Below are 72,089 nucleotides of genomic sequence, written 5' to 3'. Positions count from 1 at the left end.
TATATGGCTTCTTTTGAAGTTCATTATAACAGTAAGAGATTTCCAAGCTTACATGTGGAGTGCTTAGGCACAGAAAGGATGAAATCCTTGACTAGGATCATATAGCCAGTTACTAAGTGATAGAACCAAGATTTACACCTAGGCTGTCTTGCTCCAGAGACCATACTCTAAACCACAATCCTGTGTTGCACAGAAAATGTATTCTGGCTAAAATATAAACAAATCTGATTTTTTTTTAAACCTAAAGTGCATATTTCTGTTGCTTTACACCACCATGTTCTTGCTTATGCTGCCAAGCCTGTCCCTCTGTTTTCTTTCCTTGTCTGACTGCTGTTCATCCTCCCAGACTCAGCTTGGTCACAGCCTCCTTTAAGACTTCCTTGGGACAGACAAAAGGCATCTGCTCCGTGCTCCCAAGTAAACCATTGCACAACTGCACCCGAATTCTTTATTCATTGCTTCTCTGACAATTCTCACGGCTACCTTGTGTCAGGCTCTGTGCTGGGTATATGTATCATTTAAAATTACTTGTTTTAAGAATCTCTATCTTCGAAGGTAAGCCTTATTCAATTTTGCATCCCCCGAATCTGGTAAAATGGATGGCACATAGAGTGCTTAATATTTTCTTTAACCAAAATAAAGATTAATATGCTGTACTTAGTTACATCAATATCAATGATCCATAACAACAGATAAGGCTTGTTGAAGACGAAAAACATGTAAGCAGAGATTCAGACAGGATTGCAAACCTTTGCTATAACCAGCTTCCAATAATTTGTTCAATTAATATGTTCAACATTTTTAAGTGCTTCTATGTGTCAAGCCCTGTGTTAGGTACTGAAAAGAATATATATATCAAAAAAGAATAAGGTTTACTGCCAGCTCACAAGAAGCACATGGTCTACTGGGAAAGGATAGAGTATGGACCAGGGCATTTAAAATGAATGTGATAATGACGGCTTTAATAAAGTTAGAAAAAGAAAGCACTTTGGACTGGAATGATAAGGAGTGCTCCCAAGAAGAGAATGCATCCAAATTACAACTTGAATTATACAGAATTCCAATTAATAGCAAGAAGAGCCTAAACAGAAACATTGTAGAGGAATAATATTTTGAGATATTAACTAAGATTTGCCTCTTGAAATTGTATTTCCTTTGATTCTTTGACCCCTTCTCTATTCCTCCTCTCATATTAGGGGAGAGATAGGATATCACAATATACAAAGAAAAACCTTTGATTTAAAAAAACAAAAACAAACCCAAAAGCAAAACCAAAACCAAAACCAAAAAACCTTTTAATCTCAAAAGGCAAGGCTTTTTGCAGTGAAAGAAACTAAGCCCTGAACCTTTTAAGGCATAAAGTCTATGCCATAAACAAGGAATAAAGAACCAGACCTCCTCACTCAGACTACATAAAGATTCCACAGAGTGAGAAAAATGGAAGATAACCCAAAAGGAAGCTAGGGCTTAGATTCAACATGTTAGGTTCCTGGAAAGGGCCCTGTACTCTGCCCCCACGACCGCCAACCCTCCCCCCCGCCACTCAACTTTGGAAGGTATAATTAAACACGTAGGATTGAGATACCAAAAACAGGATTGGATATAATCAAACCCAAGGATAGGAACAGTAAGAGCCAGCCTTGATCAAGCACTTAATAGGGCCAGGCATTATTCTTACCAAATTTTGAGTCAGAACCAGCTTAAGAGGGATTTGCCATTATAGCATCACCATTTTACAGATGGCACAACTAGGTCACAGAGAGTTTAAGTAATTTATCCAAGTTCATGCAATTAGAAATGGCAGAGCTGCTGTTTGAATCCCAGTAGTCTGATTCTAAATAGCGCTTATAATCGTCATGCTATCTAGGGAGACACAGAATTACCTACGATTTAGTTTCTAACACCAGCTAGGATTAGGGATGGACTTGAAAACAACAAGTTCAGTTACAGAAAAAGAAAGAAAGTTGCATTTTTTTGGAATGACTGAACTGTGAACATCATCATCATCATAATAGCGGCTTTCATGTGAATGATCTCTTTTAATTCTTCCAGTGGCTCTATGAGTGCAACCATTATTACCAATTTAAAGATGAACAAGTGGGCAATTACATATATTAACTTGGCCAAGTTACCGTAGTCAGTAGGTGGCCCATCAGTATTTGAACTCATGCAGTCTGACTCCCAAATCCATGTTCCCAATCATGCCATCCATTTATTCAGGAAATGGCTACTGTGATGCTCAGGAAAACGCACTGCTTAGATCTCCTGCTATAGGATACGTGACTGACTGATGGCCCCAACACCATCCCTCTAGGTCTTCCTCCACATTCACTCTAATGTTACACCTGCTGGTTGCTCTCATCCAATGACTGAGCATGGCAAGGTAACCCGTGGGACTCCTCCAATGTGGACTTTGGTTCAAGAACTACCACTGGCCTAACCAAATCTTTATTAGAACTGTCCTGTGGTCTGAGATTCTTCCTACCTAATCCCCATCCTGCCTCTGTTCTGCCACAGCTGTTAAACCTGTGTCATGAAGCAACGCTCACCCTCACTGACTGCTGTTCCTTTCCCCAATAAATCTCTTGCATCTCTAACCCTCTTTTGACATCTGCTTCTATGCAGACCCCAGCTAATACAAGTGTAGATCTACTGTACTGAGAGGGTCTAATAAAACGAGTGGTAAGATAGGGATTTAGATACGGCTTATCTTAACCACTGAGTCTGAACAGAAGGTGGTTAAGAGAAAGTTCCTGGTACAGGGCCCAATTGCTAAAGATTTCACTGGGTGATGATCTGTCTTTCAGGTATAATGGTTCAGAAATTTGAAAGATGGTAGAGTTGGCTGGTTACTGCTAAACCGTATTGACATTGACACCCTACAAATGGTGAGGCACCAAGGACAGTTAACAAGTAGTTAATAAGTATGAAAACCAGAGAGACTCTTGGTAATCAACAAAAAGCTTTTGACTCCTGGAATGGAAGAACAGAACAGTAAACAGCAGATCAAACATTTGATAGAGTCACAGAGTTCCAGAGACCTTAGAATGCTCAGAAAAAGCAGATCTGTAATACCAAATTCAGGGTCCTGGTTGGGAAAACCAGGGATTTTGAAATATAGGATGAGAGTACACAGATGGATGTTCTTGAGGATGTTGGCTTTGCATCGACCCTTACTTAGAGCTTGCAGAGGTGGCCTACAGCTCTGCCCCCCACCCCCACCCCACCATGTCAGAAGAGGCTGCAGAGGCCACTATTCAGCAAGGTAGCAGGTGTCTCCTAAGGACCTATTGTCAACACCTCTCCTGGCTTCTAGGACGATGACTAAAGTTAAATCCCAGAATTACCCAGCTGAGTGTTGCTTGATAAGGGAGGAAAAAAGACTATATTCAAATGTATTTGTAAGAGTTAGCTAGCAAGAGCCTGGAAAGTAGCCCTGGGGTTGCATTTAGAAAGTGCTTAATCAAGAGGGCCAGAATGTAAGACTGGATAAGGAAGAGTTCACTGACTTGGGGAAAGGGATGCTTTCTTCAGACTTAACTTTCTCCAGATTTAGCATTCTGACAAGGGCCCTCAGGGAATGGGCAAATTCACTGCTTGCGTGGATCAGCCTAATCTTTCTTGGAACTGTGTGGCCATCCAACATTCATTCCACCCAGCCTTCAGTCCTGCACTGTCTCACACAAGCGTCGCATACCCTTTGTGTCCTGAAGATTCTCCCACCTTCTCTTGCTCCTTCCCATAATAAATTTCTTGCACCTCTAATCCTGTTGTATTGTCTGCTTCTGGATAGACTTGTACTAACACAAAAAGGAAACACAGCCATAGGTTTTATAGGAGCAAAAATAGAAAATGAGGTTGAAAACTAAGGTCTGGATCTGATCATGCACCTAAAAAGCCAGGCTGAGAAATCATGTCTTAATTCCCCAGTGAAGTGTCATAGTAAGAAAACTGATGAAGATTTATAGTAAGCATTTAACATAAACCAAGGTCGCTGTGGATATAATAATTTGGGACTTAGGGTGAAAAAAGAAAAAAGGATTAGGAATCAAACGTTTGAAAAATCATTTAATGCTTTTTCAAATGTGAGGTCATAATGCATCTATGCTTTGTGTGGATGGGTGAGGTAATTATATTAAAATGCTTGACTAAGAAAAAGGCAAATAATAGATCAGTAGGTTCCTTTTTCATTTTGCCTTGGAGCCATCCTAGAAACCCAAAGGCTGGGTTAGGAGGCTCTGTCATTCACCCTTAGCAGATCTCTGGTCTGCTAAAATAAGAGACGGGACAGCGTCCATTTGAGAAAGTGCTACCTGATTAAATATGAAAGGTTACTATCTTTACAAATGAATGCAGTTCATTTACAAATGAATCATCACACGTACGTGTTGACATGTGATAAAAAAATCATTAAGTTATCTTTAAAAAGAACTCTGTCACCAGATGAAAGAGGGCTTCCAGGACTGAGGTGGGGGAGGAGGGAGACCTCAACAGGGTAGGTTTCTGTCAAAGTTGCTCAGGATTGTTTAGTTTTGTTCTCAGTACTTCCCGCTTTTTGAAATACTTTCTTCTTAGGAAAACAGAAAATAATTTGTGAGGATATCAGTCATTCCTTTAAAAAAGTAAAAAGATTTTAATGGACTCCTGTCTCACATTTAGGTCTTTCAACCCTTTTGAGTCTATTTTTGTGCATGGTGTAACATGATAAAAAAAAAAAAGCAAAAAGAACTAAAATAAATGTCATGCTGATACTGACAGCATCTAATAGACGTGAGGCTTATTGAAATGTATGTTTGGAGTCTACTTTAATTGTATACTTTTTTTCAGTTGGAAGCTTTTGAAAAATGTAGTATTTTATGTAATTGCATACGCTTGTGAGCTGTTGGTGACATTAACTCTAAAGAGTTACTTTTTACGAATGACCTGAGCAGAGGATCCACTTAGAGAAGTTGACTTCCTCACCCTACAGAAGAGATATGCAAATAAGTGATTGAACATAAACATGGTAAATATTACAGAACGATAAAAATGGTAGTAGTTATATTTGAACTATCTACTATCGAATGACATAAGAATACTTTCTGTCAACTAATCAGTTAGACTTTGAAATATGTGAATTTATCAATGCTATCAATGTCGTAAACATAAATGTCTTGCTTTTAGGATGAATACCACCACTTTAAAAAAAATGGTGTTTATATGTGAGTATGTATTCTACTAATGACTCAAGAATAATAAAAAATTTGAAAATTCATAAATATGGATAAAGACTCATTATTAAGCCTAACCATTTATCTTAAATAAGATGTTCCAATTAGATTGAAAGCATTCATTGTCATAAATAAAAGAAAGCATAATTAAATTTCCTACAAGCATATTTAAATGTCACACTTCTTAGATTTTACAGCAGTGCTCCTGGATCAAACTTTTCATGTTGATATCTGTAATAAAGATTTTTTTTTTCAAAATAAATATCAATTTTTAGTACAAAAAATTACCTCTGACTAGTCAAATATAAAGAGAATCCGAATTCAGGATTTTTTTTTTTTTTTTTTTTTTTAAAGATTCCATTCATTCATTCATGAGAGACAGAGAGAGAGAGAGAGGCAGAGGGAGAAGCAGGCTCCCAAGGAGCAGGGAGCCCGATGCGAGACTCGATCCCAGGACGCCGGGATCATGACCTGAGCCGAAGGCAGACGCTTTAACCATCTGAGCCACCCAGGCGCCCCCGAATTCAGGATTTTATAAATTATTCTTTCTTAGCGTTAACTATTTTAGGTGTTTGATATTTATACATCTATATTTTAATCTCTACATGTTTATATCAACATAGAAGGTCAAATTATCCAAAATTGTATCATTCTTTTCTTCTATTCCAGATTGGAGAGCAAGAAGAAGAACACTTATATATGTATAAGAATCAAATATAGGCTGTATAAAGCAAACATATATTTAATTACTCGAAGATTTTTTTTCCATGTTGAATATTTCATGTTTCCCTGTTAATGAATAATGAGAATTGATTGTAACTAAAAACCCAGTAACAGGCATAGCTGAATCTGTGTGTTTAGGAGATCTTGTTGGATGTCTTTTTCTCTGTCTCCAATCTAGGCTTGAATCCATTTAGCTTCATTTTCAGGAAGATTCCCACTCTTGGGAAGGAGCAACATGGTCACCAGCAGTTCCAGTCATACCATATCCCATTTTGGCAATCTTAGCAGAAAAAAATGTTTCACTTTCTGCAGTGGTTTCTGAGAGAGAGAAAGAGAGGCTGGGAGAGAATCCTGGTTTCACTAGACATGAATCACCGGTCCATATGTTTATTAATCAAGTATGGGCTCATGTACTCCCTCCCTCAGCCCCAAAGCTACCAGTGTGAAGTCAGTGTCCCTGAACCACAGGGACAGAGAGGAGAGGAGGATCTCTCACATGTTGGCAACAAAGAGAGTATGGATTCGAACACTTAGGAATACTGCCCATTTCTCTCACAAGATTATAGGCCCCTCTTACTGTGTACTTCTTCCTTCTCTGGCTAAGAGATTAAAGTGCAGGCAATGATGAGAGTTTCTATTTCTCCATGTAGTGGACAGTTATTGCATTTACCTGCCCTGCATTTACTCCCCCATCTTGTGGTTTTGACTCCATTTTTCCTCTGACACAGATCCCCCCTCTCCTCTCAGTAAAGTTTAGAGTGATACATTTCCTAGTTCTCTGTATTCCTAAGTGGAAACTGGAAGTCCTGTATGCAGGATTTACACTTTCCTTTTCAACAAGGAACAAACATATTAAGCTGTCACTATCACCCATGGTACGGTTTCTTCAAATGTGCCATCTTTGTTTTCACACCAATGTTCTTACAATCATTTAAGTGTTTTATGATGTATGGTTTTACTATTTGATAAAATAATAGCACAAAATGGGAAATGTGGCTCTGCTGTTCCTAGGAACAGCAAATATGACTTTTGTCGTGAGCATAAAGTAATTGAGTCCAAGATGAAAAACGTTTACTATGCTGAAACTAGTACACCTTGGGCTTCAGTCATACGCATTGTACGCATTGGGCCAAATCTAGTTACGATGTAGCTTCAGTGATGAGGCAGCAAACACAATTAAGGAATTTGTGTGAAATGCACGTTAAAGTTGGTGGCTTAAATCTGATCTGTATTTTGAGATTTTGTGATCTTGTCTGACTTCTCTGAAACAAATCATCTCATACATAAGCCTATAGCTAATCAATATTTGTACACATTTCTGTAAAGCAATGGGGTAACTCATGTAGACCCACAGACATAATGTTGTTGCGTCTGCCTGTGTGTTGTATGTGTTTATGCATATACATGACTAATTAATAAAAATGGATCTTTCAAGTTAACCAAATAGAGTTATCACACAATTATACAGAAATTAATTATCCTATTAGGATTCCAGTGAACATCTCCGTTTCTCTGCCTCTTCCCTCCTGCTTCTTCCTTGTCCATTGACCCTTCAATAAAACATCATTTGGCAGACACTAGTCATCATTTCCTTTTCTTTTCTCTCTCCTTTCCTCTCTTTCTCTTACTTTCTCTTCCTTCTCTTTCCCCTTCTTTAGTCCTTCCTTGCTACTCTTCTCTCATTCATTTTTTTTTCCCTCGTCCAATGTCACCTTTTTGTTTATGGCAGTCATACTCTGATCTGCCCTGGAGAAGTGCTATTCTTTTATTCTCAGTAAATGTAGTTAGAAAAGTCTTATCTCCATTTCAGATCTTAAGCATAGCCTAAGGTTAAGCAAAACTTGCATATTGCATTTGCATAAGATTAACCAAACCTTCTCTGTTTAACACAGTGACTAAGTGTGGGGCACATAACCTAACTTAGGCCAACTGGATCTGCCAAGAAATTCTTGGATTTTTGCTGGACTTGTCTGGAAAGAAAAGTTTTCCCTATGCAAGAATTCCTAGCAATGAAAAATAAACATTTAGAGGTAGTAGAGGCCACAAAAACAGATGAGGCCTCAGAAGAAAGCTGACCAGGAGTACTATAGAGGAAGAGAGAATAAGATAAAACAGTGTGATCCTTGCTTTAGTCTTCTCAGGACCTTTCAATTTGCTGAGATAATATATTCCTTCTTTATTACTTAAGCCATTGTGAGTAGTTACACTTTCTACTTTCTTTAAGGAGTAGATGACTGTGAAATAAAAGATTATGAACAGTGCCATTCTCAGAAACTGGAACTTCATTTACTCTTCTAGAAAACAGGAAGGCTAATTATATTGAACCTAATCATCTGATTGGGTGGTTCTAACTTAGCAACTCAAGCAAAGATTGAGAAAGTTGGGAATAAGGTTATGCAGACATGCATACATTAGTTTTGTTATATTATCTGTTATTTATTTGTCTCTCCTTCTCCTATCCAGCTCTGCTGTACATTGTAATTTGACCGTGAGTATAAAGCAAGAAGTGACACAGTTTGCTTCCTCTTAATGCCTTAGGACTTCTAGTGAAATGTCTTTTCAAATTATAACCCATTACTTAAAAACCTGTCTACTCACTAGGCTCTGAATTAACCAGTAAGTAGTGTAGAAGAAGTCATTTTTTACTTACTTTTCTTTTTAGAAGTAAGTAGATAAGACAATCACCTACTATCCAAGTATCAAAATGATCAAAAAGGGCTATTCAGGGACACCCCTATGGCACCAAAGAGCTTCACTGCCTTAAAGTTCACAGAATAAGACATATTAACTTCATGCCGTGAATAAAATGCAAATTTATCTTCCAATTCCAATTGATATTCTAGCGTTTACTATTGGTGGCAGCTGTAGGGACAATTAAAGAATTCTAATTAAAGTTAGTTGAAGCGGATGAAGACTATACCAGGTTCTTCCATCTGATGCAGTTTCTAACTCTTAACGACAGAAAAGGATCAACAGTCATTTAAAATCTAAATCAGGAGCAGGTTTATTTACCTATTACAAGCCACTTCCACTAATAACATAAGGAATGCATACATAGATTATGTAATGGAGGATGGAAATGTACAACATTGGCAGCATGTGTGATGATTACTGACAAGAATTAATCAGCATTCCTCATGCCATACACAATGCAGTTAGAATAGAAACAGCAAATCTGTTCAAGTAATGCAAACAAGCTGCATAAAAGGCTAAACAAGTAAAAGTATATCATCAGCCATGACTCAAATTACATCTTTAAATTGTGTGCCAGCTTACTTCAAATTGGCCATTTAAGAACTCGGTCTCTGACAGACTTTATTTTTTTTTTTTTTAAGATTTTATTTATTTATTTGAGAGAGAGAGAATGAGAGAGAGCACATGAGAGGGAGGAGGGTCAGAGGGAGAAGCAGACTCCCTGCCGAGCAGGGAGCCCGATGCGGGACTCGATCCCGGGACTCCAGGATCATGACCTGAGCCGAAGGCAGTCGCTTAACCAACTGAGCCACCCAGGCGCCCCTCTGACAGACTTTATAAACTGGAAAGCACTACATCTTCTCAGGTCCACAGTTTTGTTACGGTGTGGGAAATACATTTAATAATTCAGCCTGTAATTAACCCGTACTTGATACAACAGATAGAGTGCTGTGGATCTTTATGTGATGTTTCTCTTAGTGATGAAATTGGTTGGTAAACCTCAGAAATTCTACATCCTCAGTGACAATGTTGCCCATGCTCCTAAAGAAAGTATAGATTGTGGTCGTATTGCTGAATTATTTTCAACTCAAATTTTTTTTTTTTTTTTTTTATTCATGACATTTCATAAAAGCCTCAACATTCTCTACCAAACTGTGAAACCAAGCATTTCAGTTTTTGTTGTAGTCATTGCTCATTTCTTTTCTTGTTCTGGATATATTGAGGTTCCTCAGGACTTTAATGGACTGAAATAATTACCATTCAGTTCTTTCAGATTTGGAGCTACTCACTGTTTAGTCCTCAGAACTCGGGCAGAAAGGATTCAATGGAAAACTTCTGGTATGTAGAAATTTCTGTCAAATGGTAGGTTTGAAACTGAAACTCTAGTCTAAGGAGATCCTGGTACAAAATGCTTTCTCCTGCATACAAAATATGAAGACACACTTCTCTCTTAACCACTCTCCCTGCAATTCATTTAGGCTATGAATGAAAATATGCATGACTAACTCTGAGATTAATCAATGGTAAATAACAAAAACAGTATGTATTTGAAATTTCTATTCTAATATTTTTGTACTAATGAGCCAACTTCTTTCCTTGTGAAGGAAAGTTTGGGCAAATTTGAAAATCTTATTTCTGTCTCACGACTAGGAGTCAACCAAACAATCTCAATTCTCAGTTTGTGGTTTTAACATCTATGCACTTTCTGTTCAAACATTTTGGTCCCTGAGATGTTAAATAAGAGATCCTAATTTCATCTCCTTTAATGGAATCGCTAACAAAAAATTTAAGAACACAAAGATAAATTACGTTACACCAAGTACAGTAAAACTGTGCTTATTTTTTTATTGCATTAATTCTGGTCAAGATCAAACTCTGAACTTGATGTATTTCTATTTGTGTTATGAGAAAAGTCATATGTAATTATTGCATTAGAATGTGTACAGATAAACATAACTAGTAAGTGCAAGCTTTTGTGTGCAATGGAGATGGGATAAATTGAGGGGGATGAAGGCTAAAGACTAGGCTAATTCAAGGATAAAAGAACATGGGTCACCGGGAAGAGGGGGAAATGGAAGAATGTACCTGCAGAATTTTTCCTTGGGTTTCCATTTCTTCTCTACCTTGGTCAGTGTGGGAGATTAGCACCAATCCAATAATGGTTACAATAAAGGTCAAATACAACTGTGACAGGTGAGTCCAAGATCTCAGTCCTTGTCCTTACTGTCCCTTATCTATCCATAGTTTGATAATCTCATTTAGGCTCATTATTTCCTTTTAAGGATTTATTTATTTGATAGAGATAGAGAGCGGGCGTGTGTGTGGTGGGGGGGAGGGGCGCGCGCGTTCGCGTACGCATACCGGGAGGGGCAGAGGGAGAGGGAGAGAAACAGCAGACTCTCTGCTGAGCATGGAGCCTGAAGCAGGGCTTATTCCCAGGACCCAGAGATCATGACCTGAGCCGAAATCAAGGGTCAGATGCTTAACCGACAGAGCCACCCAGGTGCCCCTAGGGTCATTATTTTTAAATACCATCTATAAGCCCATCCTATAACTCTACCTTGAACTCCAAGCCCATACCAGTTGTATGCTTGACATCTTTATTTGAATGTCTGGAAACAGCTTAAACTTAGTATGTCCAAAACCAAAATTCAGCCTTCCCCATCTCAGTAAATCACAACTTCACTTTTCCAGTTATTCACATCAAAAACCCTGGCATTATTATTAATTTTTCTTATTTACATACCTAAAGCCCTATCTGTCTACAAATTCTATTTCCTATAATTCAAACTAAATGCTGAATTCAACTGCTTTTTACAACCTATTTTACAGCCTGTTTACTTCTTTGTTTTGACCTCTTTCTTTTCACTAGAATGTAAATAAATTCTATGAGGACAGGGATTTTTGTCTTATTTGCATATGCATATATTCTAGTTGCCTGAATGAGTGAAGAGCACATGGTAAATGTGTAATATATATTTATTGAATGAATTAATTCATTAATAATTCCTAGGAAGAGGTACAGGGTACTTTAAGGACCTATAATAGGTGAATTTGACATAGTCACAAAAATTAGAACTTCCTTTTTAAAAGTGAAGCTCTAGTTAAGTTCTGAGTAATGGAGAGGCATTATCCAGGAGAATAAAGAAGAAAGAAAATTCTAAATATTAACAACAACGTGGACAAAATGTCCTGAGGTGGGAAGAAAAACCCATCTTGCAAGTTTAAGGATTAAAATAAAAAGTTGGAGCAGCTGGAGTATAAAGAGAAAAAGGGATGACATGAGATTGCAAAGCCAGATCACAAGATCCTCACAGATGACCTTTAGGTTTTTATTCTAAGAGTAATGAGAAATCACTGACCATAGCATGGAATCACATGAACTCTGTGTGTGATTTACTCACTTCATGATCCCATGTCATATTTTGGTAATTCTCAGAGTATTTCAGACTCTTCTATTATTATTATATTTGTTATGGTAGTCAGTGATCTTTGTTTGTTACTAGTGCAATTGCTTTGGGTGCCACAAACCACACCCATATAGGACAGTGAACTTAACAGATGAATGCTGAGTGTGTTCTGACTGCTCCATTTACCACCCATTCTCCCCTTCTCTCTCCCTCTCCTTGGGCCTCCCTATTCCCTGAGACATACTGAAATTAGGCCAGTTAGTAACCCTACAATGGCCTCTAAGTGTTCAACTGAAAGGAAGAGTCACATGTCTCTCACTTTAAGTCAAAAACTAAAAATGACTAAGCTTAGTGAGGAAGGCCTATCAAAAGCTGAGACAGGCTGAAATCTAGGCCTCTTGCACCAAACAGTTAAATAAGTTAGTGAAGGCAAAGGAAATATTCTTGAAGAAAATTAAAAGTGCTATTCCAGTGAACACATGAATGCTAAGAAAGTGAAACATTCTTATTGTTGATATGGAGAAAGTTTGAACAGTCTGGATAGATCAAACCAGCTACAGCATTCCCTTAAGCCAAAACCTAATCCAGAGCACAGCTCTCACTCTCTTCAATTCTATGAAGACTGAAAGATGTGAGGAAACTGTAGAAGTTGGAAGCTAGCAGAGGTTGGTTCATGGGATTTAAGGAAAGAAGCCATTTCCATAACATCGAAGTAAAGTAAAGCAGCAAGTGCTGATGTAGAAGCTGCAGTAAATTATCTGGAAGATCTAGCTATGATCATGAAAGAAGGTGGCTACACTAAACAGCAGATTTTCAATGTAATGAAACAGTATTCTGTTGGAAGAAGACGCCATCTAGGACTTTCATAGCTAGAGAGGAGAAGTCAATGCCTGACTTCAAAGCTTTAAAGGACAGACCAACTTCCTTATTAGGGTTTAATGCAGCTGGTGACTATAGGTTGAAGCCAATGCTCATTTACCATCCCCCAAATCCTTGGGCTCTTAAAAATTATGCAAATCTACTCCATCTGTGTTCTACAAATGGAACAACAAAGCCTGGATGAAAGCACATCTGTTTACAACATTATTTTAAGCCCACACTTATTCAGGAAAAAAGTTTCCTTTAAAAATATTACTGCTCAGTGACAATGTACCTTGTCACTCAAGGTTCTGACGGAGATGTACGATGAGATTCATGTTGTTTTCATGTCTTTTAACACAACATGCATCCTACAGCCCAGGGATCAAGGAGTAATTTCAACTTTCAAGTCTTTTTATTGAAGATATACAGTTCGTAAGGGCATAGCTGCCATAGATAGTGATTCCTCTGATGGAATTGAGCAAAGCAAATTGAAAACCTTCTGGAGAGGATTCACCATTCTAGATGCCATTAAGAACAGTTGTCATTTATGGGAAGAGGTTAAATATTAACATAAACAGGAGTTTGGAAGAAGTTGATTCTAACCCCAATAGATGACTTTGAGGGGTTCAAAACTTCAGCAGGAAAAAGTAACTGCAGATGTAGGGGAAACAGCAAGAGAACTAGAGTCAGAAGTAGAGCCTGAAGATGGGACTAAATTGCTGCAATTTCATGATAAAAATGGATGAGGAGCTGCTTCTTATGGATGAACAAAGAAAGTGGTCTCGAGATGGAATCTCTTTCTGGTGAAGATGCTGTGAAGACTGTTGAAATGACAACAAAGGATTGAGAATAGTACATAAACCTTGCTGATAAAGCAGCAGCAGGATTTGAGAGAACTGTCTCTAATACAGAAGTCTACTGTAGGTAAACTGTTTCATATACCATTGTTTGCTACAGAGAAATCATTCATGAAAGAAGAATCAATTCAGCAAACTTCAGTGTTGTCTTATTTTAAGAAATTGCCATAGCCATCCCGACCTTTGGCAACCACCACCCTGATCAGTCAGCAGCCAACAGTATGGAGGCAAGACCCTCTACCAGCAAAAAGATTACAACTTGTTGAAAGCTCAGATGATGATTAGCATATTTTAGCAATAAACTATTTTTTAATTAAGGAATGAACATTTTTTTTGACGTAATGCTATCCCACACTTAATAGACCACAACACAGTCTAAACATCTTTTAAATGCACTGAGAAACCAAATTTGTTTGGCTTGACTTACTGCAACATTTGCTTTATGGTGGTCTGGAACTAAACCCACAATACCTTCAAGGTATTCCTGCCATCCCAATGAGAAATGACAGCAACTTGGACTAGGTTGGTAGTATCTCTCAGGTTTTCTGAACTTTGTCTTTTTCTTTCCTGCAATTCCAATCTCTTTGGCTCACTACTGTACCCTCAAGTTTTACATCCCAGGGGTGTTCAAGCCTTGCCCCTTCTCAACTGGGAAGAATGTGAAGTTCAAGAGCTTCACTGTATCTCTTCTTGCCACTCCTCCACATGATGCCTGCTTCATTCACATTTTCCACTGTTTTTATTTATTTGTATATTTATTTCAACCATTTGATTGAGTTCCATGGTGATGGTAAATGTGTCAGGAATCATGTTTTATTCATCTTGATATTCCCAGTAGCTGGCACATTGAAGATACACAATGATACTTGTTGAATAAATGAGGAATTAAATCAATTGCTGGTTTGCCAACACAAAAAAATATTCCCAATGTTCTTCTTACTGCTGCTCTGTAGACATCATGAATTTTGGGGTGGATAAAGGCATTTCCATATGGTCAAAATAGATAAGCTATGAATTAAGTCATCTATTAGCTGTTGGATGTGCACTTCACCCTCAGATATACATACATATAAGTAACTGAATAGTATATAACTATACCTACAATGTTAAAATTATGTAAAGATTAATAATGCATTTGGGGAGCAAATTGTATACAAAATTTTCAATACAGTCCCTTAAATGACTCAAAGTAGGACATAGTGAACTGAAGGAAGAGCACCTAAAAAGCCCAAAAGATTCCATGTAGGTTCCCCGAATTTTCCAATTCCCAGACAATAGGTTAAGTATTATAAGATGCTCAGTCATCAAATTCAATTGAATGGCACAACAGTGACCAAATCTTAGCCATGAAAAATGTTTAATAACCTACACTATCCTTAGCTATTGTGGGGCATGATTTAAACTCTGCTGACTAAACACACACACACACACACACACACGCACACACACACACAGATTGATCTAGCTACACCCATACACACATATTAATTCAATATTAATAAATAAAATTACAAATAAATATTTACCAATAAAAGTTATAAATAAAATCATAAAGCAGTTCATGCAAACATGAGAAAAGTTCTTGAAGGATACAATGGATATGGATTTTCAGCTACATGTGTTTTATGATGGTATCAAAAGTAAAACAGTACCATTTAACTGTATGCTTTTCTACCTTCCCTTCCACTTGTGCAGTTTTCCTGAAGCCATATAACTTTAGACAGAAGATCACTTTTTAGAAAAGTCATAAGCAGAAGATCATAATTTTCAAACCAGGCAATCAGATTCTCCTACCACCTAACTACTGAAGAGGTCACGTAATACAGTCCTCTATTAAAAATGCTTTACATGCAGGATTCACACAGGATTAAGAGTAGCATTTAAAAGTACTGTTATTGGAAAGAGGTCTGTATACTGCTTCCAATTTGTGATATTATAACGCCTGTTAACCAGAATGATTTTTGTCATAAGTAACATTTATAAACAAAGCATTGACTTAGACTAAAAAGATAGTTTGGTTGACATTCAAATATATATATATATAAATATATATATATATATGCCTTAAAAATTGGCCCAAAAACTGAATTGCAAAGGACACAAGACAGATCTTAAGCCAAGATATTACAAGAAAGATGAGAAATAAAATCTCCAAATAGAAATACATTTCTTAGGTAACTATTCTACTTATATAGTGTATGCAAATAAAACCTTAAATTTGTGTTCATTGTGCTTACTTCAAACAACATTTTTTCACACTAAAAAGAGACAAAATAAAGACAAGAGTAGAAATAAAATGGAGAATAGCTTCTGCATAAAACATGCGAATAAAAACTCTTACCAATAAACAAATTGAAAAAATACATGATTTTTGCAGAAACCATATGAAATTATCGGACTCAATGTCTAAATAAGGTATAGAAATTGTCCCCTCTCCCTTCTTGGTTAATTCAAACTATTCTGAATTATTCTTATCATTACAAATGAACCTCCAAGTACTTGTATCCTTGAAGATTTCAAATAAGGAAAGTTATTTTCTATGAAAATCCAATTCTGTACTTTTGCCTTATTGTTGCTTATACCACAATATAATAAAGAAATACAGAAACTCACCTGAAAAAATTGCTGAGGATCCAGGAACTCCCATAATTCAAGTTACCTAATTCTTCTTTCTCAGACTATGTAATCTAATTCTGTTGCCATGGCCAAGACATTTTATATTTGTGATATTATACTATCCTGAAATTTCTAAAATTTATAAAAATCTTCTAATGTGGTATGATTTTCTGTGGACATGGACTCTCTCAATTGTCTGAAGTCCCGGGTTTGCAATCATATTAAAGATTTCCAAGATATAAAATTGTGTTCTATGTTTCTTGTAGGTTATGAGGCATCAAAAAAAAAAAAAAAAAGAGAGCTTTGTTCTGAGAAGCAGTGAAGTAAGTAAGGGTTAAGCACATTCACCACCAAGTAATAAGCAGCATGGTTGGACCACAGTATTCCATAATAAAAAGAGTAACACAATAAAAATTTAATCTCAGAGAATTGCTGGGAGGGGCTGAAGATAGAATTCCAGTGTTGCTCATTTCTTCATGCACTTGAAGGCTTTCAAGTAATACCACCAGGACGTTTCGTTCATGGCACAAGGCATTCATGGGATGCTTTCTCCTGGCATACTTAAGATGGAGAAGGAAGGAGACAAGTTTGGATACATTCATTTCTTCCTCTATTTAGGTGACATTTTAAAGTTTCAACAAAGAATATTTCCTTTAAAAATGTGAAAAGAACCGTGTTCTTCTTTTTTTCTTTTCTTTAAATATATGAGAAAGACAAAATCTATGAGAAAAACAAAATGAACAAAACTGGCATATTTTATGAAAGATTTATATACAGTATTCATTCTGCTGACATAAGGGCAAGTGTAGAATTATAAACTTTTTTTTAATCATAAACAAAATTAGATTTTCAAGATCATATGTTCATAACTTCAATTCCCACAAATAAAAATTTGTTCATGGAAAAATAGAGATATTTTGAATACTAAAGTCCTTTATTCAACAACACAGAAATTTCACAAAAACAACTTTACTGGGCAAATTGAATGTAGTTTTTTTTTTTTTTAGAGTTTTTTTTTTTTTACAGTTTTGTACATGCCCCATAAGTAATTTTCTTTAATAAATACACTGTTTTCCAAAACTGCTTTTTTATAATTGCACAAGCATACATACACCTTACACAAATATCTATTAGAAAATTTAATAGATGACTGCACAGTTCAGAATAGGAGAACGTTGTGAAAGGAGTACATTTTGTGGCCCATGTTCCTGAAATATCTGACTTCCTTGCCATTGTGAAAATGGAATCCCTCCTCACATAGTAGCTGTCTTTTATTCACTAGGAATACAGATCTCAGTGTGAAACTGCCAAATTTAATAAAAACAAAATCTGAAACATTTAGCTGTTACATGAGAACCAACTGTTTGATATCACTGTGAATCTAACCATGATCAAAGACCCACTACGGCTTTTTGCTGAACATGTTTGACCCTGAAGAGTGTGCTCATTTAACTGCTTTCCTTTTTTTCATTATGTGATTACAGATACTATCAGCTTAAAGACTTTATATGCTTTAGCATTAATTGTACAACCTACATGCCAGGGGTTCTAAATGAAAGGAAGGGAATATTCCTTTCTGTTAGTGATTGCTTAATACTAATTCATGGGAAGCCAACCATCTCTTGCTCCCTATAAATGTGTTTAGAAGTAGGAAGTTGGGTGTTGGGGATTAAGCAACCAGGAGATGTTTTTATACACTCTTACACTGGAGAAAGATTTTACTGTTTTCTTTCCTAAGGATGGGTACATTTCGTGTTTGTAAATATGCCTCCTCTTGTACACAGGCAGGCAAAATCCATCAGAAAGCCACTTTGGTCCGAAAGCCTGGAAAGAGGGAGGTTTGCATTATGAGGGTCTTGTAATGTTTAGGGTGCTGAGTGACAGCTGACAAGGAAATTGGTTCATTGCACTTCGTACTAACACCCCTCGTATTTTCCAGCTTGCCCCAACTGCTGACAGAATGTGGCATCTCCTTGTCTACACCTAGAGAAGGCAAGAGTCCTGTGTATGTCGACCGCTCTTACACAGCTTTTAATTTGGCTTCTCTGATATGTAATTTTTAAGTTGTACAGTCCGCCATGATCTATATTCTGTTTGCTATCTTCTGAATTTTCTTGGTACCGAATATGATACGTACAGTGAACAATTTTCAAAAGTTACATTGCATTGGTATTTTAGAATAGTGAAAAACGTAAACCTTTAAATCACTCCCTCGGGGTTATAATGATATGCTTTACAAGTTCTCAGTATATGGACTTACGGAGAAGAGAACCAAAGGGAGACTGGAAGAGTAACATCTTTCTTCAACATCACCAACGAGAACTTTATATGTACCCTACATTATATAAACAGAGTTTTACCAAAAACATAAAAATTGGGTGGTGTAAAAGAACAATGTCAAGAATAAAAACATATCAAAGAATTAAAGAAAAGCTGCACTTTTCCATTTCAATAATCAACAGATTTCCTTTCATTAAAAAAATTGAATTGACATGTAAAACACCACATCTTACAATATACAGATTCATTAGTTCTTTAAGAAAACAAACAAAAACACAACAAGACATGCAATACTAGCATGTATTTTAGACTCTCAGTACATTGTCGTGAGATCTTTACATGTTATTGTATGCCTAATGCAGCTTGAATTGACGTTTGCTTCAATTCTGTAGTAACAATCATCATTTTCCAAAAAGCAAGGCAGACTTACCATTCAAGTGTGAAAGTAAGTTTTCGCTTACTTGTAATTAATTAGCACATTGGCTTAAAAAATAAGTCAAATCAAATCAAAGTGGACAAGAAAGAACTCATATAGTTCTCATTGGTCCCACAGCAGAAACAGAAATTCTAACTAGAAACCCTCAAAGGAATATACATCAAGCAGAAAGCTATCTCAGAATTAACATACAGCACATTTTAGCTTGCGATTATTTAATGATCTTCTTGAAACATGGATAGGTGTAATATAGGATAAATTTTCCTTAAAAAGCCCATTTGACTGTAACTGGAGGCCTTGCATTCCCACTCTAGCCAGGTTCAGTCACTTGCTCTTCACACTGGAGTTTGCAGGTACCTTCTCCACCCTCCCACCTGGACTCTGATGATGAACTGCTCCTTCCGTGTTTTTTAAAATCTCCTGTCATATTATTTCCCATTCACAACTACAACTAGCCTTTTAAAATTATTAATCTGCTGGTCTTTCTAAAACTTTACAGCCCTTTTCATCACCCTTTCTCAAGTTATTTTTCTTTGCATAATCCATCTTGCTAACATTTTTCAGCAGACTAGTGGATGTCACAGGCTAAAAGAGCTGGCTAGTGGATAAAGAACAAAAGTTACAGTAACATGGCAACTTCGATACTCCATGTATTTTTGCTAAACTCTATTTTATTCCTGAAGATGTACACTGTCTTTATGATCTGGCAAGAAAAAGAAAATGAAATAAACTTCCTAGGTATCATGTTATCACAAATAAGATCTGTCCTATTGGGACAGCCTTAGGAACCTTGACTGCCATAAGAAAACCAAATCCTACGTGAAAAGGTAGCACAGATCCTGTGAAGCATTAGCTCCTTTGTATTTGGGGCTGTTTGCACTTACGGGATTCCACAGAATGTGGCCCTGCCTTCTCAGGAATGAAAGCATCAAGTGACAAAAATGGGAATGGGAGCGATGGAACATTCCACTGAGGGCCTAGGGGAAGGCCACTGGTCCAACTGGGAGGCTATGAGAAAGGAAGCTAAAAAGAGATTTAAAAGCCTCACTTTCGTGAATGTGTTTAAATTTTTTTAACTTAAAAATATATCTAGTCATGCCTCAGTGAGGGAGGTATTTATGTATTCAAATTTTAAAACAAACTACCCATTCCATAACATACATTGAATTAAAACATTTGGGTACATTTTATGAAGTGTCTCTTTTTCCTACCCCAAAAAAAAAGAGTAAAATATAAACAAACAAAAAATACATATACTCCATGTTGGGCTGAGAAAAGAAAGTCAATCGTGAATTTCTCCCCCTAAGATATGATACTTTTCTCTGTATCCTAGAAAACACTGTTTTTCTCTTTTTTAATTTATACAACTGATTCTGCATGTTCCCAACTACTCTGAGTACTCCGCCTTACAGTGCAACCCAAGACAAGTCAACTACACTAAGTATTTGGGAGGTACACCCTTCTGTACAGCTTGTTTGTAAGCAAGGCAAGTGCATAACCACTACTCTAATATAGTGCTCAAAAGATTAATTGAAACTTTCATAACACCTTCCCCTCTTACAACAATACAACTGAAGGTAATTGCTGGATGCATCATAATCTTTCAGTCTTGTAAAACTTGGCATCAAGTCTCTACGGAAAGATGCATGGCAAAACATGCCCCTGCTGTTGCTGCTTCTAGAAACAACTGGCAAAAAATATTTAAAGCTAAAATTTATTGCTCCAGATTTAACTCGCAGAACCATACTGTTGTGTACAAACTGTTAATCTCCATAGATGCTCAGACGTGATTGTCTCCTTGTGTCTAAACACACAAAATACAAGCTGCTATCTGTACAGTTTACAGTACTGAAACACATATATTTGAAAATGAAGTATAGATATGTACTTTGTAAAGATACATGATTTTACAGCAGGGGTTTACCCAAACTTATTTTTTACAGCCACTTTCAAAATAGACAACAACTTCACTAGGATAGCTAAATTACATCAAAAAAAGAATCAGTGTATCGAAAGTAAATAGACTGGCCAATTCCCCAAGCTCCCGGATTATTTTTATATGTCATTTTTCTTTTCTTTTCCTTTTTTTTTTTTTGGAAGAAACCCCTATACATAAAATGAAAATAATATCTGGATACTTTCTTCAGTGGTGGACTAAGCAGTTTCTTAAAACAAGACATTAGTTTGCCCTTCACTTCCAAATGCCTTGAAAATAAGATACACTACTGCTTTAAAAGAACCATCGGAATGCTTCAGCGCTGGGAACAGGTGTTCTCTATAAAAAAAGAGCAAGAAAACAAGTTAAGCTTTCTTTCTATGCCAATATAAAATTAGATTTTTCTCCTTTACACTTCAGCAATATTTTTAGTCAGCAATACACAACATAATGACTTGTATATTTCAACATTTAATAAAAAAATGTTCATTCTTAGAACATTACAAAATTTAGGATGTTGACTTTAATGCTAATTTACTGAATATAAAGATTAAAACACATTAGTCTAAAAAATACAGGGAACACAGCCTAGAACATGGATAACCATCAGAATAAAGGGGGAGGTTCAAACTATTAGCCAATAGTAGGAAGTCCAGCCAGAAAATCTGTATCTGCTGCATACATATGCATCCTATATAAGGTTGATATTTAGAGAATTCAGTGAGGTAATTTCTTTATTCTGGGAATTTCGTTTATGACAGGTCAACAAATATTACACTGATATTAATTCTATCATTTAACAACTCCTAATGCTAAACATTCCTACAAATAATCTAATGAGAACTATACTGACAATATATGCTACTATTTGAAAGTCTACATTTTCAACAAATTAATGTCATATGTATGAAACAAACTTATACTAGCCAATGATACTCAGTGGAGCATAACTATCTTTTTGCACCATAAAAAGACTATAGTTTTCTAAAGAGTAGTAAGTTAGCACCAAAAGTACGAGCAATCATTTTAACAAAATGCTTAGAGTTACAGTGGTTTTTGTTTTGTTTTTGGTTGTTGTCGTTTCTCGGTCAGAAAAACGGTACAGTATTGAATATTATACTATACTTGTATTCTTTAAAAAACAGAATCACATGAGAACATATTGAAGGTACCTAAGAAACAATAAGCTAAATTTTCCCATAAGGGCAAATGAAAGAGGGTTGATTTTATTCCTTAGACCAGTCCAACAATCCTGTGTAGAATACAAGATGTCTGCCAAGAATAAGTAAGTATGTAAGTTGGTATGTTGAATGTTACTAAATTACTGGGTAGGTAGAGAACACGAACACACACACGCACCTCTTATAAACACATCTTAAGACAGTGTTATAGCACTTGAATTTCATATTTCAGAAAATACATGAAAAATTCTACTCTAAGTACTCTTTAATAATTGAGGCTAGCTTTTATTTACTTTCTCACATTTGACTTATTTGGTTGACACAGTCCTACTGTAACAATGTCATCTAAAAATAAAAGTGTATTAGTTGTTGGTTAAAAATGTCCATGAAATTTAAATGAAAAAAATAACCATTTTGGAAAGCAAAGCTACTTTTCATTATTTGCACTAAAAAGAATTTTTAAAAACTTGTCCTCGCAGTCAATAAATTTCAAAAGAATGTGTAAGAACAAACTAATGATTTTTTTAAAAGTAAACTCTATTCCCAGTGTAAGTCTCGAACTCATGACCCCGAGATCAAGAGTTTCATGCTCTCCCAACTGAGGCAGCCAGGCACCCGAAACTAATGATTCTAATGCAAGTTTGTATAATGTATATACAAAAATATTTAACTTGTGAAGTATTCTCTAAAAATGCAAACAAGAAAGTCCATTATTCCTGCATAAATAGTACTTATTAATATTTTACTCCTTACTCCTCATGGTGTAATGTTTTCTTCTCTCCAGCTCACTATGAATACCTGAATCCCCATCATTTGATTTGGTTGATGAGAAAAACCCCTTTACCACTTTCCAAAATTAACTTTTGAATGATAAATGTAATTGTATATGCTCATTACATTTATTTAGTCATTATTAAAGGAAGTATATGAAGTAATAAGAAACATATTCATTCTAATATTCATGCTTTACACACACACACACACACACACACACACAAGCAGTAAATGAAAACTTAAGACGTTTATACCAGATGCTAAGCTTGCTGCCTGATGCCAACTAAGAATAAATTTTATATAAGTATGCATACTTATATAAATGTAGTCATTTTTAACAAGATAAGTTAGATCCAAACATATCCATGCAATTACAGATTCACATATGAAAAATAAACATGTGCATATATATTCATATATATTCACATTTACATGTATAGAATATGACATAGAGATGCCAATTTACTTTCAGATGCCAACTGGAAACAAGACTGTAAGTATATACTTAGATAATCTTGTATCTTGATAAACATATATGTTTATGAAGATAAACAGAAAAATGTATGGAGTACATTTTTCAAATGAGGTGAACTCCTTATGTCTTGGATACATTTTGAAATCTCTTTTCCAACTCTTTGCTCTTCCTGTGCCCCTTTCCATTACTCAATTTTATTTGCAATATTTAGAAAAAGCACTTCATAAAATGCCACCTGAGATCAAAGGTCATTGTTGTGAGGAGAAAGAAAATCACTTCTCAATGCTTGTTAGCACCAAAAATTAATTAGATAATGCAAATATGAGAAAAGCAGAGAACTGGTTTTCTTTACTAATACAACCTGTCACAAAATGTAGCACTGTGATGTGTGCATATTATTATGCATACATTGAGGCCAGTATGTAGCTCCATATATAAAGATACAGTCTACCGCTGCAGGGGAAGGGTGAAGATAAGCAGGGAAGCATCTTTTAAAAAATATTTGTCCCTTATATCAAGATTTTTGAGGTCATGAAGCCTAGAAATGATTTGTTGGGAAATCACCTAAAATGTGTGAGAAAACAGGAAAACCACTAGTGCATTAATTAGTACAAATTATCAAGGCATTCACCAGAAGTTTGAAGTCCGGTTTCTCTAAATTTTATTCCAGGGTTCAAAAAGTAACAAAACTCCTTAGTGTCCCATAGGCCACACAAAGCAGAAGATGTATGCCCAACCTCCTGCCCAATTTCCACTGGGCTCAGTGGAAATTTACTTTACTCCTGGACTGAGTTCTTTTTGGTCAAGATGGGGAAAACAACATTGTTTGCGTTCACCCATAAAATATTGGTTAAATAATAGGTTTTTTATTAAGTCTGTACTAATTTGGGGACACATCTTCCCTATTCCTGCCAACTAATGAGGTCATCTTTGTTAGAGGACTTTTATTTCAAATGGTGTGGGGGCTCAGCACACCAACGTGGAGGATTAAGCACCCTGACCAGCTACCTTAGGGTTATATAAATTCAACAGTCCCAGCTGGGGAATCACACTCTTGATGAGATTACAGCGACTTTCTGGATCTCCGTGATGCTTGCAGGAAATCGTTATCCTGAGTGACAGGAAAGCCAGATTCCCCAGGAAGAGAAGGGGGCGGGGAGGTAAAGAACAGAATGGAGTTGATCAGCATTGTTGAAGGCAGCCTTCACTGCTCATGCAGGTGCAAACACTGACATACAGCAGCCTGCTCCCAGGAGCCCTAAGCCCTCGGTTCTCCTTCCCGTATTGCTGTAAAGCATGGTTTTCCAGAGCATTCATCCCTACAATAGCCAGAGCCATATACCGAAGACCTGAAACTAATGAGCTTAAAGGCATGACTTCTGTTTCCCTCCTAAATAACTTTAAAAAGTAATGATATTTCCCTGTATAAGATATATAAGAATTTGTATAAGGTATATAAGAATGATATAATCCAAGCCCAAGTACAGTTTACACATGCTTTTAAAAAAATGAAGACAAAAGTTATCAATATGTCTCCAGCAGAGGTATATTTAATTTTTGTTAAATCAACCATGAAGAAATAATTAAACAACCTAAAATAAACAAAAATCCCCAAAGCTGCCGCCTAAGGAATTTGGGTATTTTTCTTTTTTGGTGCCTGCTGAGCAGGTGGTATCTTCAGGTTGAGGATGCATCTACACACTCTTGTGTAAAATATGGCAAGTCGGATAAAAATTCACCTCCTGAAAGCTGCAAAACGATATCTACATTTCCCTCTATATAAAGATAGGTGGGATTGGCTATTCATATTTAGATACAATATGTAAAGCGTGGCACTAAACAAAACTCATTTTAATAAATCCAGACATGAACTTTCAAAGGGCAAATTAAAGACAACTCGATGCTGAAATCTTCTTCAGAATGTATAAGGCTACGCAAATTAAGATAATAATGATGACATCTAAAGTTAAATATATCTTTCCAATATTTCTTCATATACTTTCTAATCCAAAAGTCGTGGTGATTCCCCTAGGCCTTCAGAATTCTACTGTGAAACAGGATGCTTCTAATACAATGATTTCCAAGCTGCAGTCAGTACTTTGGGCTACCATTATTCTTAAGCTAATCAAAAACAATTTCCGGTTTTTCCCTTTATTATTAAAGAAACGGAAGTCATCCAATCATTTTCTGATTCTCATGTAATGATGTGAAGTATGCTTTTTCCAATCAAAAGCAAAGCAATATCAAACTGTAGTTAGCCGATACAGCTTCGTTCAAACTCTTCTGAAATAGTGTTTTCCTGTGAGGAGTCCCCTATAAGTTTCTTAGGCTCCAATCACCTAAGACCTTGAAATTGGAGCACCTCACAGCATTTGATTGACCCCTTCACGCTAGAACTTGAAAACCTCAATGAACCACTGAAATTTCACAATAGAAAGTACGTGAGTATTACAAAAGATAATAGTAGGTACCATTGTTTGCCTTTAGATATTTGATTATATTTTGTTTTGGCTTCACATGAAACTTTAAAACTTTGGAGTATTTTGCATGAACAACAACAAAAGATTCTGGTGAAAAAAACTACTTGTTTTTTTTCCTGATTTGATTCACAAAGAATGCTAAAACATCAAGTTATATAGGTTCTCAATTTTTTTACTGACAAAACTTCAAAACCTACTTGGAGAAATGGAAAATTGTATTATATATACAATATTGTGACTGTGAATACACACATATGCACATTAATACAAATCTTTGGATAGTTAATAATTACGATCTAAAATGATACCTAGGAAATGTTAGAGACACCCCAAAATGCTTTTAGCAGAAATATTTTCTATATCCTATTTATAATTAATATATTTTAGAAACCATAGACCAGTACTCCACTAATTTTACTAGAATTATTAGCAAGCACAAGTATAGAATAGGTCAGTAAATCCGAGAGAACAATTAATTTATGATATAGGATGATCTCACAGTCCAATAATTTGTTATTATAATAAAAAAACAGCTTTATATTTTAATACCTCAATTAAAAATATATAAATTAATATAAACACTTTCTACTTTTTAGATTACACCCTACTTTCTTTTTCTATCCTATTGTAATATATATGTCATATACATTATGTAATATATATATGTGTGACAGATATCACATGTCATATATATATTGCACATATATCACATATGTGATATGTATCAGATTAATTCTTCTCATAATTCAGATTCATCAATCATATCATTGTATAAGTATTTGTATACTCACATTTTATTTTGGCCATTATCCAGATGTAAACTAAAAATATCTATCAAAATTACCACTAACTGGAATATTAGACCCCTCTCTAAAAGAGAGAAAGCACCAAATAGGTAACTGCGTAACTTTTACGACCCAGTTTTTTGGAGGCCTTAAATAAGATTATAAGGAAAACTCTAGTCTTTGGGTTTTCAAGTTGACATGCATGGCCAGGATTTCTCTGATTAATGGTGGAGAACTGTCAATGGCTTTCTCATTAGTAACCATTCTCTGTGGACTGTTCCCCTGCTACACTTCCCACTTTGCCAAAAGAGAGCTCCTCCTCCTCCTCCCCCTCCTAGATGAATACCAGCCCCCTCGCCATCACTACTGTGATGGCATGATTTTGGGCAATGATAGCATGACTTGAGACGATAAACCCAGCTAACATTTGCCGATGGAAAGATGAGTTTATATATTATGTTATACAGATGCTAAGTCAGGTCAATATGCTGGTAGAGCCAGTTAGGAAAACAACTGTCTAAAGGAGAATGTGTGTGTCTAAAGGGTAGGAATGGGTTGGTAGGAAGGAAAGTAATAGCTTACCACCGTGATTTACATGAGTCCGAAAGTGGTCAAAAAAGGTGCCCACTTTTGGCCCTAGTATCTAATGAACTACTTTATTGAGGCAATTCTTGTGATTAATGTTATGTAGAATTATATTTCAACTAATTTTGGTAAGAACACTTCAAATCACATCATTCTAACAAATAAGTAAATTTATTGTATGATAAATGAGTTGTTTAGTGATTAAAATGTTCTTGGACATATACAAATAAACTGTAATGGGATGATACCAGGGTAAGCCGAAAGAGGAAAAGTGTTCAGTGATCCACCAATTAAAAAGGTGTTTTTGAAAAATTATTTTATGCAACATTTTTAACCCTATGTTAAAGGTTCTTAGAGGGAGTGTGAAAGGAAATTAAATTGAGATTAAAAAGCAAAAATTAGATTAATAACATCAATACTGTCAAGAATGATTAGAACAGAGTCAATTCTATTTATATGTTCCATGTGTTTATATTTATGACTATATACACAAATACATACGGTTTTATGATAAATGAATCTTAATCAATCTACCTACCTACCTACCTACCACTTATCTATCTATCTGGCAGAGACAGAAGTTAGATAATTCTATCTCCCCTCAAAGTCACTCCACTAATCCTGTTTAATGCAACAATGCCTTTAGGTGAGATCATTGCTAATCAGCTATTGAAAAACCACCAGCATTCTTTTTGTGATAAAGTTGTTGGACAATTTTGAAAATTTTGGTTAATTTTAAAGCAGACAGTGAACTGTCTTGTTCTTTTACTGAAGAGAAGAAGAAATATTCTTGTAAAATGTGAGGAAATGGGAGGCCATAAAAAATATTAAGAGGTGACATTTTAAAATTATCAAAGCTATGATTTAGACAGTCTCTAACATGTATTCAAATTAAATACAATAGTTACACCAAACCTCCATAAGAAATTCAAATTACAGTCCTTCTCTTTGAATTACTATAGATCTGAGAATTTGAGAAATACTCATTTTTTATATTATATAAAAAGTGAAAATAACTTAAATAAAAATTTTTCTCTTAGGTTAAGTTCCTTAGCACCTTGGATGTAGTCACTGGACTTCATTTGGTTTAGAATCCTCTGTGACAAAATTCCAGCCACTTCGATAGACCCAGCCCAGAAACCAAAGCATGTTTTATGTCCATGAATTTCTTAGGGGAATTTAGAGTAAATTCCAAACATTTCAGTCATTAAGATGTTATCATCAAAATAATGTACTTGGTTAAAAACTATACTTCTGAAAATAACAGGTAGCTTTTGCAGTATTTCTTAAAAAAATTTGTTTTAAATAATTGTAATTCAATTGTAACTGCCATCACACCAAATGCCCAAATTCACAATCACTCTAAGTTTCTGGTCTCTCTCATTTTTTTTTAAATAATAAAATTAAAAGGTATATAATCAACAATTATTATAATTTAACTTTATCAAGTTATTACATGTCACCTAGCTCTTTAGAAATATATTTTGGCTTATTTCCCTCATTAAGAGGATATATACTCTTAAGCATTCTATGCTACCATGAAATCAGCATATCTTGTGCTAGAGCAAGTTCTCAAATATTTAGATTCAAATTTCTCCTCAGAGAATTTCCATATACTACTTCTTTTTCTATGAGTATTTTGTACCCCATCTTTGTGCAAACATATCCACCTTCCCAAGGTTAACTAACTAGCAGAGTCAATTAATAAGCCTAACCTTTTTTTCAAGCATAGAATTTGTAAGATGTAGTGATTAATCATCTTCCATTTTTCTGGAGTCTTTTCTGTAAGTGCATTCCGTATTTTCCAGGAAATTCTCTATATAACCACTTAAAAATTAGAGGTATTTTGGAACAATTAGTTGTTTATAGGATGGCCTCTATCTCCCTAAACACCATCGCTAATTTGGAGCATTGGCTTTTCTACATTTCTAACTGAAGACTAACTGAAGACCTGAGTGAATTACTCTTAAAGAGAAATGAGAAGGGGGTGGGGGTGGGAACTAGTTTCCATGAAACTACTTTTTCCGCTATGGTAAATGAAAAGAAACAATGTTGAAGAGTTCTAGTAGGTCTAAGCCCAGACTCAGGGCATCTTGCCAAAAATTTTGAGCCTTTGTTTCTACCAATTTCTTATTTAAACCAGACTCAAGAAGATGACCTTGCACATGACAATCCTTTCTACCAATATGCTCCTTTCTCGTTTCTCTTGGATCTGTAACACTACACTCTGCCTGACCTTCCTCCCTCCCTCCCTTCCTTCTTTCTTATTCAGGTCAAACAAGGATTTCCACTACTCTGTAAAAATGTACTTGAAATAACAAGTCATACTGTAGATTCTCAGTATGTTCAAATGTTCAAGGCAAGTATTCTTTTTTTTCTTATTCCATGAAAAACTCTACTAACAGAAAAAACTTAATAGTACACCACATAATCACATGGGGTAACCAGGCAGAGATCATCAATAGCAACCTGTATTTCTTATCTAGGTCTGGGAAGAACTAAGCCAAGGATGCATCAAGGAATCCCAAGGCTTTTAAATAGGTATGAGACTGCTCCCGGAGCAATTATATCACTTTAATTCAATTATGTCATTTTACATGTGTCCACTTCTTGGCCTGAAAGTTAAAAATGTAAGTAGGGAACTAAGTATCTTGGATGAAGGACTAAGATATAGAGTTAGGGATTTAGATGGGTATTGCAAAAGGCAGAAATAAAGAAAAGTTTAAGTTTCTTAAACAAGTGTCTGTGTGTGTGTGTAAACATATATGTATGTATATATCCACAGAGCTTACCACAAATCTTAGAAAATAACGGTTCCTACCTAAAGATTAGTCAAACTGAATTGCATTTACCCAGGGCTACGTGCTTAGTAACATACCATGTATTCATGAACATACAGCATAGGTACAGACCTGCCTAGGAGAAGTAAAGACCCACTATTTATAGAAATACATTTAAATTTTACTCTTTATCTTGTTAACATTGTTCCATTTACAAATATAATTTCTTTCCTCACTACAGACTCGTTCAATAGTGTTGTTGCTGTCACTAAACTAGTGTTTTTCAAACTTTTTTGACTGCAACCAACACTTAGAAATACATTTTACATAGCAGCCTAGTACATGCATACACATACATTTATGTATACATACAAACTGAAACAGAAGTTTAACAATATGTACTCTTACTATATGTGCTGCACTCCTATATTTTATGTTCCACTCTGTTCTGTTCTACTTTCTGAAAATCCTTGTGGTAAGCCAACACATGGGCCACTAATGTTCTGTCACCTGCAGTTTGAAAAACACAGCTCCACGCCACACAAATAACATATTCATGTGAAGAGAATCACAGGAGGAAAATCCAAAAACCACTCCACTTCATAATGAATTTAACTCTATATAGCAGCCCTACTTAAAAGATCCAATTTGTATTTCCTTTGGGACAGAAAAGGCCAGTGTTCTCTATTTTGTTTTTCATGGATGAAAATTAGAGCATGCAATGTATTTAATGTTTACTAGAAGATTCCACATCTTCTCACTTCTCATCCCTCTACGTACAACTGAGAATTTTAGCTCTTTCTTTATTCTTGACTCCGTTAAAACCATCACTGGTCTCATTTAACCGACACACAAGAACACTTCCCATAGACGTCTTTCCCTACCAGTTACATTCCTGCCACTGATTCACCAGCAACCGTAATCATCATTTCCACACAATTAAATTTATATGGTCTTTCTTTTAAAATGTATTTCATCTCTTTTCACCCTGTAAGGTTTTGGAGAAAATATATCTTCTCTGGAATTTGCCAGATTTGCTGAAATACACAGAAATGCCCATGAGTCTTCATGATCTATAAACATATGCCCCTTTTCCCTCTGGTCCTCCTAGATCTCTATCCTTTTGAGTCTATCAATCATCCAAGTTTTGGGTTTTTGGTTTTGTTTTGTTTTTTTTTTTTTTAAGTCTTTGGGCAAGAAACAGCACTTTCAGCAGAGTTTTCCCCAGTTTGATACTTGTTCACGTTCTCAAGAATGTCCTCTAAAGTATGAATTTAGATGCAGAGGAGATCCAAATGGGATCCCATTTTCCACCCATCTTGGAAGCATTCTCTTTTAGTTACACTTTGGAATTATTCTACCAAATGTTTCAAAGACATAAGTAAAAATAATAACATCAGCTATAACACAATCTGTTTTCCCTGTCTCTGATTCAGCTGCCACTCCACTGAACTTGAGCTTCAGCTCTGACTCCCAAACCAAATATATTGAGTGAAGTCATAAAAATATTATCTTCCCTCTTTTTATACTTTCCACTCTCTGCAAAACTTCTATATCTGCTGAAGGAAAGCAGACATCCATATCCTGTCTTGACGAAGTTCCTTCTAGATACTGCATTGCATCCTGACCTGAATATTCCTTTCTCCTTGGTTTTTAATGCTTTCTGGATTAGTATTCTAAATCTTTTAGGGCTTATCACTGTTGTTGTTTCTTTCCCCCCCAAAAAAACCATTAGCCTTTTCTATTATTGCTCACTAACTTTCTTCATTTCATAAATACCCTCTCCTTATTAAAAAAAGAAAGCTCTGCATAGTTACTTTACTTTTTATTTTTATCTCAAAATGTGTATCTACCTGTTTTACTCCCCACACACCTATCTTCCAAAACAAAAGTAACTCTAAAATTTTCCAATATTTATTAAATATGTTCTCTAACTAGAATTCATATACATTTAACCATTCTTTCTTACAATGATTTTCTTAAACTAATTCACATTTAGAATAACTCCCCGTGTCTGTCCAAATAAGAAAATAGTAGCCAAAGGAAGGTGTTGTGTTAAAGTCAATCTCTCTCTCTCTCTCTCAAAAGTTATAGAAATTAATGGCAGTGGTGTGTCTTTGGTGAGGAAGGAGGAAGAGCATTAATTTATTTAACCTGGCTCACCACACTGATTGACTTGATTAGGTAATTTGTACACTTTTCCTGGGCATTTGGCAGTGCAAGTACAAGAACAAGGAAAACTCGTTTATCAGGTTTATCTCTTTCCACGTGAAATCAAGCCAGATATTTGGTGAACTGGATGATTAAAGCAAAAATTCAGAAAACACAAACCACAACATAGTCTATCTGTGCTTTAATTTCTGAAAACTATAAGTAACCTGTTGGTGGATGGAATTATCTGTAAACATAATTGTCTTATTCTCTACTTTTCATTGAGGACTTTAACATAGGAATGAGAAATTGCATAGCCTCTTTCATTATACAAAGTACACTAACCTACGTACAGTATCAAAAAGTTGTAAGCTAACGGATACTATTATCCCCATTCTATAGATGAGGAAACAAAGTTCAGAGAAGTTATGCTGATGTACCTAATTTCAACTGTAAGTTACCTGATACTATTAGCTCTTCCCATAACCCATCATCAGAATGTGGCCATATGGCCCACATATAATTTTTAATTATAAAAGAAATGAAAAGCCAAGAAACTAGGAGTACTTTCCTAATATAATTTATATTTGGTTTTAAATCAGCCAAAGAAATACATCTTTAGTGTTACTTTTTTTTTTTTAAGAATTTTTGCTTTGCCACTCGCTATTAAGAAATGTAATGTGAAATAAATGCATTAAATATTAAGAAAAAGAAAAACAACAAATTTAACAGGCTCACTCTCATACCTGGCTTTGGATTCTTATGCTGTTAAAATAAATTAAGAGAAAGCCCCGAAGTTTCACAGAGGAAAAAAATATTTCTCATAATGTTTTAGAGTAGAAGTTAACAAGCCTGCTGGGATCCTTTTAGCCCCTGCAGAGCTAAGTCTTCAACATTATTAAATGGCTGTCGCATCTGAAGTATGGTGTAACATAACTCAATAAACAACAGAAAACATATGATGCTGAATGGAGGGAGGCTTTTCGATTACCGTGCAGAATAACTGAGTATCAGGACAGGTGTTTGTATGTGATGGAACAAGATATGACTGAAGGATAAACCATCCCTGTGCCCCTCCCCCAAATATTTTGAAACTCTTAAGGATAATAGCATAATGCCAGACGAAGAACTATGTTAAGAATGAGCAGAAACACTACAACACAAGGAACAGAATTAATGCATATGTAGAATCTTCAAAATTTACACTGATGACAATAAAAAAATCCTTGAAAACAAATTTTTGTAAAAAATGGTATTTTCTAGAGTGTTCTACGGCCCCTACCAAGATCATCTACATTCTAATCAGTGACTGAAAATCATACATAAAAATGAAAAATTTTACCATTATTTTGGGTTCATTTTTGCTTTTTAAAGATTAACTTAAAAATAAAGGAAAACTAAAAGAAAAGTAGTCCTTTATCCAACTTAGATATTTACGTGGGGCTTCCTTTCAACAAATGTTGAATTTAACCTGTTAATTTGATTAGGTATTTTTATGCAATGAACACATTAGATTAACATTCTGTATAATGTGAGGAAAAATACATGTAAAAAAATGGAAGCATATCCACTCTTGTGAAATTTATTGGATAGTGGGACATTTTGTTACGCTTTTTCAAAGCAAAATTAAAAGGTGAGTTGTTTCCTGGTAAAAATGAACTATGTATTCAGATAATCTAACCAACTGAGTTCAAACAGTTCTAAGCACCAACTACTTCAAAAGAGTTTTTAAAAACACACTTCTGCAGATGCAAATAATTTCATGTTTTACTCGTGTATCCAGAAAGAGTATTCCACAGGGTTGCCAGGATCACCCTCCCCACAGATCCTCAGTCCCCAACCTGGCAAACTAGAGCCAATGTGGATGAAACACCCACCCTTCTTCCACTCCTTTCCAGTTTTAGTCTTACAGACTAGCTGATTAATTTGTTCTGTATTTGCCAATCTGTAAGTCTGACTATAGAAAACCCCTAACTGTTCACCCAGGGTATCAAGGAACTAACCAAAATAGGCAGCAATACTTCAGTCATCAATTCAGCAAAAAGTCTAAAAAGTCAAGTAACTTTTATTTTCCTAATCACTAGACACACCTTTCATTCTTATTTAAAATGTACGATATTTTTATCTGATTAGTCTAAAAGTTGTCATTGTTGATTTGTTCTGATTGGCTTTCTGATTGTTTATTTGTTTGTATTTTATTTGAATGACAGTTGAATTTCAAACAAACTTTCTTAGAGGATAACTTACACATGGATTTTAATTACTTTTATTTTACTATTCCTAATTGCCATGCAAAACATGGCTTAGAATTTACATGATATTTGCATGGGTGGGGGTATTATTTTCATTTAGGAATTATTAAAAACGTATGGTCCTTTTAAAAACAACCTTGACTACCTTGTATTACATGTAGTGATAGAAGGAAAATCTCTCTGGATTTGTATTACAGCTTGATGCCTTGACTACAAATCTACTTGATTTTAGTCAAAGCTAAACTTTTCTGAACTCTTTTCTTATCATTTATGAAACTCAGGATCTTTTTTCCTACGTTATTTCTATATTACACTCTAGTGTTAATATACTATGATTTTGTTTGAATTAATTGACAACTTTCCTCTTTCCCTTTGATAGTTACATATTTGGATTTGAGAATAAAACAGAAATTTACATTTTTATACTGGCATGTTTTTGATTTTTGAAACTAAAAATTGAGAACTCATTTTTAAATCGTGATATAAAATGACAAACTGGTGGATGTTTCAATTTAAGATATGAAACATCTGTGTTTACCTATACATTTTTTTTTTAAAGTCACCAAACTTCAAAAACTTATAACACGTTCAATTATTGACCGGTTTCGTTAACTATATAGATGCTAAGTTTGAAGGACACATCTATTTTACATATGGTCTACAAATAAATTTCTTTGGAAGCAGGTACCATCTTCCTTGTAGACAATGCTGTGTCCAGAATTTTACGACTGCCCTTTGTGTGGTGGGGGCCCTTAGAACTTAATAGCATATATAAAGAAATGTGTCCCTCCTCCCCTAAAACACTCTTCAAAAAATCAAGTTATCAAGTTTGGGGCAATATTTGGGTGTTTCCCACCAAACCCCTTAGTAGCTCAATCTAACTAGTTGGCCTGTATGTTCAGTAGATAAATGTTTTCAATGAGAGAAAAGTTTTAAAAGAAAAGAAAGAGACTGAGATTGTCCTTTTCCTTGAGGTTTCAGTTTCTCTTCACCATAGTCTCTTCACTATAAGGTATCCTTTTAAAGTCCTTCCCTCCAGCTTGTGGTGGCAGCGGGTAACTTAGAGCTGAGAGCCAAGGGTGGGGGCAGGGAAATCTCCTGAGGTGCTGCTTACTAATGTAATTCCATAAATCAGCTAATGGGAGAGAAACCAGATCTGTGTGGTCTCTAATGCTGTCCCACAGAGATCAATCATGTCACCTGAACAATGTTCAGGGACTAAGAGGCTGGGGTTGCCCGTGGGACAATTCTATCCCTTGAGCCATATCGGGTTGGGATATTTTAAAAAGTTAGATCTTCATATCAGAAATGTAACTGCTGCGAATATGAAAACTGAAGGACTGATTACCTATGCATGAGACAAAATGCTATTATGTAACTTATTATCATAATGCATAAGCACATGTTTATTAAAATCTCTCAATTTAATATTGATCATTTAAGATGCAAGTTTTTAAAATAAGTTTTGTTGCAGAAAGGGCATACAGTATTTGTAATAACTGCTTTGAATAATTAGTGACATTTTTTAATGTAGTAATTGATTAAATGAACAGTGTTCTATGCAAATATACAGTGCATAGTATCATAGAAAAACTAAATTTGTTTTATGTGCATTGTTATCTTATGGAATATTATCAAGGAGGTGGTTTTATAAATATATTTCCAAGGCATTAAGATGCTCTTAACGTGACACTAAGCAGGAAAATGTGAAAATAAGTAACGCTGTTCTAAAAGGAATGCCAGAGGGGAGGCTTCAAAAAAAATGTGGGCAAGAATCCCAACACATCCATGTGAGTCTGTCTTAATTTCAGTTTGCTCACCCTGAAAATCTGATTAAACCTCCAGCCTTTGGGATGAGAATAAGTCAAAGGAAAGAAGGACACATGAGGCTTGAAATGATAAATAAGAATATAACTAATGATTATGATGCAAATATTAATCGGTGTCCACAATTTAAAGCCAACAAATACTAGTTACTGACCTTAAACCTGAAGTCCACAGGTATTATCCAAAATGAATCCCCAAATCATCGTCCTCAGCTAGGGAGTCTATCCAATCTCTAAAACATCTCCACAGATGATGATAACTTACAGGAACCAAATTAGAGAGGGAAGCAGGTCAGCAGGGGACTTTTCACCGACCAGCAAACACTGCTCCAGCTTTGGTTCCGTCATGTAAACCCTGTCACTCTGACATGAATCCAGCTGCTTCCCTACAACCACAACAGTGTGGTTGCACATGTAGTGAAGGCTGCCATTGCCTTTTTAAAATAATCTAGAGAGAATCTTAGCCAATTAAAAAAATGAAGCAAAACAACCCCCCCAACCCCCCCCCAAAAAAACTTTTTCTTTCTGCCAAATAGCACTCTACTAACAATCTTAGCCTTGAGCCATGACCCATTCTCTGGTAGGAAGGGGTATGTTTTTAGGAAAACATCTTCAGAGAGTTCTACAAAGACAGAAATGTGTTTCCCTTCTCACCCACACCCCATTTTCTGAAGATCAACAGAACTTTTGTGCACTTGGATTAAAAAAAAAAAAAAAGAGCAAAAGGTAATACTATGGGATCATATGTGATCAAAATGTCTAAGGAATTTAAGCATCACAACAAGTTTGTGGGAAAACTATCCAAAGGAGGAAAAAAAAGGAAATTTGTGGAGTTTGTCTAGACTGATAAATCAGCATAGAAACTTGTGCAGAAAACCTATTGGTAGCCACACTAAGCTCCTTCAGAGCGGTTATTTACTAAATAAATCAGAATTATTCAGTGGTCTTACCCACTGCGTAACCTAAATCAGGATGCAGGGAGTGCCAAGGATCTAGCTGCAGATGTGGCCTACTAGCAACATGAAATCTGTAATTCTAGATACTATACAGTTCAAGTGGAAAAATAAAAGCCATCTAGTCCTTATCAACTGGGCATTAACAGGAAATTTTAGTATGAACTGAATTTTAATTTCCCATGGGTCTTAGAGACCTAGAGGTAAGTTACAACAAACCAATCCAGAAAACAGAATTCAAAAACTAAAAACGAATTTTTGCCACCTAGCAAAAAACAGGGACCTGCATTTTTATAATTGCTATTATCTTTGTTCAAGCAGAGTTGTCAAAAGACGTGTAATAAACCATCCTGGAGTAAAGTCAAACTTTCGACAAAGAGATGGGTTTTCTTAAAAAGAGGAATACATGTAATATTTTGATGGAACTGATCACAATCAATAATGATATCAATATAATACTGGGGTTTTTTTGAATCCCAAAACGCTATTTGCTTTGTATATTAATAAAACTTAAAAAAAATCTATTATCTTATTTGTGTTCAAACCTCCAACAAAATTCTTTAATTTCCCTTTTTTTTTTTTTTTTAAATCCTTTCAAAGACCAGTCCTTCATGGAGAAAACTCCTTTAAGCAGTGCTCACAATTTTTAAAAAGAATGTACAAGTGCCCCCCTGATGATAACTTGTGAGGGCCAGTCTCCATTCTATAATCCAGCCCATAGAATATTCCCAAATGCTAAATCCACCACTTACATTCTCAAGTATATATGAACATCCTGCCACCTACTCTGTAAATGATATCAAGGGACTAAATATGATTACTTGTCCATACATCTTTGCTAAACATGCCACTAAAATCATTTACCTATGATTGTACATTTTTCCCTTTTTGTTTTGATCACATCACCACATGAAATTTCCATCAAACACATCACTCTTTGTATTTAACATAATTAGAAGCCTAATTTGACAATTACTTTAGTGACAATCAGTGCATTGTCAGATTTAAGGACATACAGGAAAAGGAAATTATTATTGACCATCTAGAGTATCAATCAAAACTGTGCTTGGTTTATAGTACCATTTTGTGACCACAAAATGATTACTTCGTCAAATGTAGAGCCCAAAGGAAATATTCTTTGGTAACCAAATTTTAGTAATCATTTGTGAGACTATGTAAAACAATTCTTAAATAAAATTGCCATCACCTGTCCGAAATGAACTAATTTTGTCCCTTGATTCTAAGTCACATCCCCTTAAAAATTGCAGGTGGTGTTCAGCTTTCTATATTATTTCTGCTTTCTCAAAATTACCAGATATGCAGAAAATGGGAAACAGAAACATTTTTATCATGGTGAAGTGAACAATTATTCTAGAAGGGGGTAGAACACCCTTTTGAATCCATGTTATTTCAGCTTCAAAAATAACTGTGTGTGCGTTTTAATGGAAACATAGGCTTGTGCGCCACAAATGGTGTCCTCACTGTTATAACTGGGCCACTGATAAGTCTTTTAGCCAATAAAACTATATAAAATGTGATGTGTCCCATCCTTTGGGCAGAGATGCTTTTAAAACTAATACTAAGAGGGAGGGGTCATATTAAACCGCGAAGGGGCATTTTTGAGCATATTGAATGTGAAACTTCTGATTTTTTAAACCGATTACATTAGTTTACCACCTCAGATAAAAAGGAGGGGCGCACCCCCATCTGGAGGCCAGTTCCACGCGAAGTGCAGCTGGGGAGGGTGGTTGAGAGGCCGAGCCCTCGCAACCACCTGCAACTGTATCTTACAGCCTGAATGAAGCTTCAGGAAAGGGGTACTGCATCTTCAAGCCAGACAAGAAGCCCTGAAGGGGAGAAGAGAGGGGAGTGAGGAGGGAGGGGGGTAGACTGGGAAACAAGAAATCATCTCCTCTGACCTCTAGCGAAGTGCCAGGTTTTTTCTTTAGCTCTTCACATTTTCTAAATTTGCAGATCTGGTGTCCCGTTTTGCGGTTCCTGCAACTGCTGCAGACGCCACAGTTGATGAGCCTCTTGCAGGGCACGCAGACCCCACACCTTTTCCTCTTCTTCTTGGCCGGGTTGGCTCCGCTAGCTCCCCCTGAGGAGGACGAGGAGGAGGAGGAATGATTCTGCGGGCAGTCTGCCAGATTGGCAATTTGAAACGCACTGTCTGTGACGGCTGCTGAGGCTGCTGCGGGGGAGTGAAGGGCTGTCATGACGATGACCCCTGGAGGTAATGAGATGCCCCCTAAAGCCGGGATAGCGGAAAAAGTCCCCACGCGCTCGGGGAGATTCATTATCTCTGCTTCAGCAGCGCCGCATTTGAGCTTGTTCATGCATTCCCCCGCCAAAGGTCTGCAGTGTTCAGGGGATAAGGTGGAGAGGAAATTAGTATTTGCCATTTGCAACGACGGCTCTGGCGGGCAGCCAGCTTTCCCCAGCCTCTGGGAGTCGTTTCGGTGGTGCATGCTGGTCCTGCTGCCGCCGCCGCCGCCGCCACCGCCGCCGCCGCCGCCGCCACCGCCGCCGCCGGCGGGGAGGATTGCCGAGGAGGAGGCGGAGGAGGAGGCGGCGGCGGAGGAGGATTTCCTGCCGCCCCCGCCGCCCCCGCCACCGCCCCCGCCGCCCCCGCCGCCGCCGCCCCCGCCGCCGCCCCCGCCCCCGCCGCTGCCCCAGAGCATGGCGGTGGCGGCGGCGGCGGTGGCCGCGTTGTCGCAGTTCCAGGGGGACATGCCGATGCGCGCGGCGGCCGCGGCGGCGGCGGCGCTGCTGGGGAAGATGGGGGTGGTGATGCGCGCGATCTTGGCCGCCTGCGGGAAGGCGCCCCCGTTGGTCTTGTAGAAGGAGGTGGCAAAGGAGCGGTAGCGCTCCATCTCCGAGTTGTAATCCACAAGGCTGTTCAGGGCCCCCTCGGGCAGGTGGCTTTCCTTGGGCAAGCCCGGGGCCTCCGGGCTCGGCCCGGGCTCCACGCAGACATTGGTGTTCATGGTGCAGGGGGGGAAGAAGGGGTGCAGGGTGGAAGTGGGGACCGCCTGGTCCGACACCTGGGTGGGAAAGGGGGGAAGGTGGGGGGGAGGGAAGGGGGTGATGGTGGTGTTGGGGTGGGGGCCGAGGCGGGAGGGGAAAGTGGGTCCGGATGGGGAGAGCAAGGTGAGGACTGCTTTATTCCTCTCTGGGGCGCATTTCCACAGACGGTGAATTCCCAGGCAGCGTCTTCCTTAGCATTATCCTCCAACTGTTACAACTAAAATAAAGAAAGTCATTCCAACGAGCTGCACGAGGAAAAAGATGAAAAATAAATAAACAGCCTCCCTCACTACCCCACCGCAGACACTGAGAGCTCCCACATTCTTCGTCAGGTCGTTTGCATGACAATCATCAAGACGTGACCCCCCCACTCCCCCCCCCACGCTCCCAACCCACTCCCTCCCTCCCCACAGCACACCACAGCTCCTCCCCCCTATTCTCATAACCCTCCAGAGAAAATGTATTAATAGCCAGGATACCCGGGGAAAGAGGAAAGAAGGGGGTGACAAATGCCGAGGGAAAAGGGCAATTGGAGTGCTAAAGACATGCAAATCAGGGGTGGGAGGGCGATACTACCTATAAGCAGAGGGCATTTAAACATTATGAAATGTGTGAACAAGTGCTGCCTGGGCATGCAAATGCTGTAAAGTAGAAAACAGCTATGGCCCTATGAGGAAAATGAACAGGAAATTAGCAAATGAAGTACTGAGAAAGTCTACAATACATCCGAGTATAAACTGTAAGCAAACACAATACAACTGAGAGCTAAGAGACTGCCCACATACAATCTGAACTAAAGAGGCAGGGAAAAAAGAACTACCAGCTGCCACAGTGTCCTTCTGTGTCTGCGGTCATTAGTTTGAATCCCAGCACAGCTGGCTCTGTTAGGGTCTTAATTCAATGGACCAAGGACAGGTCTCAATTGTACAAGCCATTTGGTGGTGAGGCTTGGTGGGGGTAAGAGGGTGGTGTTCTACTTGTTTAAAAGAAAGAAAGAAAGAAAGAAAGAAAAAAGAAAAGATGGACTAGTTACAAATTTTTAAAAATAATACAAACAATGTCACCGGTTTTAAACCAAGTGCCTGCAGCCTCTGTAAGAATATCTCCAATAATTCCTAATGGAGACTCCTGTCTCTTCCCAAGACAAGAGGAAAGCATGGGACTTTTTTTTTTTTTTTTTTTTTTTTTTTTTTTTTTTTTAAGGCTCTCTCATAGTCACTGGTTTTTACATTGAGTAAAAGATGGGGGAAGGAAGGGAGATCCCTTAAGGTGTTGTTTACCTGAAGAAATAACCATTAAAAAGATTTTCTTTCTTTTGCTCTTTTTAAAAGGAAAGTTTCATGTTAACTGGGTATTTGCATTCATCCCTTTGCTTACAGGCCATTATTATGCTTTGGGAAGAGGTATTTTAGTTGTTTATCACAGAGGAAGAGGTACATCTCAGCCTTTTAAGAACTAACGCAAAGACATAAAGTGTATATTAACCTAAAAAAACAGTTTCTTTGTTTCCAGATTTTTGGGGGGGGGGCAGAATATCTTTTTGTGACATCTTTTGAAGCCCACATATTGGTCTGGAATGTGGAGTTCAGGGAATTCTAAATGGGGGCCCAGTAGTCTCAGTCTCAAATATTCAGTTCGAAATGGATATCAATTATAGTAATTATGCTTATAATTAGATTAATGAACCATGTATGCCCAAACTCCAAGTGCAAAAACTTCAAGACCTGCTGATGAGGTGCCCTAAAAAGAGGGGTTTACATAAACAAATCCCTATTAGGCAAAGTAAATCAAGATAAGGAACCTCACCCCAGGCTGGATTAGAAGCTAGCAGGCATCTTTCAATCACAGCAAGTCCCTAATCACTCAGGAACCACCTCTGTGGTTTCGCATTAGGGAAAACTGCTCCCTTCAGAGGTCTGATGGCAATACAAAGGGTGCCCCAAAAATGCTCCTGGCTAAATATTCTTGATGCTTGGAAGGGGGTAGGGGAAGACACAGCAAGAATATGCATATAGCTTCAGTTTCTGCGAATCACATTGTAACTGCAAGACCATAATAACTGCTACTCAGTAAAAACTAGTTATGCCAACCATGCATTAGCGACCACATTGAGTGGAAGGAAAAAAAATTCAGTATTTTAGTCTTTTGACCTTGTTCCAAATAAAGAAATAATTTAATGTCCCTTTTCCAGAGTATTAGAGTGCTGTTTGCAAACAGAAGCTTTCCTTGCTTTTCTTATTGCCATCACCTCCCCCTTCCTCCCTCAAGGTTTAATGCCACCAGAAACTGTAGAAAATGATTGTGCCCAGTATCCAGGTCATTATTGTTTAATCAGTGCATCTCTGGAGCATGAAAAAGGTACCTAAGCCACAGCTATTGTTTGGATTTTCTTTAAAAAACAAAATAAAACACACACAAATAACTGTAGTCCTATTCCAAAGCTAAATTAGACAACCATACTTCATGATCCTGTTTTGCCTTTAAACAATGTGACTGTACATGCCTAATATTGTATGTCTGGTCTACCAGAGACATAGAGATCAAAGGTCATATTTAACATTCAGGAGGAGGGGCGGGTGCAGATTAATTAATAAATTAATACAGCGACGCCTTTTATTGCTGGAGTCCAGCATTAATAATCTACTTTTACAATCCCAACGGACAGCAAACATTTAAGAGAAAAAAAGCCAGAGAAAGAGAAAGAACAATCACTTACCAGTCTCTTTTTATTTGGGGAGCCTTAGAATTTGCAGACGCTGCTAGTCTGCCTTTAATTAGTTGCACATCACCCCCTAACACAAAGAAACACAAATCCAGATGTGTCTTGGCAGCTCCCAATTACAACTTTAATACTTGTAAACAAACTGTTGGGGGGGGGGATAAATAAATATGCGGATCAAAAAAAAAATACCTGTAAATGGCTTTTTTTTTTCTTGTTGCAGAGAGAAGGAGGAGGAGATGGTGTTAGTGGTGGGGGTGGAAGGAGGAGGAGGTGGGGGGAGAGGAAAGAGCCGAGTGTGAGTGTATGTGTGAGAGCGCGGGGCTGTTCTCGGTGGTCTCTCCTCTCCCAGCGCGTTGCTCTCCGTCCGTCTCCAGTCGCTGTGTGCGAGGGAGGGAGGGAGCCGGGGAGTCTCTCTCTCTCTCCCCTCTCTCTCTCTCACCCTCCCCCCTTCCCTCTCTGTTTGTGTGTGTGTGCGTGTGTGTGGTTGCTGGGGGAGGGGAGCGCGAGAGAAAGGCGAGGGAGGAGGTGTAGAGGCTGGGGGCGGGGGCGGGGGGGTGATTGGCGCCGAGGTGAGGAGGACGCAGGGACGTGGACACCTACTGATGATTGGCTGCAAATTACACGGGGAACAAGAGGCGCACGCGGGCCAGCGCTCCCCTTCACAAATCCTCTGCTCGGCGGAGGAGCCACGTTTCCCTGCTGGCCTGCCGTTCGCCCTCCCTCCCGGCGCTCGGCTCTCCTGCTCAGCCGCCCAGCACAGAGGGCCGTTGATTATTTTCTTTTGCTCTCGGAGATAATTGTTTGGAAGGGATGGAAAGAGGGCGTTTCCGCCACTCTCTCTCTGCGTGCGTGTGTGTGTGTGTGTGTGTGTGTGTGTGTGCGCGCGCGCGCGGGTGTGCGGGTGTGTGTGTAAATAAACTTGTCTGGGTTTTCTGGCTGGGTTGAGAAAAGGAGTACAAGAAACAGAAAAGGTCGCGTTTGTTTGAAGAATGCTCTTAGTTCGCACCCTACCGCATGGCTTTTAAATAATTTTCCTGGTGTACCCAGAAAGACTTAAAAAAAAAAAAAATCATATCACTTGTGTCTTTAAAGTAAGGGAAAACGGATCAGTGTTCTGGTTGTCCGGATCTTTTAAATATTATTATGCCCGAATGTAAAAAAATTGGGGATGTGATGCTTGACCGATCTCAAAATCAATCTCAATCCCTCTCTCCCTCTCTTCTCTTTCTTCCCTCCCTCCTCTCTTCTCTTCATTTCTCCTCTCTCTCTCTCCTCCAATTCCCTTTTCTGTTCCATCTGGTACTTTCAAGTATTAACTCAGATTTTTAACGTTCTGCCCTATTTTTAATTTCAAACTTTACTTATAAACTACTCTTATATCTGCATTAATTGATTTCATACTAGTATGAATTCTTGACGCTTGAGAAAAATAGTTTAATAATTGACAGATAAATCTTTTACTACAGGTCACGTATAAATAAAACTCATAAATGCAGCTGTGAGTTAACTTTTTCACTGCTGCCTTCAAGAAAATGAGATATTCCTGGATTCATACTATCCTACTATTGAAATGAAGTATTCTCTAGTGGAAATAGTTATGAAATAATATATAAAATGGGTATCTTTTTTGATGATAATTTCCTAAGAGTGGCTAAGAAGCTACAGAAGTAGAAAAGAAATTAGGCTGATTAAATTGGTATTATAAAGTCTTGTATTAAAATTAAAACTATATTCTAGAATAATGCAGTAGTTCCAGAGAAGGAGGAACAGTATAATGAGTTGTCTCTTTTATTATGACAAAATGCTGAAAAGACATTTTAAACCATTTTGTATTTGAATTTTCAAAAGATTGACCTTGACCATATCAAGATTGTCTTTTTTTCCTAATCTTTTTTTTTTTCTCTTTTGAACTGAGCATCATAGGAAATTGATCAGCAAAATGTAGGCACTTTTTAATGAGTGAAAACATACTGTAAAGCTGATAGATTCTTAAACATCTTTTCAAGATATTTATAATGCCAGTCCAATGATAGAAGTTTTGAAGTTTGTAAATGAACAATTTTTAAAATCAAAACACCATGCTTTCTCATGCCAAATTTGCTTTCCTTTTCAGAATACACCAAGCTCACTTTCAAAATGAAAATCTAAGCAAATGAGAGGAAATAAGCTCTAAGTTCCAAAGAATTTTATTTTCTAATTCATACAGGAAAAACTCCAGAATATTTAGTCTTAATTAATAAGAAATACTATTAATGACCCATTCATATCAGATCTTTACTGATCTGCAGATATTTTATTTTGTCCTTGCAATGACTGTCTGAAGAATTATTTCCATTTTTACAAATAAGTAAATTGAGGCCCATAGAAATTAGACAACCTAGATCGAGTCATAAAGTCAGTATGTAACAAGGCTAAAATTTGTACCCAGTCCTGTCTATCTCCAAAGCCTTATGCTTCTAACCTTTATCCTAGTTTCATGATTGGGAATTAATCAATAAACCCTCTCTGCATCCTTGAAACTTAGCTTTAATTATGAGCATAGGCCCCTTATTAATATGACATTAATTGCACGTATAGAACGAATTATAAAATATACCTCATGGCCCTAATGGTACATCATTTTCTTTCCTTAGGGAATTGATTACATCCTTAGCCAAATGTGATAAAGAGAAATATCTCTTTTCTGGTCTACCTCTTATCCACTATTATTATTAGTAATAATAATAATAGTTTTGCCACTTGCATATCTGCCATGTTTCACACTACTCCTTGTCCTATGTTGCCTGCTCCAGATGATGTGTCAGGAATTTTGTAACAATTGCTGAGAATACTTGATTCTCTGTTAACTCTCCTTCGGAATCCACGGTTCCATAAGTACTAAAACTTAAGGTTTGTTCCCTCTGCAAAATGTTTGCTACAGCTTGCAATTACCTGGAAGTGGTTTGTGCCTTTACTCTGCTTTATGTGTTTTGTGATCTGAAGTAGGAGTACAGGGGCTTCATTTATATCTTCATGGGAAAATGCAAAATTCCAACTTGAGTATCACCTGAAAAAGTATCCTCTACTCTTCAAACATTTTGTAATGTGCTATGAAATGTCTTTAAAGCATTGCTGCTTTCCATCATGTTCATGATCAGTATCATCATCATTATTCCAGAATCTCTAAAAAGGTAGCTGATCTGTTGTGACAAAATAGATTCCAAAATGTATCAGTGCAAAAACCATTGGAGTCTATTTTTTGCTCATGAAACAGCCCAGGATGAGAATTTCAGATCAGAAGACCACTCTCCTCTATGAGTGATTCATGGTTCCAGTTTGCTTCCATCTTGGGACTTTGCAGTCCCCAAAGGACCGCTCATCAACTACATCAAGCAAGCAGAAGGGCATGGAGGAGGCCCAATTCTTTCTTAAAGCCCTTGGTCTTGAAGGGACCCACAGAGCTGCGATTCACAGGCAGTTGTCAAGAATTGTCACACGCCACAACCAGCTGCAAAGACTGCTGGGCAGTCACTTCCTAGATGTAACTCTATTACTGTGGAGTAGAGAAACAATTTGGTGGATAGCTGGCAGTTTCCCCCACAGAGTGACACTGGACAGAGAATAACCTGCTGGAGAGGTTAAATAGACCACACAGCCCTGAACTGACCTTAAGATTCCTCTTCCCCTAAGAGCATTTTTGTTGATTACCACCCTTAGAGATTACCATTAAGAGCAGTCTTAATGACTTTGGGGAAAGTTTGGCAACTATGAATAAATTACATTGCTTAAATACCTGTAGGACAGCCAAAGCATGGTTAGAATATTCAAACAAGAATTCACTAAAGAATAAAGAAAGCTTAAGTAACACAAGCAGAGGAAATACCATAAATATAAAATAAACCGACTTTGAGATAAATCTTAGGCATTAGCAGCTCACTTGCTGGTGTTTTCAAAACCTGGAGGTAACATTGAACCCCCCAACCAGTAACGTGTTCCCCATGAACCACAAAAAATACCCACCATCCAGGTTAGGAAAGCTATGTGGAGCTCTCTCACCTAACATTCTAGGACCCACCTTCCTAAGTGGTGTTAGCAGTCTCTGAGAACTGCCTCTTTCCATAGTAATTCACACTGTAAATAATAATAATGCAATAGCCACAACCTTCATAGAAGGAATATACCAATAACACAAATAGGGAATAATTTCTTTAACTCTTCTTTGGAGCTACCTGGGAATTTTATTTATCTGTCTTCTTTACCAAAAGTTGAGATCCTTGGTATCAGGAATTGTGTCTAGTTCAGTTTTGTGTCCTAGCTCATACAAGCTTGACACATGGTAGGTTCCTAACATTCTGTGCCATGCACTCTGAAGGAAAGCAGCATACAGAAAACATGGAAGTAAGTTCCCCACTGTTTGTAGGATAAAAATGCAAGTTTCATACAATGGCATTCAGAGCCCTTCTCCAATTTGCCCTACCTTTTGAATCTCATCACTTATTATACGTTGCAAGAACTCCCCACCCCAGCATATCCACTTCTCCCAGACAGTGTTGTTCACTTTACCATGACCTTAAAAAATCAAAAACCAAAACAAAAACCTTTACTTAAAGAATCATAAGCTAAGAGGAAGTACTGTTATTTACATAAGAGAAACTTTTCCTTGTAGTGAATTACTACACTATAATGAAATAACATTTTTAAATCCCGTAAGTGAACATTTTCCAGAAAATTTTTAGAGATGTTCTTGGTGACTCAACAAGTGGAATTTGATAATATTAGCTCTTAAAATCAATATTCTGCACACCTGGTATTTTATTTCACTTTTAATTAAATATCGATACATCATTACCGCAATGCTGACCTTCATATTTGAAGCTGATACTCTTAACCTGCCAACAGCAGGTCATGTGCTTTGAGCTGTTTTCCAGCAATAATAAATTTGCCTTAAGCTATCTACACTCTCTGGCCTTGTCTTTCTAATGACTAACAGGATGAATTTATGAAATGGCCGGCCACCGTTAAGGATAAAATCTGTGACTGTTGAGGATAATGAAAATAATGGGTTCACAGGGTTAAACCCATTACGTTGGCCTCATTAGCACCATATTCAAATCAACTATACTAATCAAGGACACGCATTCACCTATTTTTACATACAGTCTGGACACTAGACAGATATGTACCAAATACTATTCTGGGTGTTCATTTTTAGAATTGTTCTTCACAAGGCCTAATTTGGTCTAGGCCCATTCTTATTTCTTCATGGCACCCCTTCTCGTTATGTAAATTCTCATTTCTATAAAATTACATCTTTGATATGCCCCTGCAGTATAATAGTTATCCACACACACAGAATCCTGTACAAATGAAATAATAATAGGCTAGGAAGGGAAGTCTCCAGAAGAACACTTCCTCTGTAGCCTCCCTAACTGGCTTGGTTTTGCTAAGATACGGGTTTCCTTGTACTTTGCCATGACTATTTGGTGTGTTTTGTTCATTGGATTATTAAAAAACATGAGCAATAATGTCACAGACATTTTTTCAAAGTATTCACTCGTGAAGGAAATAATGGATCAATTTTGGTACAAAACCAAAGTCCTGGTAAGTAGCTTCTGGATGCTAACAGATCTAAATGTATATTTGCAATTTGAGCCCCAAGTTGCTCAGCAGGGTCTCTCTTTTTCTCTGTCTGGCAGTCTCAAGGTCCCCTTCATTGGCCTTTCTCCCAGGAAAATTTGCTTTAGACATGGAGCTGTGTGCTTTCTTGAAAGCGTATTTCTCCAGATAGATGAGTAATGATAAAGTCACATGAAGTCTGGAAATCTTGTGAAATTGGCAAGTGTGAGCTGACCAGAAAACACTTCCCGCACCTCTGTCAACAAGCACTCAGTGTCGCAGCAGTCCATGCTTCCTGACAGGGGTTCGGCAACGTGGCAGCGTGGGCTCCTTCTGCTTTCAGCCATTCTCTTCTGCACTCAAGTCTCACCTGCCAGGATTTACAGGACACTGGAAAACAAGTAACAGAGTCTCCTTTCTCTTATTCCTCTCCTGACTCTCACCCAAAACCTCAAACCCAGTACCTCGGATGACCAACGTTCTCCTTAGCTCAAAGAAAAGAGGTGGGCTTTTGTTTAAAGTGAATTTATATGCAGAAACTGGACATGCTGTAAATAGGCTTGTGAATCTTCAAATTACCCAACAGGACTTTATTTAAAACAAAAAACCTCCAAGAATTTTAATAATAAAGCTATTTCTAAAATTTACTTTTTAGAGACATACAATTAGGCTTAGGACCGTCACGCTTTTTAAGCTCTATCACATCTTGAAATTAAGTTTATTTTAAACCATTTTCTATTAAACAATGTTCATTGAAATCACCATTTTCGAATGTGACAATTTTAAATACAATAAAGACATTTTTCATAACAAGTTTTTGATTTTTTTTCCTCCGGAACTCAGAAATTTTTACTTCCAGTGTAACCTGGATATCCCTACTTGCAAAAACACAGGCGTCTGATATTGCTGTCAATATTATATTTAAAATTAAAACCATTTTTCATGCTTGATTTTAAAAATGTCTGTTTCCATTGTTTAGTTTATCTTCAGTTAACCCTTTTCAAAATAAAGGATTATTATCTTTCTTTGTTGAGAGGAAGAATTCAGGATAATGTCCCTGAGTTGTTAATGTTTAGTCCAGGAAGGGTTTTTTTGTTTTTTGTTTTTTGTTTTTTCCAGTGCTGACCTTTGTTATGCCGTAGTTATAGCAACAAGAAGAGTTCCTTCTGTCTGTCTGTGGTGTTCTCTTTCCAAACTAATGACAGTCTTTTCTATGCTGTTGTATAGTATGGAGAATGCTTTATGTGCATCGATTTCTTGATTTATTGATGTATTTAGCAAAACCAGGAATTCAAATGGCAATATTTTAAATAAATGAAATTAATTGAAATGGAATTTGCATATTATATGTATTTGTGGGATTTGGCTCATTCATTTAGATATTTTTCCATTTTGTCTTTAAGCTTCCCTCATCAGCTTACAGTTTAACTTGTCAAAGATCAAGTTTATTTATCCTGTCATTATATCCTTAATGTAAACATGGAGAAAGAGAAAGAGAGATTGGAAGAGAGAGCTAGGGAAGCCCTCTGTAGGGGAGTAATGTGTTGTGAGAACATGTGGTTTGTCTGCCAAACTGGGCCACAAAATCTCACTATGACCTTGGCCATTCTAAGCCTCATTTTACTGATCTGAAATATCAGTTTAATTATAGTAATTACCTATCTCACAGGGTTTGTGAGGTTTAATTAATGTTAGCAGAGTGTTGGAGCTATTTAGTAGAACAGTACTATAAAAGGCAAACTACCTGAAAATCACAACTCCCTCCTCCCCACATGGTACTTAATTTTCTACACTCTTTTTTCTTTTTCCTTCAGACTTAATATCACATTTATTGCTTTTCCCTCCCCTCCTTATCTCTATCAATGGTCTTTCCTACTTGGGACTTGCCTTGGATGAAGCACATGGTCTCTGTTCCTCTTCTCTCTGTTGTCCGTCTCCTCCAAGAGCTGAGACATCCTTGAGCCCAGCAGGATCAGGAGAACTGCAGTAGGTGAGTAAGCAGCTGTGGCTGCCCACTGGCCTTAAGTCAGAGTCACAGACACTCCCCCGCTCAACAATTTGAATTTGGGCCTCAAACACCTTTTGCTTGGATTCATGGTCTTAGCCGAGTTAGACCTCCAATCTTTTTCCAAATATTGGGAGATCTGAAAACCCCGTGTCTACATTTCCTTCTGGAAATAGTATCTGGAGCTGTGATTAGGGATGGGGTCTCTAGTTTGTCTCCCTATTCTCTAACCTTGCCCCCCTAAACATTGGAATGTGCAACTCAGGGCCTCGGAGTACATTTGTGCTAGCTGTTCACTGCACAACAATGCCTGGCCAAATGGACAAGTAGTAGCTGGAATCCAGCCCATTGTGCAGCTTGCCAAGCCATGTTCTGGTGGGTCTAATTTGCACAAAGGCATTCTAGGGACCAGAAGTGGCCTTGTCAGTTTCCCAGCTATAAGTCAATTAAATACAACAGTGACAGGGACGCCTGGGTAGCTCAGTCAGTTGAGGGTCTGACTCTTGATTTCGGCTCAGGTCATGATCTCAGGGTTGTGGGATCAAGCCCTTCGTCTGGCTCTGTGCTTAGTGGGGAGTTTGCTTGGGATTCTCTCTCTCCCTCTCTTGCCACCCCTCCCCCCCAAAAAAAACCAGCGACTGCCAGACTGCCACAGTGACCTTAATTAGTATTAAAAAATTAACATCCCATCTTTGAAATTATACCCCACAAGACTATATGAAGCTTAAAATCATATTCAGTTTTATCTTTTACCCCTGCCCCGCTTCTTTTGTGGACTCATTGTACCTAAAACACATTCCATCATGAACCACTTTTAAAACAGGATATAAATAGAATGAAAATTTTAGTTGTGGTAACTCACTGTGGCTGAAATAGGAATTATATTTAATTAAACATTAAGAAAATAATTAAAAGTGTAATATATATTGGATAGTGGTAATAATGTTATTTCCTTCTTTGGGGACAACTGCTCTTTGAAAGAGGGACCACTTGTTTACACCCTATTCTCTGTTAACTGCTAACCTTTTGTAATGGTAGCAGAGTGCTTGAAAGAGTAGCTGTTTTTAACTATTAGTAACTTGGCTCTCTTAAAGTGATGATGATTTGATGGCATTTCCTTTTGAAGGTTTCTAATTTTAGAGCTTATTCTATTCCCTGCAATGTTTGCTACCCTATATTAGTGAAAAAGAAATGTTACCCAATGGCAGCACTTATTGATTTGCACTCCTTTCTTTACCAAATTTCAAGAGTCCAAAATTTGAACAAGGTCCAATGGTAGCTAACCTCTAGACATTTTCCTGACCACTAATCTATTTGCAAAAGAAACCCAGATATGTATATCCTTCCTTTATACACAACATAATAGAACTTTATTCTTCCACCATAGAGAGAAGCAAGGTTGTCAGATTTCTACTCACTACATGTAAGAGAAAATTACTCAAACTGGCTTGAATGATGAGGTCCCAGATAGGGCAGGGTTCAGGCATGGAACAGTGTGTCATGGGTGGTTCAGCTTCTTTCCATCTCTTCCCTCAATCATCCCCATCACCTTGGCTCTTTCCTCAGGCAGGTTTCCCTCGCAGTTACTGCTACAGCAGTTCCAATCATCATTTCCAGGCATTAAAAGATTTCAGGGAAAGAAAAGGACTGTCTTTTTTGTGTCTACATCTTCAGAGCAATAAAATCTAGAAGCACTAAGGCTGACTTCTGCTAAAATCTCATTAGCCCAAATTAAGTCACATGTCCACACCTACACTAACCACTCTCAAAAAGAATGAGATTGACTTAGTCTTACAAGTTCCTACGAACCCTGGAGCTAGCGATGAGATCATCCTGAAGCACATGACCGCATGGAGGATAAGAAATATCTAAACATAATCATGGTTCAATTGAGAAAGAGGAAGAAGGAGGTGGAGCCTGGATAGATGTTGGTGAGACGAGTATCAGTGTCTGCTGTTGCCCTTATATAACTCCATCACTTCATTTCTGCTCTCTTGAAAACCTAACCATCCCTAAATCTCATGAATCATGCCAGATTATAGATGATAAGAAGAAGTCAGCTTATGGATGTCAGCATTTTATCATGGGTGAATAAGTGAATTATAATTCCAGTTATGACTGTCTATAAGTAGAGCTTGTTCTTAGCAACATGGCTTTCTGAGCAAAGTTTTATCAACCTATCGCTACTCTCATCTTTGTCTCAGAACTTCTGTGCTGTCCTATACAAATCAGGGCATATCGAATCTTCAGATATAACAGGTAGGGTTAAAAACTCTGGATATGAGGAGAAAGCAGAGAGAGTGAAGAAGTTAAAATAAATTAAGAGAAGTGGTAACATTTTTAAGGTACAGCACATCTATTTCCATAACTAAGTCCATCATAAATAATTTCCTTTTTTACCTCCTGCTGGCCATTAAAACCGTTCCTTTAACATATTTGCAAGGTATAAGAAGCAAAATAAATAGCCAGTCTTTAAAATTTCAAGTTGATCCCCAAACTGACTCAAATTTGCAAAAATCTGGCATAATTTAAAAGTAAATAAATAGAAGCAACACTTAGCAGAAGGTTCCTAACATAAACAAAGCTGTGCACGTTTTGTTTATTTATGGGATCCATGCAAAGTGTCATATTCATTTAAAAATATTCAGCACAAGAGTGATTGATTTAAAAAATTGAATAGAATTAAGGAGTCTAAGCATCCCTTAAACCTAAAAGTTTGGAAAAGGAAGACTGACTAGTTTTTGTAATATTATACTTGGGAAAACATTTTTCTCCTTTACGTCTGTTCAGAGTTTTTTAAAAGGATGATTTTGAGAAAGATAGCCACCATTTCTCAATAGTGCATATAAATTGGGATGTGACAAACTCCACCCTTCATATAACACTTGAATGTCGCTCCAGGTAAAGTACTGAAATGTAAGTGTGAACTCTCCTATATTAGCATTTTTCTTCAATGAACTTTTACGATGCTCCCAAAAGACAAAACAGTTTAAAATACTTATCCTTGTGGAACTCAGTTCTGTTGCCATCTCCGTATTCAGCTGATGGGTATTCACTCTTCCTTTCCAGCCTGAATTATCCCCTATCGTATTTTAATTGAATCAACATTCCTTAACCACCAGTTATGTGCCCGGTATTGTGTGAAGTACTGAGGGAAGGAAAAACAGCCCTGGAGAAACTAATAATCTAACAGAGAATACTTAGACAAGGAGAAAACACACACACACACACACACACACATCTAATGACAATCATCCCACTTCTTTTTTCACAAGAAGAATTTAAGTGAACAGGTACAGCGTAAAACAGATTCTGACAACTTCTATACTGGAAAGGTAAATAGAGGGCAATGGCAGCAAACAGAAATGACTGGACAATTTGAGGGTTGGGATGCTCTTCAGAAAGACCTCACAAAGAAGTCTTCTCTGAATTGAAATGACTAACAAATGGAGAAGAGGAGAAAGAACATTCGGTGTAAAGCAAATAGTGTAAGCAAAAGCTGAGGGAACACAGTACATAATCAGCGCCCACAAAGGGCACGTTGTTGAATGTGGCTTTCATAAAGGGTCTCCCGAGAAGAGAAAAAGTGATGGGTAATGAAACCCTGGAAGAAGAATAGGGTCAAATTGCATACAATCTTTAACGTTATCCTGAGGAAAAAAGACTTGTCTCATGGTAAAAAAAAAAAAACAAAACAAAAACCATTAAATGTTTTGAGTATAGGACATTTACTATTAGCAGTTTTGTTTGTTTTTAACGTCCCTCTGACTTCCACTGGAGAAGATGATTTGGAGTGAAGAGAGATACCGTGTCCCTTGAGGGCATTTTATTTATTTTATTTATTTTTAAGATTTATTTATTTATTTGAGAGAGAGAGTGAGAGGGAGAGAGAGAGCAGAGGGAGGGGCAGAGAGAGGCAGAGAAAGCCCCAAGCAGACCCCCTGCTGAGCATGGAGCCCAACACACAGCTGGATCCCAGGACCCTGAGATCACGACCTGAGCTGAAATCAAGAGTGGGCCCATTAACCCACTGAGCCACCCAGGTGCCCCCTTTGAGGGCATTTTAGATTCAGATTCCTGCCACAGACTAGAACAGGAAGGAGACCATGTAGAAAATTTTTGGAATGCCTCGATTTTATTTAAGGGACCAATAAGTTTCAGAAGACAAGTAAGGTGACTCAGAAAGAGTCATCAGGAAAGGAGAGAGTGACAGGAAATCCCAAAAGGAAGGGTATTCCTAAATTGCTAAGTGGTCCACAGAAATAATGATGCTGAAAAATCCAAAAAGCCTTGAAAGAAGTGGCCAGGGGGAAATCCTAGGGTTGTATTCAGAGCAGTTTTATTTTCATCACTAATTGGTTGGGAAGAGAAGGCAGATTCCCTTTACTATTACTGCTCTGAGTGCACCCCACAATTGGCGTCTGCTAACTCATGTGCCAAAATCATGGTTATTTTATAATTTATTTTATGGGAAACTGTTATTTATTTGATATGGAGAAACAGAAACTAGAGGTGCCTGCTAATATGTTTGAGCTTGTCCCATATACAAGCCAACAAATTTGGCAATAAGAAGGACTTTTTGCATTTGAGAGAAGAGTTTCAAAGGCTTTGTGGTTACATGATAACCATGTAGTTAGGACCATCTTTTTTCTAGGGGCACCTGGGTGGCTCAGTCGGTTAAGCGTTGGCCTTTGGCTCAGGTCATAGTCTCGGGGTCCTGGGATGGAGCCCCGAGTCGGGAGTTGGGCTCTGCCCTCAGAGGGGAGTCTGCTTCTCCCTTTCCCTTTCCCTCTCTCTCTCTCCAACAAATAAATAAAATAAAAAAAAAAAAGACCATCTTTTTTCTAGTCTCCATACCTCCATCAAGATAATGAAGAGAGGTTCATAGATTCCAACCTTTGTGTCCTTCCTAATATTCGCCTCCTCGTCAGAACTTATCAAGATAATCAGGACTCATATCCAATGTACTTTATCACTACTTTGGTCAGTCACAATGAGAAACCCTGATTCCCAGGACAGAGTTCATTTTCTACATTCTCATTTCCATATAGCTCTGCACATCCACATTTCAGTAGCTGTCTCCCTGTCTCCTGAGACTGATTGTCTCTTAGCAAACCCTCACCCCCATGTCCTCAACAACCTCTCTGAAAGTTCCCTTCATTTTCTTGCTCCTGCTGAGATGTGGTTTCTTTAGAGACACTGCATGCCCTGCAGCTCTCACACATGGTGAACTAGGGAAGGTTCATCCTTGCTCTTCATTGCCGCTTACGGACTACTAGTCTATGCTCTCCAGTGCCTCCCTTCCCTGCTTTAATATTAATGTCATCACATCATACCATCTACTTCTGGTTCTTTTTAAAAATCATCTTAAGGACTTTGAGGTTCACCTCAATCTTTGACAAATTTATCTCTAGCTCCTGGCTCATTCTACCACAAGTCTTTCTTTGATTCTGAGGGATTTCAGTATTCAGGTATGTAATTCTCCAAGGACTCTTTCTTCCTTGCCATCCCCCTCCAATGATGGTTTCTTTCACCTTACCTCAGTCACTGACCTCTATGGTCACACAGACCCTAGATCCACTGTCTACTTGTCACCTTCTGACTTTCTAGATCCTCAAATCCTCGGTTCCCAAATATACTTCAACCCTCTTTCTCATCAGACCTCCAATCTATTGATCCTACTACCACCATTTCCCTTACCCATCACGGCCTTCACTTCCTTCCATACTCAGCTTTGTCAATCATTACAAGCACTCCCTTGTGAACGTTCTCAATTTTCCATAAGCAATCATTTTGAATACTCTTTCATATATCTTAATCCACTGGCTTTCTCCTTGCGAAACTTGCTAAGCAAAATCCTTACCTTCATTAAACACAGCTCTGTAACTCCTTCGTTCCTGTACCTGAATAGCTGAATGTGGCTGTTTGATACCATGATTGATAAGAAATATATATTTCTCATGTGAACAACAAGAATATATTTCTCATATGTATTTGATCTTTGTCTACATACAGTTCCTGGCTCACAGTTCCCCAAACCCTTGGAATTTCCTAAGTATTGAGAGTGATAAATGTGTCTTTTGCTATATTAATGAAGATGACTTTTGGACCGCATCCAAGGGTGGAGGCTGGTTGCCAGGAGGACCAACCACATGATTAGAAGTTTGGAACATTTAGTCCCCCACCCCCAACACAATTCTGACCTTTGGGGAGGTGAGAGGGGCTGGAGGTTGAATCAGCTAATGGCCAGTGACTTAGTCAATCATTACTATGCAATGAAGCCTTCATAAAAACCCAAAACGGTTCAGAAAGCTTCTGGATTGGTGAACACATGGAGAATGGGACGAGTGCTTTGCCCTCAGAGGGTATGAAGGTTCTGCACCCTTGCTTTATACTTCACCCTATATATCTTTTCATTTGGCTGTTGATTTGTATTCTTTATTATATTCTTTAATAAACTGGTACACGTAAGTGTTTCCCTGAATTCTGTAAGCCACTTCAGCAAATTAAAAGAACCTAAGGAGAAGTCACTGGAACCTCCTATCTGAGGCTCAGGTAACAGCCTGGGGCTTGCCGCTGACATGTGAAGTGGTGGTAGGGGGGACAGATTTGTACAAATGGACCCTTAACCTATGGAGTCTGATGCTATCTCCAAGCAGATAGTGTTAGTATTAAGTGGAATATAATTCTCAGACACCCTGGTGATGTCCAAGAATTGCTTTGTATTGTGTTGCCGGGGGACAACCCTCCTACCGCAACACTGGAACTGAAATTGGGAAGAGTTGGTGTCAGTAGAGCCTGGAAAAAAAAAAAAATGTACAAATCTCTGTCTCACTTTAACTTCATGGCAATTAGTCATAAGTGGGCATTTAATGTTGCAAAGCAATTATGTTACTTTTACTCTTCCTCTTTCCTCTCTGTTTCATATTCTTCTCAAACCCCAAACACCAACTCCCTATTTTTTATTCCAGTTCTCTGCTTTCATTGAGTCATGAAAACTATAAGAATAAAAATTCTATGAGCTCCCACCATCACATCTACTCATCTTGTAGAAAGTGTACATAGACATTTTTCCTTTCCTCTTAGTGGAATAAACTCTAAGTGTTCCTATTTGAAGTCAAACCCTCCGCATTTTCACTAGATCTATTTGCTCTGGCCCCACCTCAGAATTTCATTCCTGCAGTTTTCCCCTTTCCTTCATCATCAATTTCTCTCAATTGTATTGTACGTATATTCCCATTTTAACCCCATTCCTCATTCTACCTAGAGCTCATTCATCTTTTGTTAGAAAATTTCTTGAAAGAATCACATATGTACAATGTTACAACTTCCCTCTTTCTTTTACCTGTTAAACTGACTCCAGTCAGTCTTTTGTCAAGATTTCCAATGACTTGTATCTTGTTAAATCCAAGATCAATTTCAGTCTTCCTCTTTTTTGACCCATCAACAGCATTTGGTATTTTCTTCACATGGCTTTTAGGAAACCACTCTCCTGGTTTACCTTCTGCCTTGATAACCTCTTAGTCCTGAAGTGACCCAAGGTTTACTCTTTTTTTTTTAAGATTTTATTTATTTATTCATGAGAGACAGAGAGAGAGAGAGGCAGAGGGAGAAGCAGGCTCCCAAGGATCAGGGAGCCCGATGTGGGACTCGATCCCAGGACCCTGGGATCATGACCTGAGCCGAAGGCAGACACTTAACCATCTGAGCCACCCAGGTGCCCCAAGGTTTACTCTTTAGAATGCTTTTCTTATCTATCTACACTCACGCCCTTGCTTATCCCATCCAATCTCATGGTTTTAAATTTTATCTATATTCCAAAGATTCTAATATGTAAATCTCCAATAGGTATAGTCATGATGGACTTTTATATCTAACTATTTGAAAAGTCCATCTAAATTTCCAAAATTGAACACCTCTCTCTAATGCCACCAAAACTGACCCTCAGTCAGTTAATGGCAACTGCATCACTCCAGTTGCTCAGATCAGAAATCTGGTGTCATTCTTGACTCTTCTTTATCTGTCATGTTTCCCTACTCTCAAAATATATTAAACAACAACAACAACAACAACATACCACTTCTACCACCTCAGCTGCTAACACTCTGGTTCCTACCACCAGCATCTCTTAGCCAGAGACCGTCATGACTGGTCTTCTCGTTTCCCCCCTCTCTTCTACAGTCTATTAATCAACACTGTAGCTACAGTGATCTTATTAAAACGAAAGTCAGATTTTTTCATACCACTGTGTGAAAATCTCAGTGGTTTCCTGCTTCCCTCAGAGTAAAAGCCAAAGTCCCTATAGTGGCTAAAAGGGGCCTACGTAATCTGGCTCCTTTTTACCTTTCTACCTCATTTCCTCCACGTTTAATTACTCCCGTCTCCTTGCTATTCCTGGATCAGCTCAGGTTTGCTCTGCCTTGAGACCAGGCAGTGTTCCCTTTGCTTGGCTTACTCTTCTTCAGCATCCATATGGATTGTTCGCTTCCTTCCTTCCTTCCTGCTTTTACTCAGATGACTCCTTCTCAGTGAGGACTTACCTGGCTACTCTTTTAAAAATGTCATCCTACACCCTGACACTCCCTATTCTCCTTTCCTACTTGTGATGGTTAATTTTATGTGTCAACCTGGCAGATCTATATGTATATGGTATATGCCTAGATACATGGCTAAATGTTATTGCTTGGTGTGTCTATGAGAGTGTTTCTGGATGAAATTAGCATTTGAATCTTTATGCTGAGTAAAACATATTGCCCTCCCCAGTATGAGTAGACCTCATTCAATCCACTGAGGTCCTGTATAGAACAAAAAGGCAGAGGAATAGAAAATTGGCTCTCTGCCAGATTGTTTTCAAGTGGGGACATCACCCTTTAGGCTCAGACTATGAATTTACCCCATCAGTTTTCATGGTTCACAGGCCTTCAGACCTGGGCTGGAACTATACCACTTGCTGTCCTGGGTCTCTAGCTTGCAGATGGCAGTTTGTGGGACTTCTCAGCCTCCATAATAGTGTAAGCCAATTCTTTATTATATCTATATCTGTCTATTTCTCTGGAGAATTCTGACTAATACACTATGTGATTTTCTGTGATAGTATTTATCACCCCTTAACAGTATATAAACAACATATACTCAAAAACTGTCTCTCCTCACAGAAGGTAAGCTATATGGGAAGAGGGAAATTATTCAATGCTGTGAATAATGTAGGGCATGCAATAGTAACTCTTTTTTGTTTTTTGTTTGTTTTTTTGTTTTTGTTTGTTTTTTGTTTTTGTTTTTGTTTTGAGAGAGAGAGAGAGAGAGTGTGTGTGTGAGAGTGAGCAGGGTGGGGGAAGAGGCAGAGGGAGAAGAAGAGAGAGAATCCTAAGCATGCTCCACACCCAGCACAGAGCCCAACACAGGGCTCCATCTCATGACACTGAGGTCATGACCTGAGCCAAAATCAAGAGTTGGACGCTTGTATATAAGAACCACATCACACTACATCAAAAACTAATGATGTATTATATGTTGGCTAATTGAACATAATAATAATAATAATAAAAAGTGTTGGATGTTTAACTGACTGAGCCACCCAGGCACCCCAATAGTAACTCAATTTTTAAAAGTATGAATAGAAGAGAGTAATATAAAATATACAAGAGAAGGAATAATTATAAAGTTAACAATGGAAATTTAAGAATTGGATCAGAAGCCCAAATGATAGAACCAGCCTTGGGAAAAAGTAGAAACAATAGTTTTCTGAAAAAAAGGAGCAAAGAGAGAAGAAGATGCAGAGAGAGAAGAAATAAGGGACTATAAAGGCAGTGTAGGGGATTAAAGAGATTTCAGTTTTGACTACCTCCAGTTTTCATTAATGCAGTAGTCATCTAGTAAAAATGAGGGAGTGAAGGTAGATGCAGTGCATAAAATCAGTGGTAATATTTGAAACATTAACTCCGGGAAGCATGGAGTAGAGTCCAAGATTGAACAGAGTATCTAGAATATATTAAATGTTCAGTGAATATCTGTTGACTTCAATTAAGTAAGCTAAAGAAGAGTAAATTGGTTAATAGCAATATTAACACTTGACCCTGAAATGAATAAGTTTATACCTTTGCAGTGGATTTTTAGCTTCTCAGGAGCAGAATAGAGGGAATATGTGTTTGGATTGATATAGAATAAATGATTGCCATGGTGAGTGTGGCTAAATTTAGTGAAGATGATAGAATTAGGAGTCCTGCAAAGAATGTACTTGAGACGGTTTTTGTATTTTAACAAATAGTAGAAACAAGCATAGAATTGTTCCTAGTATTTCTTTACTATCCTTTAATGTCCATAGGATCTGTGGTAATGCTCCCTCTTTCATTTCTGATTTTAGTCCTGATATTAGTGTCCTTTCTTTTTCTCTTGGCCTAACTGGAGGCTTATCAATTTTACTGATCTTTTCAAAGAACCAGATTTTGGTTTTACTGATTTTTCTCTATTGATTTCCTGTTTTTAATTTCATTGATTTTTGCACTAATTCTTATTACTGGCATACTTTGGAGATATTGCAGGGTAGTTCCAGACCACCACAATAAAGCCAATATCACAATACAGCAAGTCAAGTTAATTTTTTGGCTTACACTGCCCATAAAAGTTATGTTTACACTATACTGTAGTCTATTAAGAGTGCAATAGCATTGTCTAAAAAACAATGTACATACCTTAATTAAAAAATATTTCACTGCTAAAAAATGCTAACCATCATCTGAGCTTTCAGCAAGTCATAATCTTTTTGCTTGTGGAGACTCTTCCTTCTATGTTCTTGGCCGCTGACTGATTAGGGTGGCGGTTGCCAAAGGTTGGAGTGGCTGTGGAAGTTCCTTAAAATAAGACAATGAAGTTTGCCGTGTTGATTGACTCTTTCAATTGAACACTTAGAGGCCCGCTCTAGGTTCTTAATTGGCCTAATTTCAATATTACTGTGTCTCTGGGAATAGGGAGCCCTGAGGAGAGTGAAAGAGACAAGGGAACAGCTGGTCTGCAGAACAATCAGAACATACTCAAAATTTATTAAGTTTGCTGTAATGAATGAGTGAGGTTTGTGTGCCTTGAGACAATGACAATAGTAACATCAAAAATCACTGATTAAAAATCACTGTAACAAATATAGTAAGTTTGAAATATTGTGAGAATTACCAAAATGTGACAGAAAGACATGAAGTGAGCAAATGCTGTTGGAAAAATGGCACCAATGAACTTATTTGACTCAGAGTTGTCACAAACCTTCAATTTGTAAAAAATGTAGTATCTGTGAAGCACGATTAAGTGAAGCACAATAAAATGAGGTATGTCTGTATTTCTTTTATTCTGCTTACTTTGGGTTTAACGTGCTTTTCTTTCCCCAGTTTTCTAAGGTGGAAACTTAGGTTATGGGTTATAGATATTTCTTCTTTTCTTACATATGCATTCAATGCTATAAATTTCCCTCTAAGCACTGTTTTTGCTGCATCCCACAAATTTTGATAATTTGTGCTTTCATTTTCATTTAGTTAAAAATATTTTTTAATGTCCTCTTGAGATTTCTTTGACTGGTGTGTTATTTAGACATGCCATTTAATCTCCATGTACTCTGGTATTTTCCAGTTATCTGTTATTGATTTTGCCACTTTGATTTTTTTCTCATAATTACTTTGTTTTTCCCCTATAAAATTTGTCAAAAACTTTTCTATTGAAATGTGTTACATTGCCTAAATTTTATCTTCATTCCTCTAGTGAGAGTCTCATTCCCTTAGTGCAGCGATGGCTATGATCCTAAGCTGAATTCCTCTTCCATAGTCACTCTCAGCTAAGAAAGCAGCTTCACTTAGGGTTATGTCCCTGCTAGGGGGCAGCACACTGAACTTGACTGGTCAGTTCAAGAAGCCTAATGATCTGTACCCCATGTCTCAAACTGGGACAACTGTAAAGGGTCAGCCAAACTCTACAACTCTCTGTAGGGTAGGCTAGCTGAGTCCCTTGCAACTACATCACAGTTTAGCTTCCTCTTCTGCTCAGTCCTTCTCTCATCCCTCACAGTGGTCATTTCTGGGACTTCTACCCAATATTCCTCTGCACGCAAATGCCAGAGTCTCAAAAATTTGACCCATGACAATTGTACGGGAATTGATTCTAAGGGGCAAAGTCTAAAATGAGATGTTTAGAATTGGATCACCAGCAAGTGAGTTGCAATAACAACTTCCTCAGTAGGAGTAGGTTAAACACTGTTAGGTGCAGTGGTACATAACTGGGAACAGATAGATATTGAATGCAATTCACTGGCAGGAGTTTGAGAATCTCAAAAATAATAATTTTAAAGACTTTGGAATTTGATGATTATGTCTGGGGGTCCCTGATAGATTGGAAGCATGGAAAATCTGAGGGTGATTATAAGTAACAGTATGAAATTCAGAGGGTCTCCTGTGGCCAGTGAAGAGTGAAAACTGAAGATTCGGTATCTAATGAAAGAGGAATAGAGCTTCCTAGAAAGTACATTCCTCTGCTCCAGGAGATCTGTTATGTCAGGTCAGGTCCTGGATTCAGAAGGAGTAGAACTGTGGAACCCGGAATGTGGATATCTGGGTTGTAGAATTTTCCAATTACAAGATACTCCTGAACCCTTTTAGACTATTAAAATGATACACTGCTCCTTATGAATTGATGGTCTAGCCTAAGTTGCTTGAGCTGTCTTCCCTGCAAGACCAAATGTGCTCTTCTCAGGATATGCTCCTACCTCTCCCCCACCCTCTCCTATCACTAAGCCAATAACGATGGTTAAATACAACCTAACCCATTTGAGGAAGTGCTGAGTCGGCTAACACAGCAAGAGGATTGTGAGCTGAAGGAAAAGCTAGCCAATATATACTGGCTGGATCCCAGAGGGTACATGTGGGATTACATTCAGAGGATGCTGGATAAAAGAGAGTTTATTGATGTGAGAGCACTCTCCCAGGTTACAGGATTTAAAACACATGCAAAGTCCCTGGGAGAGGGGCAAACAAAGTAGTGGGAGGGCTCCCAGAAGCTTAGAGAAAGTGATGGATTATACTGTGCAGGTAGAAGTGCTAGAATTGCTGTAGCTTACAGTTGTAGAGGGATCAAAGGGTTTACAGAGGTACGCATGCGCGAGAGGTTACGCTAAATAGGTCAGAAAACCTACTAGATCACTATGATTCATGGGAGAAAATTCCACTAACCAAAGGAGTAAGGAATGTGCTAGCGAGAGAAGCATGGGCATTGCTGAGCTAGATGTTCAGTGGTAGCTGTCCTCTAGAGGCCAGGGATGGCAGTAGGAGATGCTGCTAATAACTGGGCTCACTGACAGCGATGATACTCAAAGGATTTCTAGTTAATAGAGGCAAGGTGGCAGTGCCAAACTGTCAGAAACTAATTGGGACAATTATTGTAATGAACGGCAACATCAGACTGGTGGCCAGGAGAGGACCTGCAGAGAGCTACAGAGGTGGGTCTCTGGGTAAGATATACACGCAACCAATAAAGGTACTGCTCAATGTGACAGCCAAAATAAAGGATGGATGATCAGGAGGCTGAATGCAGTCACCTTCATAAAAAATGTGTTAATCTTTTACCCAGATTCCAGGTGTGAGCCAGTTTTCAGACCTAAAAATTATTGATTGTAGGAGAGACTTATACCTCGGAGGGAAAAAACTTCCAAACCATGGCAAGGGTATACAGTAACAACTCTCCAGTCCCTCCCTGAAGGACCATGCCACTTACTTGGGTAATTTGACACTGGAGTGAGAGGTAAGAGCCCAAACCTTTCAAGATCTCTTGACACAGGGTCCAAGTTGCTATAGCTACCTGGAAGACCACAGCATCATTGTGGCCTCCTGTTTGGGGCAGGAGTCAAGTCCCTAGCCTGGCTCACAGCGGGTTCACAGGAACTACTGGGTTTATAGACTCACTTGGTCTCTGAATGCACAATTGAAATAGTCATACTTAGCTTTTGAAAATACCCCACACTGGCTGCTTGGCTTTGGCTTATAGGTTAAAAACCATCATAGTGGGAAAGACAAAGGCAAAGTGTCTGAAACTTGCCCCTCACAATGGTCTTGGATATATTTATATTGAAACCAGGGGAGAATAAGCAGATTATTTCCATTACAAGATGTAATGGGTTCAGGATTAGTGACCCACATTGTATCTCCACTTAACTCACCAGTTGGGCCCCTACAAAACCCAGATAGATCCTGGGTTTGCAGTGGACTGCTTACTGAAAAGTCAGCCTAGAAAAAATCTCAAGTGCAGTTTCTTTGCTAGATGTGGTATCTCTGCCTAAGTTACTTAATAACATGTCAGGCACATGTTTCTGGCCAGAAAATCCTTTTCTGTATCTTCAGAAAAGAGGCCAAGAAACCATTTGTATTCACTTCAGATGGGCAAAGTATACTTTCATAGTCTTAATTTAGCACTGTGTTAATTCTCCTGCCCTAAATCAAGATACGGTCTGAAGGTACCTCAACTATAGATTCTACTAGCCTTGTAGACATGTTCCCAGAAGGAAAATGCCTCCAAAAAAGCCCAGTGAGTGTTCTTCATCTTTAAGCTAGGGTTGTCAGTGGGTCACTTTGGGCTACTTGTGCCAATTCCCTTCTCCTCTCTTAGCTGTTCTTTCCAAGAGTGTTCTCCAAAACACCCCTGAATGCAAATCACAGAATCGGACAGTCTCTGTTTCCCTGAGAACTGGCCTTCAACGACTTCAAAACTACCATAGAATTTACTCATTTATTGTTCTTATTGCTTATTTTCTCTCATCCTTATAGAATGTGAGATCCATGAAGGCAGGGTTTTGTTTCTTGTGGTTTTTTTTTTTTTTTAAGATTTATTTACTTTTTGAGAGAGAGAGAGAGTGAGAGCACAAGCATGAGGAGCAGAGGGAGAAAGGAGAGAGAATCTCAATCAGACTCCACACTCAGCATGAGCTTGACGTCGAACTTGATCTCACAACCCTGAGATCACAACCTGAACCGAAATCAAGAATCAGATGCCTAACTGACTGGGCCACCCAGGCATCCTGAGGGTAGGAATTTTTGTTTGCTTTCCTTTTAGACACAACTCAACAACCTAGTACAGATCCTGGCTCATTGAAAGCATCCAAGAAATATTTGAACAGTGCATGTTGTATATGAAGACTTAATTCATTAACTTTAACTTGTGGAGAGTGTGACTGGTTTTACAACTCCAAGGCTTCTAAAACCATCTTGTCTTTTAGAGCATCTTGCTATTTGACATAAATTTTTTGAAATCTGTTTTCTGAAAACTTAAGGTCTTGTTTTAAGTATATCCAATGATCATAATTTGCTATTAGTTTTTAAACAGCAAATTTTTTACTATTTACTTTTACTCCAAAAGCATAGAGAAGCACAATGGAAAGGTAATGTTACAACCCAGAGATAAATACTATTAGATGACCATCCTTTAATCCTGCTAAGAACTACATATATTTTAAGTTTATCTAAATAAGATATTGTATCTTCTTTTTTTACTAGTATTTTTACCTTTTGTTTAGATTTGATTACTTGCATTACCACCAGTTCCATCCCTGTCCTCAGCACCAAGGTTTGTATTCTACTTTTCTCCTTGTGTGTATAATCATTTACAAACATGCTTACACCTTTGAGTTTAGGCACGCCCTTCAACCAAGAGCTAGAAGCTGGGAATGCTGCCATTGGATGTCCTCAGTGCTCAGTTCCTTCAGGGATTGCCCTAGGGGCAGAGAGCTGCCTCACCCAAGATCACACCATCTTCTGAGCCCACCACGTGACTGAGTATGACTTATGGGCCGTTCGGTTTCATCTTCTGCCCAGTCTTCTTTTCCCCTTCTCTTCCGCAGGTGATGATTCTAAACCACTTCCTAACAAGTACCCTAAAGTCTAAACTCTATCTGAGATTTTGCTTCCTGGAGAATCCAACCTGAGTAACAGACCCTATTATGTATTCATCTCTACATCTTGCTTTTCTCCCTCACTCTAATCATGGATTCTGTCCCAGACAATTGACATACATCAAATGCTCTCTTTTGAATGACTATGTAATTTTCCAGGGTTTTCATGTATCACAATTTGTTCAAGTCTCCATACAAGGGAACATTCTAGTAGTTTCCAAATTTTATTTTTAACCGTATGTAAAGTACTGAAATAAATGTCCCTGTCACAGACCAATTTAAACTCAAAATTACATGATTACTTGCAAAGTTCCTATTACTTTCCTTCACTAATCATTTCTCCTTTATTTCTTTAATCAAGTCCACAGTGGTCTACTTGTTTTCTGAGAGTTCTAATATTATCAACACAGGTCAATAATTTAAGGAATTCATGGCTTCTATCTACAGAATTAAAGTCTTCAAAATTTCTCAGTCTTTTTCTAACTTTGTGAAATATATGAAAACAATACTATCTATATTCTTCTTTAGTTGGGATAAATCACTCCCATATAAGTAATAATGCCAACCTTACTCCTGTCTTAATCTAATCTACATGAACTGAAGAAAATATTAAGACCTATAAATCCACAGACTAGGTTGGAATACTGGCTATACAAAATATTCCATCTGATATCTAAGTACTCAAACTCTCTCAGCTCTCCTCATCTGTACAAGGTACCTGCCCTACTGTGTTCTAGTGATCTGTAATCTTTACAGAACTGAAGATTCCAGAGGTCCACCTCTGGCAAAGTGTTTGGCATGGAGAAGATAGTCTATAAATCATTATAATCGTTTTCCTCATATTCTTGGGTTTCCATGCAGACATGTGTATAAAAATGCTATGCTCACAGTTTTTGTACGTTATTTCTTTTGAAAGAAATCCACCTTTGTTCTGCCTAATGAAACTAAAGAATTTGCGGTATCTAATTAGATGAAGTTACTTCCTTTTAAAATTCCAGGTTCTCTGTATTTCCTAAGTAATCAGAGTGTAGTTCATTGGCCATATGAAAAAGCAGAAATGGATAGAACAAGTTTATAGACTTTATAAATTGAGCCACACTTTCCGTTTCAAAACAGCAACAAAACAAAACATAAACCATTATAGATTCAAGGAACCAGGTCCTATCTGAATGAGAGCTAATGCAGAACCCTCAGCATGGAGTCAACCAGTGTCAGTTTGCTTTTCTGTTCCTGCATTAGGAGCTGTTTTCCTCAGCTGGGGATGCCCATGAGCCCTCCTTAATGCGGTAGAAAGAACACGATGATGCTTTTCTTCCCAGATGATCCTTCTGTTATATAGCACCAGTAGTTCAAATTTTCTTTTACCTCCTATTTTATAACATATTCCTTAATTGGCAAAATTTTATTCTTGATTTTTATTCCCTCTGACCTTCTAGCTTTCTTCTTGGATTATTTCTTCCATCCTGTCTAGCAACTCTACTAATCCAGGTATTTAGGAACATTGCTCATGATCTTTCATCTCTTCTTCAGGTGAAAGGTGATTCAGCCAACCCAGAGTCTCTCACCTGTTGGAGATTAGGTGCTTAAACCATGAGTTGGAGAGCAGTGGATAGTGTTAAAAGCAGAAAATTTTCAAGTGAAAACAAAAGAGGAGCAGAGAATTCTCTTTCAAAGATAATCTCTCTACATTTTTACCCAAAGTTTGTGGCAGCAAAGAGCACTGAGAAAAGACCCAAGCCCCATTTTGATATAGTGCTTTTTGAAACATTAGAGCAAAAGCTGTTGCTGTCCTATGCTTTAGGTATTATAACAAAATAACATTTTAGGATGAGTTATTAGAAGATCTAATAATAAAATAAGAATTTGCTTAGGAAAATTTTATTAAATATATCTATAACATCTTTATGAAATCTTCTATTTAACAACCTGGGGTGTTACCTGCCCCCCTTTGAAACATGCAAAAATATGTGGGGGCATTTTGGATTCTCACAATGACTGAGGGTTATTACTTGCATGTTGTTGGCAGTGATCGGGGATGGTATTATACCTGTGGATTCCTACAAATTCAGCCCAATAATGAATCAGTTTTTGCAAAATGTCATCCATATCCCAACTAAGAAACCCTGCACAGATACAGATATGCTGCTAGGCTAATCATAACCTCATTGTTTTACATGTTGCCTAGTAGAACACATAGTTACTCCTGCACCTATCACCTCTACTTTTGGCTACATAAATACATTGTATAGAATTCAAGCTGCTCTATTCAGTATCAGGGATAGAAAGTAAAAATAGACTCTTGCTAGGAAAAATCAGAAAAAAATAAAAAGCTTAGCAGATAGGGTCTTGCTCCTTTCTGGGATATATTTCTTATCAGCTGTAGACTCTTGTTTTTACAAAAGTATACACAACTAAGAAAAACAGCTGCTCAGATTCAGAGAACAAAGCTCACCTAGACCAAAGGTTTTTAAGTGCACATGGATCCACATGTGCATACAAACATACAGGTATCCACACACAAGTCATTATGCTAATTAGCAAAGATCAAGACAGACTATGTTTATTAAAGGGAAAATTCTCTGACAAGGAGAGTTTTAATAAAAATGGAAGTGATAATCCATAGGAATGTTATTGTCAGGATACAGATAATGACAGCTAAGAAAGCATAATCATCATAGCAGTGTAAATATTAGGACTAGTGAAGATTTCCTAACCTGGTAAGAACCTCTGCCAGATGGAAATGTTTTAAGCTATTCGTAAAAGTGCTATTGTGCTCTTGTTAGTGGGATAGAGGTTTAGAGATTTATATCATGTGTAAGAAGTTATACCTGCCTGGATTAACAGCTGTAATTTTTCTGACTAGCATTGGGTAAATTTTTGAAATGTAACAACTGAGGACAATTAGGATGATCCCCTGTTTCTGAGGTACATATTTGAGTAAGAGTACAAAAGTTTTTCTTTGTAACATCTGATTCAACAGTTTTCTTAAAGATCTTATTGCAAAGTGACTAGTGAATTAGAAAGTTTACTTAATATCTGACTAATTTTCATCAAGAAAGATTTTGAGGGGCAACTCTTATTTTCAAGTCCACATAAATAGACAAAAGTATCTCCTTACTCCTAGGACCATATTCTAATCTCTCTGTGTTGGTTTCTACATGCTAAAACTCTCAAAAATTATTTCCCTTTTCCCCCCTCTTTACACTAATAACTGAAGGGAAATACTATTATATAGGTGAGCTTCCTTGCAAAAGTACAACCTGCATAGAATTTCATTAATATAGCCAACAATATTATAATTAGGTTCACAGCAGATAATCCCACTCTTACTCTTATGTTTTAAACTTTTAATGATATTTGAATTCTACCCCATGTTTAAATAAATGCCTAATATCTTTGGTCCAGTTTGAGGTTCAATTTAAAAAGAATCCATGAAACACTTTTGCAGAGACACAGAAAGTAATAATAAGGGGCAGGTATCATAGATAGGAATTGCAGTCCAATAGCACCAGGAGAAAGGCACTGGTCCCCAAAATCTAATTCTCTAGATCATCCATCGAGCAAAGGTATCTTTCTATTCTCACAATCTATATGCCATACAAAGTGTGTGCGAAATTTGAGGCTTCCTAGTTTTGGAATATTAGATATTATCAAAAGAGATGGGACTGGGACTGTCAGTTAATATCATATGCTGCCCGGGAGTCAGGCAGAACTGCTCTCTCCCCTAGGCTGTACCACTTGCTGAGTTACTCTCCTCACCTTTCTAAACCTCATCTTCCTCAATGAAATTCATTACGTGAAAATGATGGCTTCTAGTTCTAAAATTCTCTAGTGCTAAAAAAATCTTTACTTTCCTGAACTTTCTACAGAATTTCCAATGGAAGCATGGAAAATAAAACACAGGGAGAGATGGATAGATTTAACCATTTTAAATCAAACATCCTCTGTGTTATATAAATAAGATAAAATATTTTCTATGCCAAAGATTATGAACAAAAGTATAAGGCAAGCTCCCAAAAGGAAAAATATTTATAAGGAACATGCTAAAGCATAGTATCCTCACATATGAAAAAAACTTACACAAATACAAAAGAAAATTATAAAATTCACATTTTAAAAAGTAAGTAGCTAACATAAAAATGAGTCACAAAAGTCAAAATTCATATGGTTGATAAACTTATGAATAAATGTACTAGGCTGCTTGAAAAGCCAACTGTTTTCCCATACCATGCATCCCCATCTTTCAAGACTTTTATAATTTCAATTTCTTCTCACCCTTCCTCCTGTACCCAGTCCACTTCTCAATTAATTATGTCTCTTCACTCTCCATTGAGGAAATAGAAGTAATCAGGCAAAAACTCCCTCAATACTACAGCATCAAATCTATAAATCTATCTGCATTTGTTCCTATGTTCTCTGTCTATCCTCCCATCACAAGGATTGAACTGTAGCTAGTCTCTTTCTTAGCTGTAATTACAAAGATACTGCGTAACAAATCACCCTGAAATTCAACAGCTTAAAAAATACTTATTTGTTATCTCATTCACAAGACTGTAGGTTGGCTGGAGCTGTTCTGCCTCACTCTGCACATCTGTAGGGTGGCTGGGATGGCTCTGCTTCACCAGATTCATTCTGGGTCTGAGGGTGGAAGGACACTGGTTTCTCAGTAGAAACACTTGACAGAATCTGAAAGCTTACAGAGGGGAGAGTAGGAATACATGACACCTCTTATGACTAGGTTTGAACAGATATACTGTTACTTCCGCCCATATTGGTCAACACAAGTCACTTCCGTAAGTCTAATATAAATGTGTTAGGGAAAGTGTGATGTCTTTTTTTTTTTTTTTAAAGATTTATTTATTCACTTTAGAGAGAAGGAGAGAGAGAAACTTTAGCAGACTTTTTGCTGAGGTCGGAGCCCAATGCAGGGTTTGATCTCATGACCCTGAGATCATGACCTGAATTGAAACCAAGAGTCTGATGCTCACTGAATGGGTCACCATGGGGCCCCAAACATGTGCTGTCTTTAAAGGAGGCACTATAAAGTCATATGGTAAAGGGTGTGAATACATCAAGATGCAAATAATTGAGAACAGAAAGGCAGTCTATCACAGTTAGACAGGAATTCAGAGGAGTGAACAAGAATGATATGATCTGGGCCCTTACAGAAAGTAGTCTGCTGGGGAGACGGAAATTACAAGTAGAGAGGTGTGGGCTATAGATATATATTAGATTTGAGAATCTTAAGTACTTAGTGGATACCTGAAATCGCTTTGAGGATAAGTTTTACAAGAGAGAACCAGAATGAAGACAGGAGAGATCCAAGGACAGAATCTCATATTCAAGAGATAACAGAGGATTAACATCTCTTGAAAGAGATTGAAAAGGAAAGTCCAGAGAGATAAAAATAAAACTGAAAGAAGTAAGTGAAACCAAGAAGGAAGTGACCTTCCAGAAGGTGAGTAATAAAGCAAAATCCTTCAAAGAGTTCAGGAAGACCGTGGGCTGACAAGTGTTCACTTGATGTGGCCATTAAGTTGTTAGTGGTGTTGATGATGATGATGT

At 37.6% G+C, this 72,089-nt stretch overlaps 1 protein-coding gene across 1 annotated transcript; it reads right to left on the bottom strand.

Moving 5' to 3' along the window:
• Window positions 1-17,284: 17,284 nt before the first annotated feature.
• On the bottom strand, window positions 17,285-40,540 carry CXXC4 (CXXC finger protein 4). The gene is made up of 2 exons (XM_006732586.3): window positions 39,185-40,540; window positions 17,285-21,362 (listed from the first exon to the last, which is right to left on the bottom strand). The coding sequence occupies exons 1-2, from the start codon at window positions 40,253-40,255 to the stop codon at window positions 21,318-21,320; spliced, it is 1,116 nt and encodes a 371-aa protein (XP_006732649.2). The 5' UTR covers window positions 40,256-40,540; the 3' UTR covers window positions 17,285-21,317.
• Window positions 40,541-72,089: the final 31,549 nt, after the last annotated feature.

The sequence above is a fragment of the Leptonychotes weddellii genome, chromosome 2 (genome assembly GCF_054177405.1).
Source record: "Leptonychotes weddellii isolate Sample4059 chromosome 2, ASM5417740v2, whole genome shotgun sequence".
Lineage (NCBI taxonomy): Eukaryota > Metazoa > Chordata > Mammalia > Carnivora > Phocidae > Leptonychotes > Leptonychotes weddellii.
Note: the sequence above shows the minus strand (reverse complement) of the source record. Positions and strands in the feature narration are given on the sequence as shown.

Bases quoted from the DNA above. Each gene is read 5' to 3' on its own strand.
- CXXC4 (XM_006732586.3), bottom strand. From the start codon at position 40,255: ATGAACACCAATGTCTGCGTGGAGCCCGGGCCGAGCCCGGAGGCCCCG. The intron at 21,363-39,184 runs GTCAGAGGAGAT...CTTTTTTTATAG, and splicing joins AACCTGGCACTTCGCTAGAG to AGAACACCTGTTCCCAGCGC.